The following is a 70,508-nucleotide window of genomic DNA, read 5'->3' as shown; positions in this document are numbered from 1 at the left end:
CAGCTTCATTTTATAACCAAATTAAAGCTCCAACGGAATCTGACTGGAACTTACTGTTCAAAAATAACCATGGATCATATTATCAAAGTTAGGGTTTATTTGAATACCGCTTATTGTCGAAAACTGAAAACTTATTACTAAAAACACTGTAATAAAATAATTTTTAAACTATGAATAGTACTTGTGGACCCAATTTTAAAGTTATAAACGCGTTTCTCCGTACAAGTTGGTCCGTGAACGGTGCACGGGACAAAGAAGAAAACGCAAATACATTGACAAAAACGCTATACAAACGCACACTTAGTCAATATTTTGCCAAAACATAAATTGAATTGATTGTATATATTTGACTCAGGGTTCTTCAAAAAAGAAAGAAAAAAAAAATTGTTAAATATCTGAGACTCGTGAACTAACTTGAAATTTTGCCTTTTGTTCTTTAGAATATTCAAGAAAGAAGATCTGCTTTAATAAATTATTATCTTGACTTATACCAACTCATGATCATCACCACAACAATTCAAACAAACAGACTATTAAAATTCAACCATTAAAACATGTAGAATAAAACAAAAATTGAGATCGTTAACAAATTAAATTTTGCCCAATATTTCTCATTAAAAAAATAACCATGAATTGGACAAAGAACAAGTATTTACAACCACAAAAGTCCAAGATTTTCCTTCATGGCAGCCCACAAAAACTGTAATAAAAAAAACCTGAAATTCTACAAAGCTCATCACCATGAGCACTGCATTCTTTGCATGCGGTCCTTGTGAATTCCATTGTACAAAGCAATCCGATTCTCTGGCATTCCATTAACTGTTGGGATTTTGTTTCCGCAACTCATTTCATCTTTGCTCAACTTTATGCACTCTTTCCTGTATTCCTTACCATTCCCACTTGGTTCCTTCACATCCTCAGCAAACTGGACTTTCTTCTTCTTTCTCTCCTTTTTCTTTTCCTCTACAATAGCAACAAAAAAAAGACACAAACGTTTAGTACCATTATAACGAGAAAAAAAGAGCAAAGAAGAACAAAAGAGAAGGAACCCATGTACCAGAAAGTAAGCAAGAACGTAGAATTTTCTTTTCAGGCTGTTGGGAATTTTGATTCTTGGAAAGTCGGGGTAGTGGGAAAGACTTATGCCTAGAATAAGCTAGAAAGAGTAGGGTGCTAGAGACAACCATGGCTGCGGCGAAGACTAAACCTTGAGATATGGAAGGCATGGTGGGACAAAACCTCAAAGAACACCAAAAGGAAGACGACTGAGAGAGTCAAGGGAGTTTATGATTATTGCATGAAGATACGTGTAAGCGAATATTTAAGCCTACAATATATGTAGAAAGAGAGAGAGAGAGAGAGAGAGAGAGAGAAGGTGTTTGTTCTTCATTAGGAGTGCGAGCGAAAATTTCTAAGATACAAGAAAAGTAATTGGTGTGTGTGGACGGTTAAAGAAAAGGCGTGAGCATCTGGATATCTCTTTTGCTTGATGGCATAGAACTAGGAGAGAAGGAAAAGGATTGGGGAGATCGAGTTGGTGTTAGTGTTACTGTTTGGTTGGCTTCTTTTTCACAATTTGTTTTTTAATTTTTGTGAAAAAAATAGTCAATTTGGTTTATGATATTTTCAATTTGCAAATAATTTTGTCCCTATCAAGCTTTTAATGTATTTTTTTGGCAATCAAACATGAAAACATAAACCAAATTTACCACACACATATCAACTTAACAACTAAAGCAAACCCAGATTTAGATAGAATTATTACAAATTGAAAATAACATGGACCAATTAAAATGCCAAAATATAATGACCAAATTGATTGCAAGTAACTCGGACCAAAATGTTATTTGTGATACATATGGATTGTAGTCATGTACCAAATTACCAATCACAAATGTGAAAAAAAAAAATATGAGATTACTTGTGGTTCCTTTAATGCTATTTGCAAAGAAAATTTGGAGGGGGGAGTTGGCAAGTTTTAATTAATGGAAAAAGTTTAGTTCGGTTTGGCGTTATTTTCTTCTAACCCATTATATAGCGACAGTTATAGTTTTAGTCACATGACTTTATAAAAAAAAAATAATGTTACAGACACAATAAATTTCATAACTTTTTTTCACAATTTGTTGAGTTGGCGTAATATAATTGATGGCAACATCATTCTCAACTGGGACAATCACTAACACCACTTGGTGGTACACCAATGTCAAATTGCCACATCAATAGGTGTTAAAATTGTTGTCAAATTTTTTTTGTGTACTTAGACTTATTGCTTTTTTAATGAGTCGTGTGATTCATTTAAATAATATACATGGATAGTCATATAACTAGTCACGTAGTGGGTTGAACAAGATTCCTCTAAAATTGTTTGGAGCTAAACATTGTCCTTAATTAATAGTTCTCATATGAGTCCACCATTAATAACTTGCTACTTTAACAATTCTAATTTTTTTTTTTTTACAGAAGCAATTGTGACTCTAGAGTTATTCTTTGGACAAGGTAAGCAATCAACTTTGGGGGGACTCGTAGAGGATGGGATTTCCAAGTATAAAACGCCCACTTCCATAGGAATGAGACTATGAAATGACTTTGCAAAGCAAATTTGGAAGGGAGTTGGCAAATTTTAATAAATTGTTCTCATTTGAGTTTATTACTAACATTACTTTTATAAAAGTAATTGTTGTGACGCTATAACTATTCTCTATATGAGGTAAGAAGTCAAATTTAAAGAGATTGTTAAATGATGAGATAGTTAAGTACATAATGCTCCTTCACATAGGAGTGAGTTTCATACTTATGGAGTCCAGCCAATGTAACAGGCCCATTACAACTCAGACCTTAAAGAATGTGATGGTCAAGTAATTATGGAGTCCACCCAATGTAACGGGGCCTTTACATCTCAAATCTCATTATATTTGCTAGTTTGGGGTTTGCGCAAGTTTTGTAGGAACCACTATGCAAAGCTAAGGAATTTATTTTGGGAGGCCACATTGCAATTAAACCTTATTTTATTTATTTTTAATAGATACGATAGTAAATCTCAAATACAATGCAATATCATTTAATTTGTTAATTTTTAAAACCTTAGTTTTTTTTTTTTTTTACACTTAAATTTTAGGATTTAATTTGTTATGATTTCAAGAGTACTTTTCAAAATTATACTAATTACTAAGGCAATAAGGTTCATTTTATTCCTCTCCTAATTTTTGGGGTTTAAGATGTAGTAATTAGAGAATCGAAAAAGTGCATTTTAATAAGCCAAATAAAACCATATATCAAGGTGAGGATAAGACCCTAATTTCATACCATATATCAAGGTGAGGGTAAGACCCTTTCCTATTGGATAATAATCATGATGCGAATCCATCCCATTGAAAGATTTGCCTAATAGGCAAAATAAGTCTATATTAGCTAAACACATACATACGAAGGTGAACAAAATGGTCCCATGTTTACAATATGTTTTGATCACCATAGTAGACCTAACAAATTGATCAACCAAATACACTTCAACTAATTCAGTTATTTGGAAAAATTAAAAAAAAAAAAAAAAAAAAAAAAAAATCAAATCAAATACAAAAATGAACATGCTAGCCAACCAATGTGAGAATTGCTAACATACAAATGGTAAAGACAAACAATCTCAGGAGGCCAAGAAATTTGCCAAAATTTTCCTATATCTCTAACATGTTAGATTTGTTTTTGAGTCTTTTTTTTTTTTTTTTTTCCTGTAGCACATTAGAAAATGTGATTGTCATTGTCTCAAAAGGCTGCCTATCATCAATATAAAGATTTTCTGTCAGGACAAGAGGTTGTGGTATTCCTTGTAAGAAGAAGGGTATACAAACTGACATTATAAGCACTTCAAAATTACAGGACACAGAATTAACACAAACATGAAAAAAAAGAAAAGAAAAGAAAAAATAACAATAATAATGAGACAAAACATCAGAACTAATGAACAGTAGGAATGTTCTCTTTGCTCTCTGTATTAAATGCCCATATTGAGTGAAATCACCATGGCACCATCACTTGGGCATCCCTTCATTTCTCCTCAAACTCAACATCAATAATATCAGGGTCTGACTTTGATTTTGAAGAAGAGGTGCCTTTACCATCTCTTGAAAAGAAATCCCCTTTCGGCTGCCACACGATGTTTCCGCAGCTTGTACAACGAATTATTTGGTTCTTGTAACCAACAAACTGCCTCTTACAAGCAGGACAAGCACCCTGTCCAAGTTTAGGGGAAATTGACACGTTATTTTGATTCATTAGTTAATCATAAATTCCAGTCTATAGATAAACCAAATGGGTTTTGATAATAAATACATCGTACTTTTTTTTTTTATACAAGATAGAATTCTACTCTAGCCTAATCTAAGTGTATATGTGTGTAAAGCTCCCTCCTGGAGACTTGAACCCCGGCCCTTACCCCCCACACTCCACAAGCACTTATACTTGTGGAGTGACCATCGCACTAAGGGAGTACGGTGGTATAAATACATCGTACTTGAATTGCTTGACCCCGTGTACACTCCCTGTGTACTAGGGTGTTCCATTTTTTATATCAATAAAACTTATTACTTATCAAAATAATAATAATAATAAATAAATTCATCTGCTAAATAGAATATGTGGAAAATCAAGAAAGGCTACCAACCAAACAGTTATGGGGCAGGACAAACCATTTGGTGCAACACAATTGGCCATGCTAGCACTTCCAACAGATCAAGAAGAACATCTAGATTTCCTACTTCTGTCTCATTTAAATTACATTCATTTTTGTAGTGATAACCACTGAGTTTGATGCCAAGGAAGTAGGATTATGTTTGACTATATTTGATACATATATGAACAAGCTATACATTGCAAAATTGATCAAATACAATCATTGAACCAAGTTAGTTTACATAATTAAGTGGGATGAAAATATATAAATTCCTAGACAAAATAAATGATGAAGATATCCTCCAAAACGACATGACACAAAATTAGTTGAAATCATTTCCACCTTTTAGCTTCATTTAAAAACATATTGATTTATTAAAAAAAAAAAACTAAAAATAGATTCTCTCATTGAAAAAAAAAGGTCGACTAGAAGTAGCTCTATTGAAAGAAGGGGAATCGGAGTTGGATAATAATAAAAGAAGAATTTAAATCTTTGAATCAAAACAATAAGAGTCTTATAACATAACACATCAATTAAAATTGATCATGACATAAGAGGTGCGAATGGCACAGGAAGAAAATATATATTAAGGGCCTCCCTTTTGATTGGACCATATCAAGAATGAAAGTCATACATGTGAATTATCACAATTTCTGTAGAAAGCTACCAATAGCTTGAAAGTTCATACACAAAGATAATCACTTGGTTATCTGATCATGGTGACTTTTGCCCTGAAATTTATTCAAAGATATATTCTGACCATGTATGAGGCTTAAAGAGAGACTGCCAAACAGTTCATAACTAATTGCATCATATTGACAATAATATATGGTGCAACAAGTCCAATTGCGTCCTAAAAGAATTGCAACTAAAATAACTATAAAATTGTACAAGCACACCTGCATAGACAAAAGCAAAGTAACATGAACCATACCTTTATAACAAGGTTATTGGCGATAGTCCCAATAAGAAGTGGACCGGCAAATGGCAGTATCCATGTTGCAAATATCAAGACCCGAAAAAGCCATCCAGACAACGCAAACCAGAGGAAGAAAATTGTCTACAAAAAGAAGACAAGAAAGTTCAAAACCAAGATTAAGTTACCAAATAAAGTGTTTGCATAACCAACATTCAGAATACATACAGAGAAATTTTATTAGTACATATTCAAGTGCTATTTTTCCTGAATATAGTTGTTAATGCGATGTCTCTGCCAGTTGACAGGTGGTGAAGAGAAAGAAAGATAAGTCTAAAAATTCTTACAACAAAATACCAAGTATTCAAAGTTTAAAGCATAATTCTATCCATTTCATCTTGAGATTTTCTACATCGCTAAGACATAGAACCCCCCAAGTTTAGCGAGCAATAAATGGAAAATGGTAACCATGACTTGTTTTAGTCTGTGGCTTGACTTATAGTTTACTCTGAATTACATTCAATATGCAAAAGAAAACAACTTAATTTTGAGTTGACCATACTAAATAATGAATAACAAAACTGATGCAAGACAAGTCTCAAGGGGAACTTGTCTTGAGACTTGTGCTTGGGAAATAAAAAGAGAACAAAACAAAATGGATAGGACCTAGAATTAGTCAATTAGCACACAGAGTTTGCATAGAGTCAGCACCAAGAAATCAAAAGAAAAAATAAAATAAAACCTAGGAATCAACAACCAGGGTTGCTTGGAATTAGCACCAGGCATGGGATAAGGATAGGAACCCAAGATTCAAACCCTGGACTTGCTTGGATCAACACCAGGCATTGGAAGAAAACTTCCAACCCAAATTTTAAAAGCCCATGATCAACTAATCTACAACCGTGAATTTTGGCCTCTTTAAATAGTGTCCCCAGAAATTATAAATAAAAAGGTCCCCAGATCATGACAGACATGGAAAGAAAATAAACTCATAATGAGATTACCTCATATATGAAAATAAAAATCAAATCTCTCTAATAGCATCAATCAGTAGTAATCAATATCAATTGCAGCCAATAAACATTAATAGGTCAAATTTGGTGTCCAAACCTACTAACCTGAAACAAGCCAATGAACTATCAAATGGGAACATGTGTTTGGGGGGGGAAAAAAGATAGGACCTAGGAATCAACACCTAGGATTTGCTTGGAGTTGGCACCAAACAATTAAAACAGGAAAATAGAACCTAGCAATCAACACCTTGCATTGCTTGGATTTTGGAATCAGCATCAAACATGAGATAAGGACAATAACCCAGAATTAGCATATGGGCTTGCTTGGAATCAGAACAAGCACTGGAAGAATATTTATGTGACAATATGCGTCTGGATTAGTTTTTTGTTAAAATGCTTATTTGCTTAAAGTTGGTAAAAGTACAATTGTACCTAGAAAAAACAAGACTTTGAAAGCTGTTACATTAGAAAAGGTGAGACTTTAAAAACCTGTACATAAGCAAATAAGGTAATGGAAATAAGTTAATCCAAATGCACATAGCTCACAGGTGGTCAAAGTTATGAAGTATCTTTCATACCAAAGCCATTACCTTTAAATTTCACCCATTCATTCGAAATGATAATCAGTTATGCAGCAGCCCTAGCATGTTTAGAGAAGAACTATCCTATGCCCAAGACTAAGGCTTTGGGCCTTACGTCAATTAAGAGGCCCATGCCAATTAAAAACTCCCTTTGGCTGGCATTAAGCGCTAAAGGTAGCTTTTTGGGCCTTATTAGTTTTCAGTTTTCTTTTATTTTAATTGTTAAAATTTTATATGGATGATTAGTATTCATCTGATCTAAGGGTTAGGATTAGTTTGCATTTGGGTTTCCTTATTATAAAGAGGTAATTTTCTATTATGGAGTCAGTGCTTACCGAAAAGAAATTTAGAACTTGCATTTTTAATTTCTAACAGCATGCTTCTTCTCTTTATTATTTCTTCTTTCTTCTTCTATCACCTTAATCATCCTTTTAAATCTATAACCAGCTCCAATACCATTTACATGACATTTCACACAGCTTAGACATCCACCAGCTTCTTCTCTGTTATCCTCCTATTTACAGCCCCAAATCACACCCTTCTCTCATCTTTTGAAACCCTCAAGCCCTAGATTTCACTAAACCTTCTGACAGCAACTAATCCTTCCAAACCTACCTTATGAAACCTAATTTTCTAATGAGAGTAAAATATGCATCAGTTTTATCAAAAAGTATAGCCCAGTACCTATTATAACAAACTAAATATTAAAAAGGCCCTCCTATATTAATTAAGATCATCTGTAATATCATATAATTGCACTTATAAAATAGTCCTCATAGAAAAATCTGTTCAAACTTTACATAAATAACATGCAGCATTACTTTAAGGGATACATACCGCAAAACTTCTTCCTAACGGAGTGTCCAAAAAATCATTGAGCTGTTTCCTGTACTGCATGGATGGCAAAGAACAGAATTATTAGCGATCACCCTCACATCAAAAGCATAAGAGACAATAAGGCAATAACAACATTCAAAGACCAAATGAAAGTATAAATTTCAATAGTGAAGAAAACTTGCCTTTATGTGACCTTTTATGATCAATTTTAGTTATTTCCATTGTTCTTTTAGGTGTACTAAGTTAAATGCTACTAGATTAGTTTTTTGTCTTTATCTGTTTACTGACGATCTATGACAAAGTAAATTTCTATACTTCAGATTTGCTTGAATTTTTCTTTTTGATTGTAAGTTACACATGCACCCAATGAGTCTTGAACCCACGACCTCACCTTCCACCTCGTACTTACAAAGGGAGGAGGTGTCAGCTAAGCTAGAGCTCATTGGCTCCAGATTTGCTAGAATTGGCCATGCTAGCGGCTTGTGGATAATATAGGATTCAATGGTGGGTTTATTTAGTTCTTGTAAGTTCCCGGCTTAGAATATGAGCCAAACTTTCTAAAGACCTATACTTTAAATTAAAATGCGTAGTCCTAGTAGGAAACAGTTGTGCCGGCAGCCCTATAAAGCCTATGAGCATATGTAATCTGTAACTAAGCTAGACTCGAAGTATCGAACAGAGAGATCTTCAAGCAACTATAACAGCTCATGTAGGGTGTGTTTCCTTTCCTATGCAAGTTGTCTTCTTTGCCAAAGCTGCTCTGTATTTATCATTTCTCTTACTTTAATGATTTAGATTTCGACAAACCAGAATTGAATTTCATGAATTAAACCTATAAAATCTGAAACACCATTCCTAAATTCCAATTATAGACCTACCTATGATTGCTTGTTCTGAACAAGTTCTCAACATCAATCAAAACTTGAATCATTGAATTAAACCAATAAAACCTATAATTAACATCATTCTTAAGCTCCTACACTACCTTGTGACACAAATTTAGAGAGTGCACTGTACTAACTCAGGTGTGAAGTAAGAGCAAAGAGTTTGTTTCTACTATTTCCAAACAAACCCTAACAAAAGCCAGAGAGCTGAGAGAAAGAGAGAGAGAGAGAGAGAACAAACCCTCGGCAATTTTCTGGTGAAGTCGAGCGAGAAAGTGCGCCAGCGCATTCCGATCTCGAACTCCCTATCGATTTCGCGGGCGCGGTCGGCGGCGGAGCGAGCGACGGAGCTGAGGCGGCGAGAGACGGAGTAGCGGCGGTCGAGTCGCTCGGCGGCCTTCTTGGCTTCGTAAAGAAACTGCTCGAAGCCGTCGTTGGCGCTGCGCCACGCGTCCTTCAAAGCCTCGCCGGAGACCATGCGCTTGGCGAAGCCGTCGATGTCGCTGCGCTGGAAGGCTCTGATGGGCGCCACGTGGCGGGAGGGGAAGACTGTCGTCGTCGTCGTCGGAAGCCTTGGGTGACAGTAGCGTGGCTTTAGCTTTAGCTTTAACGGCGGTGAAGGTTGCCATGGCAGCGTTGTTGTGGCCATGTGGCCCATTTCTACGGAAGCTTTGTATTTGTGATTTTTATTTTATATATTTTTTTTCTCTTTCGCGGTGGAGGGGGTTTGTGGTTCGGTCCTGGTTCGGTTCTACACTCTACAGTTGCCTAATGGCTAATACTTTGCCACTGGGCAACTGATCCCACGGTAGACTTTCAGCCACGTCTTCCATTTCAACTTCAATATTGGAATGTTTAAAGTTAGGCTCACAATAAAAACAAAATGTTCAACTTCAAGTACAACCAATATTTGAGTTCAAGATCACAACAACCCAAAAGCTTGAGCTTGGTTTCACTTAGTTTGATTTATTAATCAAGTTGAGATTGAGCTCAATATCAAACTCTAAGAAGATGTTCGGTACATGCACTTAAAAACTGAAAACATGTATGGAAATAGATGTGGGTGAAAAAATGTGTGAAAATACGTGTAATATTATTTAAAAACTGAAAACATGTGTTTTAGTGAGTGTTCCAGACGGGGCCTTAATCTTAAGATTAAGATTAAGATAAGATCCAACAAGAGTTCATTATCAAGCCTATATATTTTAGTACATTACCAAACTTTTTATATATATATAATAAACAAACACACATGCACGATGGGAGAGTAAAAAATGTTCTAATACAAAAACACACTACAACTCCGCTCAAAAGTCATGATAACTTTTAAGAGAATGTGAGATAAGCTACACTACACACAACACACTTTCTTAAGTAATGTGAGACAATTGCCTGTTCTTTTTTTGAGAAACAAACACACACACACATAAGGGAGAAGGAAAATGATTCTAACACAAATGCATTATCAAACTCATTTGGTTTGAAAGTGTGGCCTAAACTCCAAATTAATTAAAGATTTAGTAAGTTATTAGTTTATTTTTAAAACCTATGTCAAGTTTATTATCAAGCCCATAATTGAGCTTAGGCTAAACTTGTTTTTTATAAAGCCTATCATCGAGCTTAAGTTAGACTTGTTTTTTTTATCGAGCCATTTTGTTATGAGTTTATTCATGAATTTTTATTTTTTTTATTTTTTACTTTCTCAACTCGTTTATCAAATAAGTCTAAAGTTAAGATTTAAACTTGGCTTATTTATAAACAAACAAACATGTATAGATTTTTTACTAAGTCAAGAGTTATTTTATGAATGATGTGGTTTATTTACAACTCTAATTAAAAGTACAAGATTGTTCATTTAATTTTATTTCAAATAACTTTAGTTCATATTTTTTATTATAAAGAAATACTATGTTTACAACATTTTTACAATACTTTCGCAACAAATCATAAGTGATAGGTTGTTATTGGTGGGCAAAATAGTAATTTTAGTAATAAATTTAAATTAGAATTACTAAGAGCATCAATTAGCGAAAGCAAATTTTTAATTTTTTAACACCACAAAAAGTCACTTTATCTATTTTACTTTCTCACATTACAAAACATTCAACATAAGTGGTTTTATTTTAGTTTTTAACACAATAAAATAATATAAATACTACGATAAAATAATATTTCATTCAACCACCAAAACACAACCACAAACACCATCAAAGCCATAAAAATCACTATACAGCCACAACCCTGTCACTGTAACCAATGCCCATAAAAAACCAGCGAAGAATAACAAAAAAAGAAAGTAGAAAAACTAGAAAAAATGAGCTAATCGACAACAACCTAGATTAGAAACACAAAACTGAGAGGTCACAGATCGACAACAACCAGTAAAAACCACGCCCGAAACACAAACCCAAATCGAAACTCATACCCAAAACAAAAACCCAGCCTAAAACACAAACACAACCTGAAACTTAGCCCTAAATCCACACTGAAACACAAGCACAAACGCAGAAAACAGATAAAAGAGACTGAGATGGGCCAGCATGGGTCGGCGGCCAAGTGTGGGTTGACGACGATGGGTCTGTGGCAGCTGGGCTCGTGCAAATCAGCGTGGAGGAAGAAAGAAGCAGATGGAGAGGTGGTGAGGAGAGAGACACGAAGAACAAATGCACAGTGGAAAATGAAACGCAAAAGAAAGAAGGAAAATAAAAAAAGCATGTGAATGCAAAATATATATATATACATATATATATATATATTTTTTTTTAAATTTTTTAGCTACAGTGCATGGCCAAAAGTAGCTATGAACAGTAGCTGTGGAGTCAAAAAATATAGCTTTGGCTCCACCATTGCAGGGCACATTTTAGTATTTAGTAGTGTTAAAAATAGTAATATAGCTATTTAGCACTACTACTGTGAATGCTCTAACTTATTACCTCTAATTTATTTTGAAAATATTATATTATATAAACCAGGTCGTCGTGATCGTGAAACACAAAAATCCTAACTTAAAACGGGACAGCGTGTAGTTTACATTACAACGTTTTGTGCTTTTTCCAAACCAAGCCCAAATGCCAAATCTCTTCATAAATGGGCCTTAGGAGTGAGTGGGCTCTCGAAGCCCATTTTTAAAACGCGACCACTTTCCTCCTTCTTCTTCGTTTCGATCCGACCCCATCCAAAAAAAACCACAGACCAGTGCGTGTGTTTAACAGAGAAGAGAAAAGAAGCCCTAGACGAGAACTGAACATAGCAAAGTTCATACGTTTTTGAAATTGGATAGTTCGCTCTAGTAGACTGATTCTCCGTGTCACACTGTCTTGGCCTGTGATGGAGACCTCTAAAGAACAAGAAGAAGAAGCACATGCATTCCTCGATCGCACCTCTCGACCAACGAGAGGGAAGAGAATGAATAAGCTGCTCGACGAGGAAATTGAAGAAGACGAGCTTTTCTGGAATCAAGAAGCTCTTAAAGATGTACTTCTCTCTCTCTCTCTCTCTCTCTCTCTCTCTCTGTGTGTATATTTTGTTTCTAATATTGTTAACTTGGAAATTAACCATGTTATATATGTGATTTGCAGGAAGAGAATGATGTTAATTATGAAGAAGAGCAAGAGGTTGCTGATGAGTTTGATAGTGACTTTGATGAAGATGTGAGAGCTTCCTTATACTTTCTTAACAATTTTACTTTTTTTTTTTTCTGTAATGCTAAATTAAGCTATACATAACCCCAATTTTATGCTAATTAAACCAAAAAATGAGCTTAGTTTAGTTTAACAGACTAGAATATAGCTTCTGGGCATGAGCATACATTACTTTAACCCGCGAAGAGATTCGCCCCTAGATTACCCGATAACTTGTTCTGGCGGGTGGGGTCAGTTTCTTGTAGGTTTTACTAGCTAGAGGCGAGTCTAAAGGGCTCTTGTTTAGAAATTGAACAGTCTAAAATGTAGTCATCCTGCTAAAGATTTTTTTGTTTTGTTATCATGTTATTTAGGAGCCCGAGCCAGATGAAGAAGTAGAAAACGATGTTGAGGACAGGTTTAGTTTCTATTGGCTAAAGCAAATGATGTTTTAAGATACTATCAATTCGGGAGTGTTTCTAAATGTTGGGTTTTCTTATAGGACGCGTCCAAAGAAGAGACTAATATTCCCCGGAAAGACTCTAGCGAAGAGGAAAACGAAAAAGAAAGACCTCTCGAAGTTAGAAGCTGATCCCAATGATGAAAAACCAGCTCAAAAGTCTGGCTCCCGTGAACACCATGATGGCCCTGATGACAATGAAGGAGAGAGGACGATCAGGAAATCTACTAGAACTTCGGTCATTGTTAGGCAAGCTGAGAGAGATGCAATACGCGCAGCTCTGCAAGCAACAATGAAGGTCAGTTGTCTGTCTTATTATAGCATTTCTTGCTGGACATACTTCCAGTTATGATTAAAGAGTTGCTTGTTGTTTAAATGGAATGATGAATAAGAAGTTCACTTTACTTTTGAAGAAATAAAAGGCTGTTTGCAGAGACTTAAACTTATACTATCACCAGTGGCATCTCATATTGATAAAATGAATTAAAAATTTATGATATAATGTATCTTGGGGATATCCTTTTTGAAGTTGGGCAAATTCAACTATTTAACTATTGCAAATGCATGTCTGAGAAAGAATTATTTATTTATTTATTTATTTTTCCATTCTCACTTTGCAAAAACCCTAATTGATTTTTAGTACTAGAATAGGTTTATTTTAAGATTCTCATGGATGAGCTGGGTCATATTCTTGCATATGTTATTCTAATCCTTAGTGGCATTGCTCACTGCTTCCTTAGTTCATTTGATTTGTTAAAACTTTGCTACTTGTAAAATTTGCATGAGTAGCATTTTCAAATCTAAAGACATGCAATCAATCAAGTTGGAATGAATTTTCAGCCAATAAAAAGGAAAAAGGAAGGAGAGGAGAAGAAGATGACCCAAGAAGAGATGCTCTTGGAAGCAGCTCAAACAGGTTTTTACTCTTAATACTCAGTTTTAGGAAATGATTTGAGGATTGCTGGAAACTTTTTATTTATATGTTATGAATTTGTGAAGCTTTTACTTTCTGTATGATCTATACTTGAATGGCATTGGTTATAATTTTGCAGAAATCATGAACTTGAGGAACTTGGAGCGTGTTTTAGCAAGGGAGGAAGAAGTTAAGAAAAGAGCAATTGTGCATAAAGCTGTCTACAGTGGCCCGCAGATACGATTTTTTTCAAAGGACGGTAAGCTTTTCTTCATAATTTAATTTACATATAGGTTTTAGACAACAAAGTGAGTGCACAAATATTTATTTTGCTGCAAAATTAATTCAAGTTGGATTAAATTAATGTTGATCTATAAATTCTGTACAGGTTCTTCATATTTAGAATTCAGTAAAGGATTGTCATTTCTGTCAGAGATTTCTACAACACCTGTTCCTTGTAAGTTAACTTTATGTGCTTGTCTTCATTTTAATATCATGGTGAAAATGCTTTCTTTTTATAAATATATTTATGCAAATGATTTTATACGCTCTCTTCCTTTTAGAGCCTAATTTTTTGTCATTGTATTCTTTAGTTAAGTTTGTGTATGCATCTTGTGTTCATGACCCTTCCTTTTTTCAATAATACCGGTACCTCATTATTATTATTATTATTTTAAAAAGAGTATCTTTATGCAAAATTTGATTGTATACAAATCATTCCCGTACAAGATTGCCAATGGTTGACGGTGCTGTTTTCTTATGGATGATTTTTTTTTTTTTTTCTCAAATATTAAGCTATACAGTCACTGATATTTTTATGCATGTTAAGCTTTGTCCCTGCTACTAGCAATAAATTACCTCCTTGTGTCAGTCGCCTCCCTAAGCCAGGAATTGAAGATAAACCTTTAGATCCCTGTGCCATGATCTTAAAAGTGGATCTATTGTCCTGCTAAATTGCATAGTTAATCTTTAGACACCCTGCTCCTCATAATGATCCACAAGAGTGCACTTGCCTGTTTCAGCTGTAGATCAGTCTTGTTTTTATGGAAATGATGCTACCTGAAGTTTCTATCATCATTTGAGATACTGCTGCTATATTTCTGCCCAACTTTGTATTAGTACTACAAACGAAGTTTAGAACTTCTAAAGCTCTCTGATATGATTCACATATACCTTTGACTTTGCACCTGCTTTTTATTAAAGAAACAAAGCTGCATAGCTTACTGTAGTCGAAGCGAGTTGTCTATTAGGATGAAGATCACAATAATTCAGTTCACAATGGCTCTTTAAGAGCTTTAATATTAATATATTATCTATAAACCTGGAGTTTTAGAAAGGCCTTTGTTGAATGTTGTGAATATGGAGATAAAGGAATGTGCGTTGTTTTGAGGGGAAGGAGTTACCTTTATCAAAGTTGAAGTTCTCTTTTTTGAAGGCTTTATACAGATGGACTTTTGCTACTATTTCATTCTCCTCGAACTTGTTACAGTTCCTGGATAACAACAATTTTAGATAATTTTTTCGGTTTTTTCTTCTTCATCATCTTTTTTGTATGTCACTTCCTTTGTAGACTTCCTGTGTTCAGGGGTACGCCCTTTCTTGCTCTTTTTTGGGCAAAACTCTGGCTTCTTATGATGCAGATACTTTGAAGGTAAACATTTACCCTGAGTTATCCAAAAAAAAAAAAAAAAGATAAACATTTACCCGGTTTTATGGTAACCTTACTTTATTAAAGGTTCCAACTTTTCATCCTCCTTTTTCTTGTCCTTAGTTTCTCTCTCTTTCCTACGCCTCCCCCCCCCCCCTTCTTTTTTGCCCCATTTTCTTCTTCCTAAAAAAGTATCAATCCTCAAGCTTAAGTTTAATAAGGTAAAACAAAAAATAACTTCTGTCTTTGCGCTTAAAAGCACACTTAGATGCATTTCACATTCTTTGGTGGCAGTTAGGGACTTCTTGATCATATTCTGTGGCTATGCTTTTGATTTATGTATTCTAATTAAATTTCTTTCCAGATCCGGAGAAGGCTGTATGTGCAGTTACTGGTTTGCCTGCCAGGTAAGAGCTGAATTTCTGATTTGGTGGTCAGTGATTTCCCTAAAGATATTTCTGCAGGAAAAAACATTCAAATGCAAAGTCTAAAAATGTTGTTGATTTCTTTACAAGTACAACTGGAGAACATATGGTTTAAAATGATGTTCTATCGTGCATGGTTAACCCTTGATTTAGTAATATAGTTTTTACAAGAAAAAAAATCATTAATAAAATGACTTGATAAGGGAGATTGTTAATTTTTGTCATTGGCAATTGACTTTCTGTTTTTCTCTCAATTTTTTTTTGCTAAATGACATGAACCTGCAGCTTTGATTGTCCATGGATTAAATGGTAAAAAATTAATGAGGTTAGGACTAGATCAAAAGGAAATACTTTTGGGTTGTAGGGTTCATTTGAGTATAGTGGAGAGGGATAGATTACAAAGCTGGGTGATAGCATTGAAGTTGTGGATGATAAAGGTTGCTCAACGACATCAATTGTGAGGCATAGACATGGCTTAGGTTTGTGGAAGACTATTTGAAGTGGGTGGCACGCTCTCATTATTTAATTAATAGAAAGTCATTTGAGGTTGGGGATGTTAGTAAGGTTTTTCTTTGGAATGATGTATGGTGTCTCATTCTTTGGGGCTGATAAGTATGGAGTCACACTAGAATTAGAGGTTCTTTCTGATTGGTTCAGAAGTGGGAAGTAGAATTAGTAGATGCTCTTATTCAACCTGTAAATGAGCAAGTGAACAGAGTTAATATATATGTTAACTTGATGATGCCCTATTAAATTGATTACTTTCATTGATTTTGACCTTTGATATGGAAGTTGTTTGACAATGGTTCCTTGGTATACTCTGCCACCATACTTCTTAATGAATTGTCATTTCATGCTGTAGGTATCGTGATCCAAAGACAGGGCTGCCTTATGCTACAAAAGAAGCATTCAAAATCATTCGTGAACGGTATGGCTTCCATTGCCTCCTTTAGTAGCCTTTGTTTACATTTTATTTAAGAAATTTGTCATACAGTTTCAGCCAAAAAGCTTGCACCTATGTGTTATTTATAATTTTTATTTCCCTCCATGTCTATCATCATTTTGGGTACTAATATATCTTAAATAGTAACAGCAGGGCCACCTTAGTATTCAATAATTTTTCACTAATATTTTGATAAGTAATGAATAGTACTTTCAAAGCACCCAATTAGTTGAGCTGGGTTGAGTTAAGCTTAGCCAAGAATGAATAGCACTTCCAAAATGTAAATGGGAGAATGGAGACAGCTGATCAACCCTTGTGTCCTTTCCTATCAAGATGTGGTTAAAACTACACTGTTATTTCATGAATGTATATTTATGTACTGCACATTTTCCCGGACAATTTGAAATATGACTAATGCATGCTATGGTGTTTGCAGAGTATTTTTCAATAGGAAAAAGTTAATGGATGCACTAAGGGTATTAGTTTAGAAAATATTTTTAGAAACTTTTTATAGGAAAAGAAAAAAGTAACCAACTCTTTTGACAGTTTTTTATATTTCTCATAAAAGTGATATTAAAACTTTTCTAAATTGGTCCATTAACAGATACCCTAAGGGCATCCGTTAACTGGACCCTTTTTAATATTGACTTTGAACATCCCTCCCCCCCTCCCTCCCAAAAAATTTTAAAAGAAATACCCAAAAAAGTATTGCTTTTATTATATGCATTTTTCTTTTCTTTTTCTTGTCTTAAAAAAAAATATTATATAAAAAAATTATTTCATTGAATTCTTACCTGATTGATCCTTATTTTTTCTTGACTTCAATGGGTGATTCTGTAGCTATGCTGATGAGAATAGTGGGGTCCCAAAGGAAATGGACATGGGAGATTTATTTGATTCACTTTCCGGGACAGGGTTTTCTGCTAAGCGTAAGAGATCAGTGACACCAAATAAAAGTGAAGTATCATATCTGCGATACTTGGCTCGTTTCCGCAGAATTCCTGCCATTGAAAGTGAAGAAGATTCAGAATAGTTACTGTGTGGTAATTTAAAATGTTTCTTTTCTTATTTAATATCTTCATGTTCATTATAGAAGTATTACTCCACATGGTATGTAATTTTGTGAAAATAACTCCTGCAAGCTATAAGCTATTATAGAAGTACAACCCTTGAAGTTAAATTAATCTTTCACTTAGCTAGATGCAAATTGTTTTGGTATGCAAAATGGCCATGGAAAAATGTTATGTTGCTTACAAGATAAAAAAGGAGGTTTCCTAACCTTGTGTTTAGTAGGAGGTAAAGGTGAAGACATTTTTTTACCCTTGTTTGTTTGTTGAAATTGATTGCTGTGGGGGCACCCCTCTTAACAGGTTCCTTCCCCCAATCCACCCACTTTTAGGCTGGCACACAATGGTGGGCCTTGATACATTATCCTCTTGCTAATCCTACTTACATAACCGTAGCATAAAAATAGGCACATGTTATCTATAGCTGCTAGCATTTATAGAAGTTTCTTAGATATGTCATGTGAATCTTGAGAGGCTTGGAGTGAGTGCAGAGTTACCCTAAAAGTGTTATGGTTATTGAGTTTACCTATATTGGAAGGAGATCCCATAGAGCTCTCTTGCTTATAGTTGATAATTAATAGGTTCTAAGCTCTCCCAGTTTGATCTTGTTTATATAGTTCTTTAATTTTCGTTTTATGCACATTGTCCCCAAATACAGAAGAGAGGAAAACTGAATCGATTGCTTGTGATGCTATCATTTCTGTAGACTGAGGCATAATTGATATGGTACCTTGATAATACGTGCCATCTGCAAGATCATGGTAGAGCGCTACAACAGAGTATGTGCCAAACTTCCCAATGAGTATCAGTTGTAAGTATTCTATTTTTTATTCAAAGTAAGTGTGATTTATATCATACAGGAAGCTCATAGTATGTAGTAATATACTGATATGCCCTTTCCCTGAACAGCTTTCTCTGCAGGAAGTTTGGCATTTATGGTGCTGTGCCACAAGTTTTTGATCAGATGAAATGAAGTCATCACAGCAGGGAGAATTCTGCAGCAGAATTGCAGTCACCTACAACAGGATTCACTTAATGTATAAGCTTTGGATATGACATCTTCCAAAGGACTCCGTTTCTTGAAACGCAGTGTTCAGTCACACCTGGATGAGTCTCGGCTTCACTTACTTTTACCATGGTTTTTGAATCTTAGATATATTGGTTTTGTCAACAAATGGATATTGCTAAATGGTTCCGCGAGGGCCTGATTATGATAACTTGCACTAGGTGTGAAGCCAAGACTAAAACTCAGTACATTCCAAAATATACTAAAATTCTGTACATTATGATCTCTTCTTCTCCTTTCCTCTCTCCTCTCCCCCATTTCCTTTCATCCAAACTTAGGGTAAGGGAATGGTTTAAAATGTCTTTCCTCTAATGTAATATCTAGTTGCAGGCTTTGCCCAGTTAGCAAGAAAACCGAACTATAATTCATGGTCCATACTAATGGCCGAGTAATATAAAAACGACAATGGGCCTTGTGCATAACATTTCCTATAGTCAAATCCTCTATATAGAGCAAAATGGCTTCACGCGTCCTAGTGCTTAAGGCTAACATGAATGCTTTAATATAAAGTATCTCATAACCATACTTTCCCATATTGTAAGAATAGGCACGCAATTCCTATGAGAAAGCTGGCTGGTTTGTGTCTCCAGATCCAAATGGTCAGTTCTCTACATAATCAACTACAGAGCTGATCAAGTGGTTCTCTTCAATAATCCCTTTTATCAACAGCTATTTGGACTTTGGAGGATATGGAAATCCAGAATTGAAGAAAGATTTAAAAATATCTCCGATGAAAAATAGCCTGGAATTCTCTCCCTCCCAGGTCAGTGATCAATCAAAGATTCACCATAGAAGACATAAGCTTCCCTTCATGTCAAAAAGATATAGAAACAACACTGCATCTTTACAACTCATGCCCAATTGCACAAATACTATGGTCCCAATTGAATGGCTCATAATATTGCTACATCTAGAAGGTCAATCTTCAAGTTTTTAGGATAGTTTCATCCTCAGCTTCACAAAAAAAGCTTTCAATATTTCCATGGAGGAAGCTTAATTCTTTATCATCTTTGCCTATATTAGTGATATGAAATTAAAGAAAAAAGAAAAAGAAGAGTATAGGCTAAGGAAGCCAAAAAGGAAAAATGAAAAAAAAAATGTGGCATTTATTACACACACCCTCAAAATGCACACAAAAAAGAGTGTATTGTGATTTCAACTTACGATTTGCATTTTGAGTGTTTTATGTGATAGTGATTTTTGCAACTTTAAGTCATGATTTGAATTTTGAGTGTGTGTGTGAGTGTATATAATAATGTGAGTGAAATCCAGAAAATGCTAAAGCTTAAATGTACTGCAATTTTTATTATATAAAACTTATAAACTGATGTGATAATGGTTTTTTGTGATTGGTGACACATTAATTTATACTTTTAGAGATTAAATTCTATAAAATGTGGTGTAAAATCCAAGTTTTATACCCTCCAATCCCAACAATATGCTACATTATCATATCACGTATTAAAAAATAGTCCCAACCAAATCCAATCAATTTAAATCCCATCTGAAAATCCAACTAAATTGAGAGTTTATTGAGATATTACTAGGTGCAGTAGAATATATTAAGTTTTAAGTAAAAAATGAATATGATAATTTCTTATTGGATAGTGTAAACATGAGTTTTTCACCTAATTTTACCGAATTTAGACTTTAAATTATAATCTTAATCTTAATACATTAAAAGTTGTAGAATTTAAAATATTGGGGTAATTCTTAAATATTCTCGAAGCATAGTAATGATGCTCCTTCTCATATTAATGATGATGGAGTCAATCATGAATGTGAGATGATGAAGCACAATTTCAATATACTCCGAAAGTATTGCATTTTTTATTTTATTTTATTTTATTTTCCAAATAACCTTACTTTGCTAATAATTTCGTTAGTTGCCTAGTTTTGAAAGAATGTGAAAAACTAGCATCTCGAGTTTATAAAACAGATTAGTCTAAAACTCGAGTTTCTAATACTTGATTTTGGGGTTTTTCATAAAATGACGTGGACAAAGTTTTCCACGTGGATATCGAGTTTATAAAACTCACTTTACAAACTCAAGTTTCTAATACTCAATTTCTAATCCACGTTTTTATAAAACTCCCTTTTAAAACCGAGTTTCAGAAACACGTTTTCTAACCACTTAAAACCTAAAATCTGGCCTCACTTGTCACTTTTGCTTTCATACACTCACTCTGGAACACTCTCACTCTCAAGCTTTCATCAAACACTCTCACTTTCAGACACTCCTCACTCTCAAGCTTTCAAACCCAAACTCCCTCTCAGACACCCAAATCAGTTACTCTCACTCTCACACACCCAAATCTCCTCCTTCAGACACCGAAACCCACCCAAATCACTTACTCTCACCCTTAAACACTCCTTCAAACACTCTCATCCTTCAGACTCCAGAGGCCACACATTCAGACATTGTTTCACTGGAGACGCTTAGTCACTCTAACAGAGACGCTCCTCTCATCGGCGGCCCGAAGACCCTTAGTCAAAATCCTCCTTTAAGGTATGTGTAGGTCAATGATCTTCATTCAAGTTCGTCTTCAAGTCCACTCATCTTATATAAAACACAAACAAAAGATTTTGAATGAAATGCTCATAATGAAAAATTATATTCTAGAACGATCTTGATTGTTCCAATTAAAGAAGGAAAAAAAATTATCTGAGGGACACTAAAGAAAAATAGGGAACATAATATTTATCTATGTACTACAATTTTTTTTTTGGTGAAACTGTAAATGTGGATTAAATTAAAGAAGAAAACGAATTGCTTACTGCAAGTAGTGTTGGCCCAATGAATTTCTTTTTTTTCACAATCTGAACTAGGGAAATCCTTTCATTTGATTTATTGAAAGAATTCCACAAAACGCAGGATGAATTGCTAGGTTATTATGACCACAAAACTTCTCACCACATTAGGATTTCCCAAGTTATGATGACAATGATAATCAAATACCATAGCGTTATAGGCTACGTACACCAATGGCAAAACTTTGTTAGAAAATAGCTAGGTCCATTGTGTAAGGTTGGCACTGGGACTAGAAGCTGTAGGCAAACAAAGATAATAAGAATTCTCAGAACAATTTAGGCATAATGATGTTTTTCACTTTGTGTATGTAGGCGGTAAAAACGTATTTTTAGTTGCTATATTTTTAAACATGTTAACATTTTGGTTTATGTCATCATCTCAATTATAGAAAATGCAATTTTAAACAAGTTGTGTTTGTGCAATTCATTAATCACATAGACGTTCTCTATAAGTGAAATGACAATAGGGATTAAAATGATAGTAAATTTAAAAATATAAGAACTAAAATAAAGTTATAAAAATTTAAACACGAATATAAAGTTCTAAAAACTTAAACACGAAGATAAAGTTATAAAAACTTAAACATGAAAATTTACTATCCTCTTTTTTTTTCCTTGTATGTAATGAATTTGGCTTGTCCTGATCCCTATATTTCCTCTATTTTGGCATTTATTGTTGTTATTATTATTTTTCCTCTTACTAGAACTTAGAAGTCTGCATTTGGTAGGTACTCTTGTATATGTAAAGTATTATGTGTACATATAAAACCAAGTTTTTTCCAGAAAACATAAAGCCAAGTTTTTTATTTATTTATTTTTCAGTCTATGACTAGTGTTACATAATGACAACAAGTTATTTGCCCCCATACTATTAGTAATCTCACAATAGCACTCTTTGCAGTATGGAGCCTTGGATCGATGAAGAGCCTGAGATCGTGCGCCTTGGTCCAGAAAATACTTCATTGCTGACACAACAAACAAATCATCAATCAGAAATTATTTGGAATGGCAAGGTGAAATATCTAGTTCTAACAACCACTTTAATTTTTACAAAGCAAGTTTCACTTTTAGCAAGTTATTTCAAAGTTGTATATCTAGTTCTAATAACTGCTATAATTTTTATCAATTTTGCAGGACCCGAGCCCACTTCAGTGCTGTGGTCGCTCTAAGGAGATGGAAAACATATTGATGCAAGATAATCGGGTGATAAACATTATCAAGTTGGTGGGGCTAGAAGGATTGTTTAGGGCCCCTTCTAGAGAGATAGATCATGGCCTAATATCAGCCCTAGTTGAGCGATGGCGGCCGGAGACTTATACGTTCCATCTTCCACATGGTGAGATGTCAATCACCCTACAAGATGTAGAGGTCATTTTTGGACTTCCTATAGACGGTGAGGTCTTGGTTGGGCCAATTGTTGCAGGGAATTGGAGCCAACTGTGCGTGGAGTTGCTTGGTTTTGGAGTTCCGGCGAATGACAAAAAAAACTTTGGCGAGGTAAAGAATTCTCACCAGCCGCCTTGTTGAGCGCATTGTAGAGCCAGTACCTCATGATGCAACGAAGATTCAAATACATCAATATGCCCGGTGCTATATTTTAGCGCTACTAAGGGATAAGATTTTCATGGACAAGTCGAGAGATAGGGTGCATTTGATGCACTTAGAGTTCCTGCGAAACCTTCGTGATCTGCTATAGTATAGTTGGGGTAGTGGTTGCCTAGCATGGTTGTACAGAGAGTTGTGTCGGGCAAGCCACAAAGAGACATCGCAGATTGGTGGGGTGTTTCAATTGGTCCAGTATTAGGCATGGGCGAGGTTGCCATTCTTGTGCCTGAAGATAAAGCCCTTACTTGGAAGTGATTATGGCCCATGGCCAAAAGCTCCACTTGCATTTAAGTAAGTATTTTCCTGATATTCAGTGTGTTATGCAATGTACTTTTCTTAGTATCTAAGTGGTATTATCTTATCTTATGTTATTCACTCATAACTGTAGGTAGGTGCGGGTGCTAGCCCAAAGAGTAGGCCATCTTGCATGGTGTTGATCCACTATCGCGAGCAATTAGTTAGAATGCAGCCGGGCTAGGTAATATATACAAAAATTCTATTTGGTTATGTTGAATAAAGATTATTATCACATGTTCAGTAGTTGAAAGCCTAGGGTGTCCACTTAAGTTTTAGGCGATTATCAAGCTTTTCAGTTACTGGAAAGTACTTGCTGTCTCATTAATGTGTTTGTCATCCTTTGGCAGTGTTAGAAGGGACCCTCCCCCTTCATGTCAATTTTAGATAATAAAGTTCCTATGTAATTGCCTTTGCAAAAGAACCTCTATGTATAGGATTCCGTGCCAATGGCTCAGCCATTGAAACTAGACCACATTTACATTATTAGCACCCACAAAAGCTGAATGAGAAACAGGTTTTCAGAAGCATGTTCCAATCTTTTGCCTTGGGGAGCTTTGTTTCCAGCTATTGTCAATGAAACGTTGTTATCAATATGTGCCCCATCAAATAGCTGCCCCCACTATTTTGTTGTCTACCATTTTGCTCTATCAAAGTCTCAATTACAGCTCACAAATGAATAGTCTTGTTCTTGTTTCATTGGCATTGCTAAGACATTTGCTAAAATGGTTGAATTTTGTGTGTGTGACTTCTATTCAAGGGAAAAGAAAAAAATTAAGACCTTAGTCAAGTTGGTACAGCACTCAATCTTTTCCTTTTTCTTTTTTGGTGGCTTTGATATTAGGAGATTACAATTGTTCTTTGATTGCATATCTTCCTTACAACTAAACCTATTTTTCAACCACGTGGAGAAGGCATATGTACTCCATTTCTGACCCTCCAACAAATCATGAGTAATTTCTTTGTGCCACCATCATGTGACTGGGTCCACATATCCACAAACTCGCTCATTAGGTATGTGTATGAAAGAAAATCCTTTTCCTTGCCATCCTTCGTTATCACCTTCTTTTTATTCCTAATGGCCTCAATTTCCACTTGCTTAATAGACTCCATTATGGTATCAAATTTAATTGTCTAAGTAGCATATCTCGCTTTCAACGCTGTTGACTTTAGAGTCGAGTTCTGAAAATGTGTGTTGAAGTTGCTAGCAACATGTCAAAGGTAATATCTATGAAATACCCATGTTCTTCCATCATCCCCTCTAGGCCAATGTGCAATGGCGTTTTTGATACCTCCATATCGGTCAGAAATTATGCAAATGCCTTCGTTAGGTATCACATCGTCAATCGTATCTCTGAGGCATTGTAAAAACCATCTCCAACTGGACCTTGACTTACAATCCACAACAGCAAAGGCAAGAGGGAATACCTTGTTGTTAGCGTCAGTTGCCATTGCGACCAACAACTTTCCTTGATATTTACCATACAGATGGGTCCCACCAATACTAATAACCGGCTTGCAATATTTGAATCCACCAATGCATGGACTGAAAGACCAAAACACATAATGCAAAAATATGGTGTAATCTTCACTAGTGGGTGTGGTACGATATAACACCCGGATATTCGGATCCTGATCAATATATGTCATTAGCAACTTTTGCAATCTTTGGTAAAACTCTTCCCAATTCCCAAATATCTTCCAAATTGTCTTTTGTTTCGCATCTCATACCTTGTAGTAAGAAGACTTATGGTCATTATATTTTCTATCATAGATCTGAGATGCTTAATTGGGATAGTGTGATCCTCACATAACTTCTTAAGGATGTCTTATGCAATAAAATTACAATTCATCATTCTACCATCATTTCGCATCCTAATCGATATACACGTGTGAGGACCCACATACATGGTGACCATCCATAGTCGTGGAGATTGGGCTTCATGATTGTGCAGACGTACTACTTGCATGACTTATTCACGTATTTCGCACAAAGGTTGACCTTTGTCGACCTACTGATCATAAAATTTTTGTTTTCCTTGAGGGCACAAATTGTTAGGGTCCGTTTGGATACAACTGATTTTGCTGAAAACTGAAAATACAGTAGGAAATAATTGAAAAATGCCAACTGATTTTTTTGGGTCCGATTTACTGTAACTCAGCTGAAGGTACTTAAGGCACGCTTTTTTTTTTTTTTTCCACTCCTCTCCCACCCTAACGCCAGTGTCTTCGAGAAGAGAAATCCACGCCCACCAGAGAGATCTACGAGGAAGACAATTTGGTTTAACGCTGGCAAAGAGCTTAAAAAAAAAAGGATGCAATTAGAACTATGGGGTAGACATTGATGCAATTAGAACTATGGTTTAATTAGTAACCCTTGTCTTACTTATAGATAACAATTATAAACACTAGCAGAAGAAAAAGGAACAGGCAAGCATACACTAGATGACAATAATTGGTAATTATTGTCTTACATACACACCCATGGTAAGCATAGTTTCTGCCAATAAAAAAAGAAAAAGAAAAAAAAGAGTGCAACAAGTACATAAAGAAAATCCGATTATTATAACACCAAGCCTAAGCAACCCTATCGAGACAATCCCCTTTCTTTCAGGAAAAATGATATTGAGGGTTCTTTTGGCATTGCATCTCTAGCCACTTCAATTGGACGTCCTTTTGATTCACAAGTGTTGCAAACATAAACCTACCCTCTTAGTTTCTCATAAAGAAGCAGGTGCTAAACAAATGAAAGCAATCACCCGATTGCCCCCCAGGAAGACTCAACACCATGTCCAGAGTTGCTTGAATCTCAGTAGCTGCTATGGAAGTAAATGGTGTATTAGTACTTACACTTATACTTTCAACAATAACATCTAAGATGTTCTTCAAAGAGTCAGATATCTCTTGCACAACTGAACGCTTTTTTCTTGGTTTCTTGCAAATTCCCCTAAAAAGGTGAACATCGCTTGCTAAGCCTTTCCCTTTATTCACTGCCGGTCCTACCCTCGACGATGATGGGCCTTCAACCTCCATTGAGTCAACATTTGCAAAGGGTTGACATTGGGCGTCAACAAATTATTTGTTATCAGCGAAGTCCCTAAACCCTTCGTTGCTTTCCTTTGGTATTTCACCACTCGTGCAGAATGCATTTTTTTCCGTTGCAACTATGCCTTCAAACATGATTTCCATGGAGTTAACATTTGGCATACGTTTTTTTTTTAAGGTTGATACCTTAGGACATGCCTACATGTGGACAACTAGTAGTTAGAACACAATATAGTTGTAGACAGTGGAGTTTTTCACAATTATGTAAAGTGAACTAATCGCAATCTTTTGGGTTCACCACTCATCACTGGCCTCAAATGTTCCAGTTACAGAATCAATACCCAACCCAGTCTCACGCTCAAAACACTCCTTATACACCTTCCACTGTTTTCTCAGATGATCCTATTTGTTTTTGAACTGCGTGTGAGTCACCACTTTTCCCATTTCACCCAACTACTTAATCATTGCATCAACCCCTTCCTTTTTAAAAAAATCCTCCATTCCTCTTGCCGTTTAGGACTTGAGCAGCACACAAATCTAGTGTAGTCAAAGGCGTTCCGGGCGCTCGCCTAGACGCCCGGGCAAGGCAAAGCACCAGAAAAGCGCCTTAGAGGCACTGAGGCGAGGCGCTCGCCTTTGGAGCCTAGGCGCTCACCCAGATGTATTTTGTTCGGCGAAAGGTGAGCTCTTGAGGCAGAGTTGTGTTTTTAAGGGCTCTATTGGCATGTTTTGTAAATTTAAAGAGGTGTATGGTTGGTTTTAAAATTGTTACCTCAGTGGGGAAGAACTGTCACCCACTATATCAAATAAATTAATAAAAAAAAAAAAAAAAAAAAACATAAAACAAAAGATAAAACAACGAAGTTTCGGGAACCACTCAACTTTCAGAGCAAAGCAACAGTTAACCAACATCAGAGCAAAGGTATTTCGTCTTCTTCTAGGGTTTGGAAGAGAGTTGGTCAGTGGCTGCCAGCAGTCAACCAACATCAAGTAATATTTTCCTATTCTTTTAGGTTTTTTTTTTTTTTTAACACTTTTTCTTTTCCTGAGTTCTCTCTCACTGCGACACTGCTTTGGTAAGTTTGTCATTGTCCATACTTTCAAAGCATATAAAACTCTTTCCTCTCTATTTATTCTCTACTTTTTTCACCCTTTTCTCTTCTTTATTGGACTCTCTGTTTTTTCCCCCTTTTCTCTTCTCTGTTGGACTCTCTGTTTTTTCCCCCTTTTCATAGCACATAAAACTCTCTCCTCTCTGTTTTTTCCCTATTTTCCCCCCCTTTTCTCTTCTCTGTTAGACTCTCTGTCTCCAGCAACTTTCTCCTCTCTGTCTCTAGCAACTTTCCCTTTTCTCGAACTCCCTACGTTATCTTTTAACAGATGTGCTGCCCCAGCCAAACTCCCCACCTGACAATGTCTTCTGCCCCTCCCTAAAGAACCCTTAGGAAAAAATCTGCTCTGGCACGAGGAAACATTGATTTGTTGAGGAGGAATAATGGGTCATTTTTGGAGCAATTCTTGGAGTCTTGCCCTGATTTTTTGCACACATGCTAAGAAAAATCCAACCTTCAACCTATTAAAATTTGGATGCCAAATTCAACTTTGTACAAATTTTCACTAAGTTTTTTTTTTTTTTTTTCCAATGAATTTTACATTTGTTTTTTTGACATTTATATATGCTATAAACAAATTTTCGTGCAAAAACATCGATATTGTATTTCGGTCAAAATTCTTAACAAGTTGGACCAAATGGCATTTACGTAAAAATTTTTGCGAGTCTTATAATGTCTTTCTATGAGCTTAGATTGGGCTCGAGCTCCTGACTTTGTCATCACTCTTAATTAGTGCTCTTCAATGGCCCTGTTTCAATGTTCTGGCCATGCCATCATCATGGAATAACATATACAAATGCTGGTACAACAAGGAGTGATCGCAAAATATTCTGCCTCGATCAGCTTGGGTTTTTCTACCTTAGCGAGGATACGAGGCAAGCATCACTCAATTTTTAGAGCTTAAACCATAGTAAATGATACATAGCTAGCTTAATATAGAATCCTATTAAATGTATTGTATTGGGTTTTATTTTTTTATATATATATAGAATGGCTTCAGATAATGGGAGGAGAAAAGATCCAAGATGGAAATATAATTATTTAGCTAATGTTGAAGACAAAAATGTAGTGACTTGCCTTTTTTGTAATAAAGTCACAAAAGGAGGGATACATAGAGCAAAACAGCATCAAGTAGGGAATTTTAAAAATAGTACAAAGTGTTTAAAATGTCCTAATCATGTAAGAGAAGAGCTTGCGCAGTAAATGGCAGAGAAGAAGAGTGACAAGGAGAACTATGACAAGATGCCTGATTTTGATGATATAGATAATATGATTAAAATTGAGGATGTAGATGATGATGAGGTAGAGGAAGTAGAAGTTATCCAAAAAGGGAAAAAATCATGTTTTAGTAAGAGAGGGGTTGACAGTAGCACCCAAGTGAAAACTGTGAAATTAATACTAAAGTTTAAGAAGTTGAAAGGTCCTATGGATTCTTTTGTAACATTAAAGCCATAAAAAGTGGTTGCACTTAGGAAATAGGGTAAGATGAAGCAAACTAACATCAATGATAAACTTGACAAAGAGAAAAGAGCACAAGCTTGTCAGTATATTGGCCGGCTATTTTATCTAGCTGGTATACCATTCAATGTTGCTCACTTAGATGAATTTAAATGGGCAGTTGAAGTTATTGGACAGTATGGTCCAAATATGAAGCCTTCTAGTTACCATGAGTTAAGAGTTCCAATTCTCAAAAAGGAGGTGGCTTACACAAATGAGTTATTGAGTGATCACAAGCAAGATTGGGAGAAATATGGATGTTCTATTACGTTTGATGGGTGGACTAGTAGAACCAATAGGACCTTGATTAACTTTTTCATGAATTGCCCATCTGGAACCATGTTTGTGAAGTCAATTGATGCATCATTTTTTATGAAAATTGGGGAAAAAACATTTGAATTACTTGATGCATTTGTAGAACAGATTGGGGAGGCTAATGTAGTTCAAGTAGTATTGGATAATGGATCTAATTATGTGTTGGCTGGGAAGTTGTTGGAAGCAAAAAGGCCAAATTTGTATTGGACTCCATGTGCTACACACTGCATTGACCTTATATTGGAGGACGTTGGGAAAATTCCTAGAATTGCAAAAACTTTGGAAAGGGCCATTCAATTGACTAGATATATCTACAATCATGGGGGTGTCTTACATATGATGAGAGAATACACAAAACAAAGAGAGCTGGTTAGGGCTGGGAAAACTAGGTTTTGCACTTCATATTTTGCAATAAAATCTATTTGTAAGCAAAAGCATAACCTAAGGGCCATGTTTACTTTTGAGGAGTGGGTTCGTAGTAGATGGGCAAAGGAAGCAAATGCTAAACAAGTAGTAGAAACAATTTTGATGTCTATTTTTTGGAATACTATAGTTTACATTCTTAAAGTTATGGGCCCTCTTGTTCGGGTTCTTTGCCTTGTTGATAATGAGATAAAACCAGCTATGGGTTACATATATGAGGCAGTGGATAGGGCCAAAGAAGCTATTATAAAAACTTTTAATGAGAATGAAGAAAGGTATTCAAATATTTTTAAAATCATTGATAAGAGATGGGAATGTCAATTACATCGGCCTTTGCATGCAGCAGGTCATTTCTTGAATCTTGAGTACTTCTATTTTGATAATAACATAGCAACAGATCATGAAATTACAGCAGGATTGTGTACTTGTATACAAAGACTAGTTCCTAGTGCTGAAATTCAGGACAAGATCATGGCTGAGCTACCCATTTATAAGAAAGCTGAAGGACTCTTTGGCATTGAATTGACTAAAATATCAAGAAAGACAACGGCTCCAGGTAAGAAAGCATTTATATCTAACTTATAATGACTAGAACAGTGGCACTTTTTACCAAAAAAAAAAAAAAAAAAAAATGACTTCTATGATATATGATATATCATTAGTCATACTTATTTTTTTAACATAGCTGAATGGTGGAGTTTGTATGGGAGCTCAACTCTGAATTTGCAACAGTTAGTTATAAGAATCTTGAGCTTGACTTGTAATGCATGTGGTTGTGAGCGCAACTGGAGTGTGTTTGAGCAGGTGAGTTTTGAAGTATAATAAATAGATTTTATCATTTAATGAGCTACTTTATTTCATAGAAAATTCCAATGGTTTAATTATTCACTATATTCTAATACTTAGTTTTCATAAATGGTTGTAGATTCACACAAAAAGAAGGAATAGACTTGCACAAAAACGACTAAATGATCTGGTCTTTGGGAAGTATAATCAAAAGATGAAGGCACGATATGATAAGCGTGATGTTATTGATCCCATCTCCTTAGATGATATAGATGAAAGTAATGAATGGTTGTTGGGGGAAATGGGTGCTAAACCATTTATGAATGTTGAAGATGAGTTGGTTTTTGATGATGATGATGATGACGGTTTAACATGGGGTGTAGTGGCAAGAGCTGCTGGTGTTGGAGAACCAAGGAAGAATACTAGATTTGAAACAAAATCAAGGGCATGCACAAAGGCCTCAACGTCACAACCAAATATTGAAGAGAAGATGCTGATTCTGATGAGACCGAGGAAGTGAATGTTGATGGTTATAAATCTGGTTCAAGTGGCTTTGAAAGTGATGGAAACTTGAGTGAAGACTTTGATGATGACCTTTAGATTAAAAATAACAACCAATTTCAGGCTATTAAATAGGCTAATAGGCAGAATGTTCAATTTTCAATGTTTTGTTAGGAGTTTTCTTCTTTCTAATATGAAGTTATGAACAATATTTTGGTTTAATATTCAGATTTTGTTGATATTTGGATGGAGACTAATTTTTAAATGGTGATTTATGTTTATATTCAGACTTAGTTGATATTTGATAATTATCTAGACTTAGTTGACTGTTGATATTTGGATGGAGACTAATTTTTTAGAATTTGGCACCACGCTTCACTCGGGCCAGTGCCTTTTTGGCGCCTCGTCGCTTGGGGTGATACAAGGCCTTGGTGCCTTAAGGGCGCCTTTTGCCTTTGACTACCTTGCACAAATTACAAAAAGTTTTTAGTTCCGTTAGTTCTTTCCACCCAGTTCTCGCATCATTGCCACCATCCTTCGATTTCCCCATACCCATTTGTGCTACAACTTCCTCCTATACTCATTGAGACATTTCAACAAACAATTCGTGTGCATATCATAATCGGTTATGCATGCCTATATGAAAAATGCAAAGTAAACTCACATAGTCCAAACACAACATAGGTAGGAAGAGAAACACACAAAATTACACGAAGGAGAGAGAAACCCACATGCTAGTGTCATGGAAAACACAAAAACCACACACAAACGTTGAACACAAAAAACCACAGATTGAAGCCTCATGAAAAACAATATAACCACAGACCAACAGATTAGAAAGTATGAGAAGTTAGACACAACTTACCCATGAATGCAAAGACCCACAGGGGCGGCAACGACGTCCTAAGCGGAGAGAAGGTGAGCTCGAGTGGAGGAAGAAAAGAGGGGATCGGGTACGTTTATTTCGTGTAATGGGTTTACAATTGCCGTGTTTCCTCTGTTTTGATGGTTTATTGGTTAGTGGGTAGGTGCAATTCATTGAAGAGGAAGAGGATGGAGCATTGAAAAAAATTGAAGACATCTCTGCCATGGTAGTTGAGAGAAAAGAAGAAACCTGGAGAATGCGAAAATAGCTGTTGGCCTAAACACACCATTTTGTGTTTTATTACTTTGCTTCTTCGTGGGTTATTGTGAGTGAATAGTACACGTACACAATAGCAACGCGTTTCCTTTCAAGGTTGTGTCCATGAACAAAACATGCACAACGTTAATGAAACGGTGCATTCAAGCTTTCATCCATGTGTTTCAGCTGGGAAGAGTTGCGTGTTTATTTCGTGGCAGTGTAGCGTGGGTCCTCGTGGTGAGTAAAACGTAAACGTTGAAACGTTGAGAAGAAACGTAATCCAAATGCTCACTTAATGCGTGCTTCACCTTCACTTTATTGGCAAAAGTCAGTCCTTTGCACAAATTCATCCCCTCTCTCAAAGTAGACATAAATGGTATTTCAATATTTGAAGGATTAACCATATTTTCCCAAGTATTTGCAAAAAATGATAAGGCAGGAGGTGTGTAGGCAAGGATTGTGTTCGTAATATTTTGAACACTAATAACATTATCTGCATTAGGTTCACTATCATCCAATGTCTTATCGTCATCAATTTCTCTCTCAAAGTCCCCAAAGTCCCCTCGTTCAATCCACTCTTCATACTCATCTCTATAGACAAAATCTTCACCATTAATGGCAGTCTCATCAACATAGTCATCATCATCATCATCGTCATCATTATCATCATCATCATCATCATCAGCATGAACATCATCATCCTCTACATGTGTAGAATACTCATATTGCTCATCCGAAACTGCAACTTGTAAACTTGTGGTTGTTTGTTGGATTTCCTCTATACCAACTTTTGCACGCGGCTCCAACTATATGTACAACTCAATACCATTTACTTCAGGTGTTCTCTCCAACTTGTCAAACATGATATTTACATGTTTGTTTGCTTCTATTGCCATATACTTGTAATTAATCCGGTGCTTTAGGACTTCATGTGGCATACGATAAATAATTTGTATGTTGTGCATAGCAGGATTTGCACACAATTCTTCCATAACTATCATCTTCAATTCATCAAGGGTCTTCAACCTACGATCAATTTGGGTATAATAATACTGTATACTCGGCCTTTTAAATGGCAATCCCTTGCTCGCATTGGCATTCTTGAGTGGACCACCGTGGTATAGGATTATATCAATTACAGTCATTGTGAACCTGTTAGAGTCAAGTTACTATATTAGTTAAAAAAACATTTTATCTAGTCAAACTACACAAAGTACAAATTCCAATTTATTTAAAGGGTATGAATTTGATTACACATTCATTACACATTTCATACCTAAATCCTTTTTCCATCATGCTAAGACTACCCATTTCATACCAAATACAAAAAAAAGCCAAAATCCTTGTAAAAGTATACAACATTTTATCTAATTACATACCTATAATATTTACATACCCATTTAATACCCAATTAAAAAAAAGAGCCATTTCATTACACATTCAAAGAACATGAACTACATACCCATTTCATTCCAAGGGAGTAAGTCACTCATTTCATTACATACTTATTTCATATCCATTCATTACAATTCATTCACTACCCATTTCATATCCAAAACAATGAATAAAGTCAAAAACCTTGTAAGATCATGATAAAAATAAGAGCTTAGAAATGATGAATAAAATTTTGATAACAAAAACCATGCTAATAAATACTCAAAAAATTAATACTAACAAAACAAAGTTCTATAATTCACAAAATTGGTATCTTAACTAAGTTATGTTAACTATCTACAAAATAAATAGTCAAACTCTTTAACCCACACCTAACAACAAATAATACCCAACTACGATGACAATCAAATCAAAAAACCCTTACTAGAGATATGAATTTGTTGAGAGGGAGGAGCAGTGAGAGAGGCAATGTGGTGAGTGAAAGTGAGAGGTAATGTGGTGTGAGAAGTGTGAGAGTTATGGGTGAGTGAGGCAGTGAGTTAGTGAGGGGTGTGAGGGTGGGTGTTATGGGTGAGAAAGTGAGGGCTAAGTTAGTGACTGATGTGTGTTTATAAAAATTTTGCCCAGCAAAACTCTAGTATATAAGACTCGAGATCTATATGTTATAAAAAGGTTTTTCCCGAAGCAAATCGAGTCTTAAAGACTCAGTTTTTGCTTTGTAGAAATCGAGTCTTTAAGACTCGAGATCTATGTGGTGCAATGTGTCCAACTCAACAAATGCAAAACGAGTCTTTAAGGCTCGAGTTTCAAAGAGACCTCAAATTTCTAAAACTCGAGTCTTAAAGTCTGTGTCTGCACCAGTGGTCATGTCATCGTCACAATCACTTATATCCATGTCGTCATCACTCAAACTAGTGTCCATGTCATCACCACAACCACCACTATCCATGTCATCATCGTCGGAGTTAAAATAAGCATCATCAAAATCATATTGCCAGAAAGGATCACTGGGGGAGACCATTAACCTATACCCTGAAAAAACCAAAGCATTAGAACCAAAGATATTGAAATATATAAACGGACAAATTAATATAAAGTACCAAGAGAATTGCAATAATGTTAGCTGAACTCACCTTACAACGTAAGTAACATGAACTAGATAAGAAATATTAAAAAATATATATATAATACTATAAAAAAACACCAAGTACACAACAAAGCCCACACACTAATTTAAGTAACACCATAATCACAAGCATAGTTCACAACACTTTAACATTACAATAAAACTACATTAAATAAAATTGTTCAACTGATAGGAAAGAGAAATAAAACAAAACGTTTTATATTGTCCAAGCACACACACATAAAGTCCTTAAATGATACTTAAAAACTAAACCAAGTGTTTTCTCAAAAAGAAAAAAAAACTAAACCAAGTGATTCACATAGAGTGTTACATAACAAAAGGTAGAACAAAAGCAATCCCCATTAGTTATCCGGCGGCTGAGCGTGGCGCTCCATAAACCTCTTCCTCCTTTGCTCGGGCATGCCCATGAACAACACTCTTTTCTCCTTCTTTTGGAGAGCCTCGACGACATTAAGGTAGGTGTCATCATCAAGATCAGTATACTGATTCAGCACTTCTAAAGCTCTCCCAAGTGAGCAAGGATCGCCACCACTGGCAGATTGTGCAACATGATCAGAGCTACCAAACGACTTTCCCTTTTTTTTGGAAAACCTTTCCCTTGCCAAGGCAGTGTACTCTTGTAGAGCCATGGTCATCTCACTAGCCCTATCATTCTTCTTAGCAACCTTTTTCCCCTTGGTACTAGGCTCTTGCATGGGACGTTTGTCCGCGTGTTGGGTTTGCTCATCAACAGTGGGATCGTCTTGGGTTACGCCCTCCATGTTGGGATTGTAGCAATCATCATCATCCAACTGGGTACGATGTGCCTCACGTTCCTCATTGGCAAGTTCCTCTTCCAGGACACGCTCTTCATCACTATCTGGGCTGGCGTGTTTGAGGAAATTTGAAGGGAACCGGTTGCAGTATTAGGGGCAAAAAGTTGCTTCAGCTTCTCATAATCAGGACACCTTTTCTTCCGTAATGCAGCTGCCTTATTATCCCCCTGAAATGACAATATATACATCAAAATCATGCTAATATGAAATAGAAAATTACAAACAGATATACAAAGAATTAGGATAGTAAATATAACATACCGCAATCACGTTAGCCCACACCTCATCAGAAGCCGTCACCGTTTGGGTTGTCTCATCCCACCCCAACCCGATATGCCTCAAAAGCTGGCCCCACTTTCTTTGTTTTTGCCTAAGCCTATTATGCTTGTCTTTCACTTGCTTAGGGGTGAAACCCTTCCCAGTTTGCTCATTTAGGGTTTTCGTAATTGATAACCAAACTTTGGCCTTAAAGACACCATGTTCCATGTTCCCCTTTTGTTGTTCATCGGCCATGAGGTTAATGAAAAGATGTTCAATGTGGGGAGGCCACTTTTTCTCCTCAACATCCTGTGTTTCTTGTGCCATCTAATACAAGTTTTCCAACACAATTGCATATGTTAATATTTGTATATTCATAGTTCTATGAATTGGCCACTAAAATGATTCATTTATAGAGTTGTTTGGGATTACCATTAAAAATAAAAAAACTACAATAGCATGTGATTATATGGAGGGGATTCATGAGGCAGGTTCAGGGTTGAGATTTTTTTTCCTTCTTTAATAATTAAATAATGCTTCATGTAGGAAAATTTAAAATTATATAAGGAACCAAAGCACACAGGCAGTGTACTAAGTAACCAGCAAGAAAAAGAAAAAATGAAGAAAAATATGATTTATAAAATTTTGAGACTGAATTATATAATTGTGGAGCTGAGTAACATATTATTTAAATCCTAGATTTTAAGTTAGGTTGTGTTTTCATGGAACAAGCACCTGAGCAATCTTGGGCTAGTTTTCACCCCTATCTGAATCTGGCAGCATTAACACACCATAAGGCTATATAAAATTCTTGTAAGCGGCAACATTGATTATCTTATTACCCGGCCCTTTAAATCAGTACAAACTAGTCTGCTATGGTCATACGTTGTTTTTTTTTTTTGGATAAAATGCATCTAATAAAAATAACAATGTATATAGCATTCTAGGCTTCCAATCACAAAATCTTCAAGAAAAATTTCACTTAAAACTAAATATAGTTTGAAAAAAACAAGCTGTGGCATTTAATCTAAATAACGGCTCATTCTATAATACTCCTGATTATTTCCTTTTTTTTTTTTTTTTTTTTTTTTCACTTACATGCTCTGTTTTGGACCTATGGTATTAGAGTAAGATAATACAAATTTTCCCTAAAAATCCATATGGGAAGAATTCAATCAACATGTCTCACAAGCCACAACCAACATCAGTAGAATAAATCAAAAACCCCTTTCACATCCAACGAAAAACCCAAACCAGAACCAGACCAAGGACATGGAAAATGGAGAGGGAGAGAGACAGATTTACTGCACCTGGGAGATAATGTCGCACCTGGGAAGGCGAGAGAGAAGTATGGACACGGTGACAGAGAGCTACACTTGCCGGTGAAGATTCCGGCCTGGTTCAGAGCTTCGATGAGGCGTTGTTCTTCAAACACGGACGATCTTCTCAGGCCTCGTTCAGTCTTCGAACACAGACTGTGGTGCCATGGAGCTACCTCGCTGGGATGTGAGGATGGAAGTGAAAATGAGAGGGAAGTGAGAAGAGGGAAATTTTTTAGGAAAAAATTTTCGGACAAATGCAGAGTAACAGGGAAGAAGCTCCAACGGTCAGATAGATGGGACAAGTCACTGGTTGAATGGGCCCCACTGAGATAGCTTATTACAAAAGTGCCACTGAGTCATGGGTGATGAGTCTTGAAAACAAGGAAATTGTGTTTTCATTTTTGGTCTTCATCACTCAGTTTTTTGAGTGATTGGATGACCAAAACCGGGTGACCAGATATGAGTGATGGTATCCAAACAAAAATTTTTCTGTGGGTGCCACAAATTTTGGATGATGAGTGATGAAAACACAATCATATCACTCAAAACTCTCTCATCCAAACAACCCATTAACCTTTGAGTTAACTTACTAGGTAGGACCCTTATACTAGTCCCCAAATTCCATCTTGCATTTTTCAAAATATTGTAAAGAACGGTATGTCCATAATAACAGAGGATATGACACGTGAGCATTGAAGTGGCAAACCAGTAACCGGAAAACTCTAAAACCCTAACAATAACCCCTGCCGCATTAAACAACAACAACAACAACAGAGTTCTCTCTCTCTCTCTCGCAAAAAAATGGGAATACCTTCATTTTACAGATGGCTTTTGGACAGGTACCCGCGGACGGTGGTGGACGCCATCGAAGAAGAACCGCCGGACGCCACAAAGCCGAACCCAAACGGCAAGGAATTCGACAACCTCTATCTCGACATGAACGGCATCGTCCATCCCTGCTTCCACCCGGAAGGCCTGCCGCCTCCCAAAAGCTACGACGACATCTTCGCCGCCGTCTTCAGCTACATCGACCGCGTCTTCTCCATCGTCAGGCCCCGCAAACTCCTCTTCCTAGCAATCGGTCACCACTCACAACTCAACCCCCTATTATAACTGATTTAATATCTGAATTTGGGTAGTTAGTTAGTTAGTTAGTATTGCAGCATGAAAACACAATTTTGTAGCAGTTTCAATAAAGCTCAATGTGCTGCCATTTCAAAAAAAAAGAAAAAAAAAGGCAAAGTCGAATGTTTAAAATCGTTCTTTTTCTCCATGAAATCGGGTTGCCAAAGGGATTTTTTTTTTTAATAATAGTATTGATAATTCGATAGTTGGGGGTGGGGTGATTTATATAACTTGTGTGATTATTATATGCAGATGGTGTAGCGCCGCGAGCTAAGATGAATCAGCAACGTTCTAGGCGTTTTCGGGCAGCTAAGGATGCAGCTGCTGAAGTGAGTTTCTTCATAATTGATAATTAATTTTTACATATGTTGCCATTTTTTTTGTTAGTTATTTTCTTTATTTAATGGGCAAAAGTTAGTTACAGTTCCCCAATTAAATTCAAATACATTGTTGCATTGATCAACGAAGCACAAACAATGTTTTTTTTTTTTTTTTTCCAAGCAGAATTAAATTCAATAAAGCTATTGATTTTAACCTTTTTATACTATTTTATACCTATGAAATTTCATTAAAAAAAAAAAAAAACTATTAGGCTGCTTCAAGAGAGAAGACATTTGAATCAGAAGAAGAAAAGGCAGCGTATTTGGAGCAGTGTAAGAAGATGGACTCAAATGTGATCACACCCGGAACTGAATTCATGGCATTGTTGTCATTGGCTCTTTGTTATTATATACATTTGCGGATGAATAAAGATCCTGGGTGGCGGGGAGTTAAGGTAAACGGGGGAGTGTATCGGAATGGTCTTTTACTCTTTTTGTTTCTCTATCTGTTTCTGTACTAACTTGCGCGTACATGAGTATTTATAGGTCATTCTTTCTGATGCCAATGTTCCCGGTGAAGGGGAGCATAAGATAATGTCTTACATTCGATTACAAAGAAATCTTCCGGGATATGATGTAAACACCAGGCATTGTCTGTATGGATTGGTAAAGCTGTTGCTTATTAATGTCCATATGTATTTGAGTTTTAATGTAGATGGCATGTGGGTCTTGTAATATGCGACTGATGTTATGTTTTGTTTTTAGGATGCGGATCTTATCATGCTTGCACTAGCTACCCACGAATTGCATTTCTTTATTCTGAGAGAGGTTTGTGTTTTCAGGGATATGTTCTGGGCTTATTTGCTGAGAATCTATTTGCTCTTTTCAGTCAGCTTATAAGAAAACCATGGTCTGCATCTTATTTTTTAGTTTTGTGACATAGGATGTCCGTGGAGCAAGATCAAATGATAAACATCAGCAAGAAAATATGAAAAAGTCAAAGGAAATGGAAGTGGAGGGCGAAAATCTTGAAGGTTTTATCTCAAGGCAGAAATTTCAGGTTTTTTTTTTCTCGGTCTCTTCATGTTGTGTCATTCCTTTTTGTTTTTTTGTGGTTTCCCTTGTTCACATGCTTGTTTGTTGTTTGAACAATAAACCTGATGCATTACTGTTCCAGTGTGTGTGTATAACGCCCTTGCTTGCCCCTCAATATTTATTTATTTATTTTATGTTGTTTGTGGAAATTCATGGCCATGGCCATGGCCATGAGAATGTGTGGATTCTAGTTGATTCGTACACCATGAATTTTTGATATCTACTTTTGTTTGGGTAAAAACTTAATTGGATCTGCACGTGTCATATACAAATATACAGGTTGATATTTAAAATGTGACAGTTTAGGTTGTTCCATCCACATCAAGATCATCATTTTGAGGTTGAATTGCCAATTATTGCCGCTGCATGATGTTGATGATCGATGTTGTGCTTTGATTTTAAAATGTTTATATTTAACATTTTCTTCTCTGGTATTTTGTTACAGTTTCTCAACATATTGATTCTCAGGGAGTATTTACAACTTGACATGACCATCCGGGCAAAAAAGAAGTCCTCAAAAAAGAAGTCCATATTTACCAAAAAAGGGAAGAAGAAGTTGAAATTAGAACGCTTGATTGATGATTTTGTCTTCATGTGCTTGTTTGTTGGAAATGACTTTCTTCCCCACATTCCTTCATTGGAAATATCTGAGGTTGGGCACTTGAGATTCTTATACTTTTATATTAATAAATTGTTGGACGTACTAGTTGAGTTCTTAATATTCGTTTCTCCAGTTGAATCCTGATATGCAGATATTTTTATTCTCCTGTAAGTGACTGGTTTCTTAAGATGCTTATCTACAAGATATTATCTACCTATATATAACATATAGTTTATCTGTTTCTGTTTACTTTTGAGGATATGGTCTTTTCAGAGGTGGACCATGGCTGTGATCAGAAGTAATAGCAAGCTAGATTATTTTTCCTGTTGGCTATCTAGAGTTCTTTCACCTACTAATAAGTAATAATAACAAGAAAAAAAGAGTTCTTTCACCTACTCCAACTCAGATAAAGATTAAATCTATGGATTTAGTAGAGAAATCCGCTTGTACAGATGATTTGTGATGATTATTTTGTTGGAAACCTTACTCTTTCCCCTCTTATTTTGGTAATTTTGTTTGACACTTTTTACTTTTATGTCATGTCAGAAAGTGAAACTTGTGCTTAAGTCTAATTTGTGGGGTAGTTTATTGGACACCTTGGTGTATCAAGATTCCAAAAAAGGAGACAGTCTGTGTGTGGACAGCCACATGGGAAAATTATTGACGTGATAATTTTATTAGGAGGCATGTTATTGGTGGACTGGTGTTGCATTTGCAAATACATCTGCAAAACTGTGGGTCACTTGCTCTTACATTATGCCAATTGGGAAAATATGGGTTTTATATATTTATTTTTTGGTGGTGTATTGAGTGATGCCAGAAGAAGTGGTGGAGGTGCTATTTGGTTGGAATAATTGGTTTGGCAAACATTGTAGTTCTTTGGTATGGGCTATGGTTCCCCTATACCTAATGTGGGTAACATGAAGGGAGAGGAACCATTGCACATTCAATAGTGTGGAGGTCTCATTTAATGAGTTAAAATCCTTTTTCTTTAGAAATTCATTCAGTGGTCTTGCACTCTTGGGTGAAGTAAATGAATTCATTTGTTGAGTTCTTAGATGTAGTCTTTCTGAATGTAAATATTGTTGAGTATACATCCTTTGCGTACAAACCTTCTTCCTTTTCAAACTATTAAGAGTATTCATAATGCGACTAGTCATATATTTGTACATGACCTAGACCTACTTTGCATAATTCTGCTTGTTGGTTGTAACTGATTCTTACATGTTTTATATTGTTTTTGCAGGGGGCTATCGATCTGCTCATGATGGTTTACAAAAAGGAATTTCGCAAAATGGGAGGTTACCTCACAGATTCTTTTAAGGTGAATAACTATATTTTTTTCTTACTTTATGTCATATGTCCAGTATCTGATAACCCCAGAACTTGACATGTTCATGCTTTAGCATTCACCCTTTGAAATCCTGCCCCTTTTATTTATTTATTTATATATTCCACTTGAAATTTCAGTTTTCTGTTAAACCTTTTTGGTATATTTTATGTCCTCATTGTGTTAGAAATCTCCAAGATTGAAGCGTTAGTATTATGATCCTTCTCTCCAGTAAGTTTATAATGCTTTCATTATCTCAATCAATCATCATACTAGGTGTCGCAGGTAGATTTGCACCCAAAATTTCTGCCTTGTCATGGCACTAAGTCCATCCTAATTAATCTCTGCCAAAATTTCAATTCACAAGAAAACTTTGAAACAATTTGTGTGAATCAAACTTGCACACCATAGACAGAAATTACAGGAGACTTCTCCCAAGATTTATTACTTTATTATAAATAAAGTACAGAGGACATTAAGGTTTCCTTTGCACAAGACACTCACTTGGGGTATGCCTTAGTCAAATTCAACCATTGAGGCTTACAAAAATATACAAATACACAGAATACACTGTTGTACCCATTTTCCTCACACATGCTTTTGACAACCCCAACAATTTTAAGAACTATGTAGGAAATAAGTGTCAATGGCAGATGAAAAGTAGACACTAGTTGTAAACCTCAGAAACTTCTTGACCCTTGGAATTGAGGAGATTTCCACAATGGGTAAGGTATGACAAGCATGGGGTGTCTTACGTGGATCAACTTGTAGGGAGGAAGTCAACAATAGCTATTTGGATGGCGTAAATCCTATGCGTCCAGTAGTAAAAAATTTGCTAAGAGAGTGGAAATGGGATGTAATTTGCTTACAGGAGATGAAGATGACTAATGTATCAAAAGAGATTGTAAGGAGTTCATTTATTTATTAAAATTTTTTTTTTGACAAGTAAGATAAGGAGTGTATAGGTGGAACTTTTTATAAGATTGTATTGCCCCCAACTATCGAATTATCAAAAACAATCTATAGCTATGGATAGCTTTTGGACCTATTTAATGACCTTGAATTACTAGATTTTCCATTAAAAGGGGGCTTGTGTACATGGGATAATAATCTGGATAAACGTAGACTTCTCTCTTGATGTTGTGAGAGAAATGTTACCCAGATTTTATATAGAGTTTGTTGCTATGATCAATATCAGGTCATGTTGCTGGATTGTGGTGACTTGCAAAGAGGTAAATTTTATCCAAATTTGAAAATATGTGGCTCCAAGTACCAGGCTTTGTTGATAGGTGCAAGATGGTGAAAAAAGCTATAGATTGATGAGCTCAACTAGTTTTGTCTTGGCCAGGAAACTTCACTAGCTGGTATGTGATCTAGAAATTTGGGAGGAGTTTTTTGGGATATTTAGGTAAAAAAAAAATGCTTTAGGTTGAAAGGAAGCAATGAAGATGCTAAGGGCCTGCTTGGTAGGAGATTTCAAGCATTGTTGTTCAAAATGATGTGAAAACTGTGGTTTAAAAAGTGTTGTGAAAACACGTCTTAAAGTATTCATAATGTAAAAAATGTGTTTGGTATTATGTTTCAAATAATATATTTAAAAATATGAAAAAACATAATTGTGTGTTTGGTATATGTATGCGCTTTTTTTTTTTTAATTTATTATTTGTTATTTTTATTTTTAAAGCTAACAAGTATAGTAAAAGTATTATTATTTTATTTGAAGAGAGAAAGTTCTCTCATGTGGTCTAATCAGGTGGGACCTACAATTTTTAACATATTTACAAAAGTACTATTAATCAATGTTATTTGAAAACTGAAAACTGGTAGGGGGAGTTCTCTAAATTCTGTGTTCAAAAACCCTAAAATGAGAAACGTAACTCATACACTCCTAAAAGGAATCCCCTACCAAACATGTTTTTTTTTTTTTTTTGGGCCCACAGTTTTTAGTGTTTAAACACTGAAAACTATTGTTTGAACTACCTTACCAAACAGACCCTAAATCTTAAATTCTAAACTCAAAGTGAGACTGCTTAGGTATCCTTGGGTGTTGTACCTTAAGAGTCCCTTATTAAATTCAAACATATGACCTTGGAAGTTGTAACTATAAACAATGAATTATATTGGCTTATGAGGCAATAACCCAAATGGTTGTGCTGCATTGACTTATAATAATTTACCTATATATAAAACAAAAGCATTGACTAATAAGATACATGGTTGAATTTAAGATCCTGATAAAATTGGACCACTTGAGCCCGCACAGCAGGTTCATCCTCATATAATACCCCATCCACCTCAACACTTCTAATATGATTAGCTCTTCTATGAGAATTTGCTAATCTATGAAAGAAGTGTGTATTTGTTATCTCCTTCCTTCACATGCAGAGCACGGGACTTTTGTCTCCAAAAAGTTTCTTCCATGGAAGTTAAAACTTCAATCTCACCTTCAACTTGAGTACGACGAGCTTGATCCTCATGCCAAAAGGCCTAGAATATCTTCTTTGGCATACAAACCCAATAATTCAGACAACAAACTCTTCTTCTTAAAAAGCCAAATCACCAAAAACCTCCTTATTCCACTTTTTTAGGTCTTTTGAGCCAAAACAAAGCTAGGTGATCCCATAAAACAATAATTGATCCACCACTGTTGAACCTTCTCAACAAAACCCTCAACCTTTAACCACATGTTCTTAAACTTAAAAGCATCGCGCCCCCTCCCCACAACACTGGATTCCACCAAAATCACACAATGATCAGAAATAACACGAAAGCATCCTTTGGGACACATTTCCAAATTGATCCTTCCAATCAGCAGAGACCAACGTCCTGTCAATGCGGGACCTAGACTTCAGTTCGGAATCCCTAAACCAAGTGAAAGAAGCCCCCTTTAATGGTAAGTCCACTAGGAAATTATTCTCTATGAAATCTGAAAAAGCAAACATGGCTGGGCTGAAAGAGTCACAGCCAAGTCTCTCGCAAGGACATCTAATAATGTTGAAATTACCAAATAGAAACCAGGGGTTGTTCCAACGAGTACGCACCGTTGATAACTCCTCCCACAAATCGGCCCTATGAAGGTCTGCGATTGGACCATAAATGCCAGTAAAAACCCATTCAAAACCATCCAAAACACCCCTAAAAAGAACACTAACCGAAAACTGACCAACCAACACATCAATTTTCTCGACGACCCCCCCCCCCCCCCCCCCAGATGATTGAACCGCATCCAAAACAGCCCAATCATTGAAGGACTACCCGATAAGCTTCGCAAGACAGCAAAGTTAATCAAAGAAAGCTTAGTTTCCTAGAGACAAACAATATCACATCTCCATTCCTTAAGGAGATTCTTACAAACCTCTCTCTTTCGGGGATTATTCAACCCCCTGACATTCCAAGAAAGAAGTCTTAAAGTCATTTATAATTGCCAATAGCCCCTAAACTGTTCGACGATACTCTATAATGAGAAGAGGACCCATCGTAATTTACTGTGGAAACTAGACCCCGAAGTTCTCTAAGGCCTTTTAGACCAGGTTTAATAGGTCTTCAACCACTCCCCTCATTAACAACCTCAAGACAATCTTGTTCAAGAAGACGAAATAAAGCCACACACTGAGCTTCATGTCGCACAATAGGAAAACCCACCATTTTGCAAAAACTTCTCATCATATTGGACACCCATATAGACTGTGCACCCTCCTCAACCCTGGTCAACACCATATCCTTCGCTGCCTTAGGATTCCACCGAGACAACGGTACACACTCCAAAGGGCCACACTCATGCACCCCACTACCAGATAGACCAGAAACCGCTCCACTTTGCTCCCGTGGGAGAAGCAGGTGCTTCGACCCCCCCATTAAGCGACCCATCAACAAGCTCCTTACCTATGTGTGGGACACCACCATCGTACACCTCGGTCTGGGACTCCGAAAAATCATCACCCACGTCCTCCGCAGACCAAGGGTCCCCCTCTCTACCCAAGTTAGCCAAGATAGAAAACCGATTAGAGTCAACCCACCGAGTACCTAGTGATGGAATTGACCTGGAGCCCAAAAACCATGATCCCCATGGTGTCGCGACTCCACCGCTGGATTCGAAGCTACGAAATCACCTTCCCTCGCTGGGTGCGAAGCCACTGGGTTGAAGACGATAGGCTCTGTAGCTTGATCAGGGATGGGAAAAGGCTGTTTGACTCCCTTCGGAACCTCGGGACTGACCAAGACCACCGATGACTCCATCGGAGGCCTTGAACTCTCACCCACCACATACACACTCTGATCTCTATGGATACTCACGCCCAAATCACCAGGATAAGAATCCTCTTTATGGGCCTTACTTATTGGGCTGGGTAAATGGGCTTTGCCTTTCACAACAACATAATTTAAACAACATAATTTAAAAAACCAGGCTCACTACTATTGGACTTATGAGAATTTTTTGGGTTCAACCAAGAAACCACATGTTTCCCTCCATTAGCTATAGATACCCTTAGCGCCATGTTGGTAGTAGTCAACTTAAATAAAGACTCACGTGTGGGTCTTCCATTCCTAGCAGTTACAGACACGCCAGAAGCTCCCTTCAGCACGTTATTACTTGAACCAACTTTAGTATTTTCAAAGTCCTTGTTTTTCCGTTGGTTACCATATTTGAAAGAATTATTCCCTCTATGTCCATCGACCTCCGTTGGACCACCACTAGCAGCTTCATTAGAAGTCCCCCCTTTCACCCAAACAGTGTTTGGACCTGATAGGAATCTCTCCAATTCTTTCGAGAACAAGCACCACCCAGACCGGTTTGAACTCGCAGGTACCATAACACAACCATGGTGAGCTCCACCATAATATACAGCTATCTCCACAAAAATTCCAGCCTTATTCGACCATCCCCGGAATTCAAACAACTTATTGTTCTCTCTATACCATTTGCACAATTCATCCGTTCTTGGAACCCAATCACAGATATTGGCAAAGCATGAGAGGATCCATGCCAATCCCTTATGACCCAACCAAACAGAACTTTTAAAATCCTGACGACTTTCGTGAACTGCATAAGAATCAGCCCGCCCATTGTCAAAAGAGAAGGAAAAGGTTTTGGGGTCAATGCGAAAAGAGCCAAAACTGCCCCCTTTGCCTTGAGGAGACGTTTTAAGAGCTAAGTTAGGGAGGGGCAAAATGCTTGTTAGGGATGTGAGTGATAAAGTGGTGGTTGGTCTAGGCAGAACAGGTGGGTGTAAGGGCCGGTCTAATGCAGGTGGGGTGGTCAGAGAAGGAGGATGAGGTGGACAAAAAGGGTGATATGGAATAAAACCAAAAGGTGATGGGAACGGTGAAGGAAAGAAACCAGGGAATAGAGGGGGTGGTTGGTTGAAAGGCAGAGGTAAAGAGGGGGACAGAGGAGGGAAAGGTGTTGGCTGAGTGATGGGGGTGGGGGGGGGGGAACTTAGGCATCGGTGAGGGTTCGCTTCTTTAAATCTATAAGATATTTATCTATTTTCAAACAATTATCTCTCATTCAATCCCTATAAACAAAATCTAAATGAAAATTCTGCACTAGAATCTGTGCGGTAAAGCACTCTCTTGATTTTTGAGGAAACTTCATTGATATGCTCCCTCCATAAAAGCTTCTCTTTCAAACTATATTCTAAGTATTTGGCTTTGGCATATCACATATGGCATATCACATGTGGGATATGCTCCCTCCATTCGTGGTTTTCATGTGAGACCAGTGAACTCTATCGGAGTTTGCATATCACATTTGCCTTTTGCAGACGATACTATTTTGTTTTGTGATGCTTCTAGATATCAGCTGTTGGCTATTAGACTGGCTTTGTCTTGCTTCCAAGCCTTTACTGGTTTAAATGTAAATGTGGGGAAGAGTGAGATTGTCCCGGTGGGGGAGGTTGGTAATATTGATGCTTTGGCTAATATTCTCAGTTGCAGGGTGGGTAGCCTGCCCATGAAATATTTGGGCATGCCTTTGGGCACCTCGTTCAAGATTGCATCCATTTGGAACCCCATTTTGGAGAAGATGGAGAAGAAGCTGTCTGGTTGGAAGTGTCTATATTTGTCTAAGGGTGGTAGACTTACTCTCTTGAAGAGTACCCTCTCTAGTCTTCCCACATACTTTCTTTCCTTATTTACCATCCTTGTAGCAGTGGCTGTTAGGTTGGAGCGTATTTAGAGGAAATTTTTGTGGGGGTCTTCGGAGGAGTGTTTTAAACATTCTTTAGTGGCTTGGGAGAAGGTGTGTTCACCTCTAGTGATGGGTGGGTTGGGGGTTAGGAAGTTAGGTCACTTCAACCAAGCTCTATTAGGGAAATGGTTATGGAGGTTTAGCTGAGAAGGAATTAGACTTTGGCGGAGGGTTATTGCCACCAAATATGGCGAGAGCCAAGGGGGGTGGACTACTAAAGATTGTAGAAGGGCACACGGGTGTGGCCTTTGGCATAGTATTAATGTCGGTTGGGAGAGGTTCTCCAAATACTTGGCTTTTGTGGTGGGTGATGGTTCCTGCATTTGTTTTTGGCATGATAGGTGGGTAGGAGATATCTCTCTTAAAATGCTCTATCCTCAGTTATATGCGTGTTCTAGTGACAAGGAAGCCTGTATTTCTGACTTGTTGGATCATCAGGAGGATGGGAGTAGTAGATGTTGGAATGTGAGATTTTTTAGGAATTCTCATGAGAGGGAATTTGAGGCTGTCTTCTCTTTCCTAGATCTCATTCAGGCTCGGATCCCTAGAGGTATTGGGTGTGATAGACCCCATTGGTGCCTTAATGGGAATGGTAAGTTTGATACTCGGCTTCTATCATAAGATCAGGGGTACATCTCCTTCTTGCTTCCCATGGAAGGGGATTTGGAAAGTCAAGGTGCCTAAGAGGGTGGCTTTCTTCTTGTGGACCGCAGCCCATGGTTGGATTCTTACCCTGGATAATTTAATACTTCGGGGCCTCCCTTTGGCGAATAGGTGCTGGATGTGCTGTTGTTCTGCGGAATCTGTGGACCATCTTCTCATTCACTATCTTGTAGCTTATTCTTTGTGGGTGCATATGTTACAAGCTTTTGGGATTCAATGGGTCATGCCAGGTACTGTGGAGAGTTTGGTGTCTTGTTGGAGGAATAGGATGGGGAAATCTGCTTCGGACATATGGAATATGGTTTCTGGTTGTTTGATGTGGGTTGTTTGGTTGGAAAGAAACCGGCGCTCATTTGAGACTTTGGAGAGAACGCTTGATCAGTTACAAGCGCTCAGTCAAATTACTCTTTTTGAATGGGCTAAGTGCTGGGGTTCTTCAAACCGTTCTTCTACTTTGGAGTTCTTTTCTACCCTTAGAAGTGCCACTTAAGTTGCCTTTCTTTTTCTTTTTTCTGTTGTTTTTGTTTGCTGTTTTTTGTGTTCACTATCATGAACACCTGTAATGGCTGTGTGCGTTTTTTCATGTTGAATAAAAGTCTTATTACTTATCAAAAAAAAAAAAAAAAAAAAATTAAGGAACCTAAGGTACAACATCCAAGGAATTGTATCTTAGTTTTGCCCCTGAACTTAAATGGTAAGGGAACTGCTTACAAGATTCTCTTTTTTAATGATATGTAACTGCCTACAAGATTCTTGAGAGGCTAATTATGTTATGCTCAAAGCAAGCCTATGAACCTAGCCTTTCCTTTTTACTGCAAATCTCATCAATTTTAGCACTTCAAGCTCACTAGAAGTCACTTTTTGTCTCTCATCTTATTAAAAGGATTTGGAACATATATATTATAAATAATCTGGAAGAAAACAAAATAAAGTGAATACAGAAATAAAACTATAGAAGTAACAATTAAGGAATGACATCATTCTAACTAATGTTGATATCATATTCTTTGTTGGCTAGTAGGCTAGTTGAGCCTTGGTAGGCTTGTTGATGTTCTTGCACCACTTTATAAGGTGATAGCTTATAATCTCCTTACAGCTGTTCAAACGTGCAGCAGAAAGTGCAATAAATATTTAGTTATACAATCTGTCTTTGCTTCTGGCAGCATGTTCCTTTTATCTCTCTCTCTCTCTCTCTCTCTCTCTGAAAATTTGCATATAATTAGTGTTCCATCTCCACTTTCCAGCTTATTGATTTTTTTTCATCCCATTTTTCATTAATAGGTAAACTTGAAACGTGTGGAGCACTTTGTCCAGGTTTTGGCATCTCATGAATGTGCAATTTTTAGAAGACGACGCCAGGTATCTGTTTGAGATGCTTCATATGATGAACATGTATTTGTATATAATATTTTATGCTACCTTCCTTCATTGCAGTGACGTTTGATGAGCAATAAAATTTTTCTTGCAATCAAAACAACAGACCCAAGTACACAGCAAATGTACTATGGGTGCAATACATTTAAGATCGCAAAAAACAATGATCAAACAAAATAGGAAGAGAAGAAAAAGAAAAAAATTGTAAAGCTAAGCTCCACTCGAGCAGAGAAAGAAAGAAGAAAGACTTAATCTCTAGAATAGAATGTTTGCATCCCCCAAAACATCTAGCATTCCATTCTTGCCAGTTACACCACATAATGCAATGTGGCACAAAAACCCACAAAGCTATATTGCGATGCTGACTGGAATTTCCTTGCCAAGAAGCAAACAACTCAAAGACCTTTTGTGGCATAACCCAGTGAATACCAAACAAGCTAAACACCATTGTCCACAACTTATGCTATAGGACAATGAAGAAGAAGGCGATCCATGGATTCCCCACACCGTTTGCAGATACAACATCAGTCTATCACAATAATTTTCCGCTTCCGAAGATTATCTATAGTTAAGATCTTCTCCCTCAATTGTCTTTCCTTGGAAAGGTATATGGAGTTAAGGTCTCTAGATGTGTTTCTTTCTTTGTTTGGTGTGTAGCTTGGAATAAGATCCTAACAGGTGATAATCTAAGATTGAGGGGCTTGGATTTTGTGGATTGGTGCATTATGTGTCGCTGCTGTGGGGAGACGGTGGACCACTTACTTCTTCATTGCGAGATGGCGGTTCGGTTATAGAGCTTTGCTTTTATAACTTTTGGAGTATTGTGGGTCATACCTAGATTGATTCTAGATATGCTTTTTGGCTGGTGGAATTGGTTAGGGAAGCATTCATCTCAGATCTAGAATTTAGTTCCGTTGTGCATACTATGGTGTCTTTGGAAGGAACGAAATCGACGGACTTTTGCGGATTTGGATAGTTTCAGTGATCAAATACTTGCATCTTTTAGCGGAACTCTTTTTGATTGGTCTCGGGCTTGGAGACTCACGACTAGTGATTCTCTACCCTCTTTTCTTAGCTCTCTTTCTCTTTTGTAATTCTTTTGTTGTTTGGTTTTCTTTTTTTTTTTATTTATTTATTTTTTTTCCCTGTTTTCTTTTTTCCTTCTTGTATTTCTCTGGTTTGCTTTGTGCTGTTTATGCATAGAGTAGCCTTTCGTATATATATCATTCTTACTTATAAAAAAAAAGATCTTACCCAAGGCAGCAGACCATGGAAAGAATGTCACTTGAGAAGGGAACTTCTCTTGCCACACCATTTTCCAAGGAAATGATATGGCATTAGCAAGGGATAGGGAATGATAATATCCGCGAACCTCAAAACCTCTAGTCTTAGTGGGCTTCCAACAAATTTGGTTTAATCCATTGCCCCGCACAAACGTTGAATAAATTATGTCCATAAAAAAGGCTAAAGATTCTGATTCCCAATCTTGCATTGGACGAAAAAATTGAATATCCTAGTGAAGCCTACCATCAGAGAAAACCATAACATTTGCTACTGCGGACTCTTTAGACTGACTAATGCTGTAAAATTACAGAAAGGCCTCCTTGAGGGGACAGTCCCCACACCGCTCAACTTGCCAGAGGTTCACTCTAGTACCATCTCCCACATCAAACCGAATGAATTTGGAAAAAGCTAACCTACCTCTCCTAATTAATTTCCAAAGAGAAACACCATAAGGGTTTGATACATCTTTAGTACACCAACCCCCCATTCACTCTCGTATTTTGCCTGAATAACCCTCGCCCAAAGAGCATCTCTTTCAGTCCCATTTCCCTACAACCATTCACCAAGCAAGGCTTGGTGAAATCTTCTCACACACCAAAATCCTAACCCACCACTCTGCATTGGTTCGCAAATTTGAGACCACTCCACTAAATGTGACTTAGATTCATAACCGATGCCTCTCTAAAGAAAATCTCTTTGTTGCTTCTCAATACAATTGGCCACCTTCACTGGAATAGGAAGGAGAGAGAGAAAATAAGTAGGCAAACTAGAAAGAGTACTCTTAATAAGAGTTACCTTGACTCCCTTGGATGGTACATTCTCTTCCAACTTGCTAATCTCCACTCCATCTTCTCTAGAATTGGGTTCCAACTTCCAACTCATCTTATCCTTCACTGCAGTGACTTATTCTAGAAGCTTGGAGAACTCAACTCATATACATTTCTTTCCTCACATTTGTTTGTCCTGACAACTGCATATTATCCCATGCTTAGCCACTGTTCATGTGATTTTTGTATGAAAATCATTAATTGATTGTATTGAGAAAATGCGGTGGCTATGTGCTATGAAATTATTTGCTCAACTAATTGACAAAGGATTGTACTGTAAATTAGAAGTCATTGTTGTGGCTTTTTTCTTTTTATTAGGAGAAGTAAGAAAAAACTTTTTAAAAAGAAAGTACTACTTCATTCGAAAAAGATGAAGTAGCCTAAAAAACATATGTACAAGAAAACAACAAAAATGAAATTATGTTCAAGATAGAGAGTCTATGAACAAAGGAACGGAGTCACTAGATGTGAATCCTTGAGCACAAGACCAATCATACAAAGTCCTTGCAAACAGTACTATGAGCTGATCCCCTGATCGTTCCAAATCCTCAAAAATTCGATTCTTACCTCCCTTGTTTTCGGTCTTTCTTATGTTCTAGCCCAGTGGGAAGGTGGTTAGCTGGTTGGCTTTAGGCTGTTGTATTAGGGCAACTATGTTGGTCCAGTTTGGTTTTAGTTTTAGGGTATGTTTGGATGTACCGAGAAGAAATAGCTGCTCTCTCCCCATACAAACGTGGTAGGGGATTGGGAGTGTGTAAACTAGGAAATTTTGATTAAGTCATGCCGGGCTATGGAGATATCTGGTAGAAATAAGTCATCTGTGGAGATCTGTTGTATCCTTCACATACAGGGGGGACTGGAAGGATGGTCAACAAGGGAGGTAAGAAGTACTCATTATTGTAGTTTATGGGGATAAATTTTGCAGGGCATGTCTAGTATAAGGTAGGCAAGATGTATGGTGTGGAGATCAACCCCTGAAAGAATTGTATCTTGAATTATATGTCATTACAGCTAACAAAGATGCTTCTGTTAGATCTTTTGCTTGAAGGCTTCCCCTTGATTGGAGGGCATGGCCATGGAATGGAAGATTTTCTCTTGATGTTAGTGATTGGGAACTAGAGTCAGTTGACTCTCTGTTTAAGGATTATGTTCTAAATTTCCAAAGCAATGAGGGTCCCAATCGAATGAAGCAGAGGTTAACTAGTTATAGTCAGTTTGATGTTTGCTCGTACTACCAGGCTTTAAGAGGTGGAATAACATTTCCTTGCTAAAGTATTTGGTGTATTAAGGCTCCAAAAAGGGTTTTTTTTTTTTTGTTCTGTGGACAGCAACACCAGGTAAAGATTCCATCCGGTGATAATCTTATCAAGAGAGGGATTACGCTGGTAAATCATTGTTGCATGTGTAGTAGTAGTGATTAAATTGTAGATTATTTGGTCCTGCGTTATGACATTGTCTATGACTTGTAAAATTTTTATCTATTATGCTTTTGGGTTCAGTGGGTAATGTAATGTCAAATAGTGTAGTTAAGCTACTTTCGAGATGTAAGAATTGATATGGTAAATATTCTTCATTTGTTTGGAATTGAGCTTCGTTATGCCTTTTGTGAACTTTGTGGGGGGAGAGAAATCATTGTACTTTTGAAGGTGTAGATGCCTTTTTGATGATAGCTAGAATTGTCTTTGTTAGAACCTTGTTTGAAAGTTCTCATGTTTTGGGCCATAGTGACATATGTTCTATTATAGACTGCATTGGTTCTCTTTCTTTTAAATCGTAACTTTCATTTATTCTTTCTTGCTAGGACTATGTGTATATTAATATGTACATGATTTAGTTCCTTTTAGTTCCTTTCCAAGATAGAAATGAAGGCAAGCTGTGAAGCTGATAACAACAACTCTGGGACAAGCGTCACATAGATTAAGTTTAATTTGAAAATAATTATTTTTAGGTGATGAAATAAATGTCAGCTGACCCTTTAATAGATCCTTGAAGGCTTGAGTACAGGAAAGCATTTGGTTCTTTCTTGGTTTTGTGGATGTTCTTGGAGTCATCTTTTGGTCTGGATTTTTTAAGTGTTTTATTCTGTGGATGTTGATAAATTTTTGCTTTTCCGCTCCTCCTAACTACTTGTTTGGCCTCAAGAATGGGATAGAAAAAATTCAGTATGAAGATAGATGGGTCGGACACCTTGCAGGATCTTAGATCGTCCTGTTTTTGGACAAAAGAAGACCTGATAATGTCCTGGTAATGGAAATTCTCAGTTTGCACCCTTCTATACTATGTTTTCTGAGATTTTCTGGAAATGTATTTGGAATAAGTGAGGAATGCGTAAGTTGTAATCTATTATATTGTCTATATGTGAGAAGTGTGGAAGATTTTTGCTCATTGTCTGGTTAGATTCTTTAGTGATTCAAATCTACTGGTTAGGCGTAGATATTTTTGCTCTTGTATTCTTATGGGCTTTTCCAAGCCTTTTGAATTCAATTCTGGCTGGTTGGTGGTGTGAAGACGGATGATGCAGAAAACACAAGTTTTTTTTTGGATAGGTAATCAGAAGAAATATTATTAATGAAATAAGTAGGAAAAATATAAGTTGTTCATTATGATGAAAAAAAAAAAAAAAAAAAAAACCCAACTACAGCAAGAAAGAAATCATGAAAAAACACAAAAAAAAAACTTTTATTTTAATTTAGTACTATTTATGTTTGCAAGTCAATTGTATATATATGTTTTAAGTCATAGTTGTTTATTAGGCTATTAGTATTTTAATATTTGAAAGTAAGGTTAGTAATAAGGCAATTAGGCTTCCTATGCCAATTAGAATTAGGGTTTAGCAATCCTTTATAAGCAAACTATTGTACTCTTTTCAAGGGGGATAAAGGGATTATGATTTTGATGAATGAAAAAAAATGGCCTTTTGGTTTCTTTGGTATGGTGCAGACTCTAGTTCCACCCTAAGTGCTGATTTCTAGTGGTTTTTCTCGGTTTATGTTGACTCCTAGGTCATATCCCTTTATTTTGCTGTCTTTTAATTTTACTATTCAATTGTTCTGGTTGTCTTGCGTCACTGATCTACCTGAAATGACCTCTGCAAGGTTTGGAATCTTTATATGGGCCTATGCATGCCTTAAGTAGTCTCAGGCTGCATACAACCCTCATTATTGTGCTTGGTACAGCATCCTGATTGAGCACCTTCATTTTTGTACTCAATTTGAGTGATAAATCTACTTTTTATTGTTTTTAGTATGGTAGAAAGATTTTCAATTAATATTTGACAAGATTTTCTAGATCCTGAGTATACTGTAAAAGGTAAAAAACAGTTATTTTCAATGCAGAAATTTCAGAATATTTCATATTTTTACAATCTGTGGACTGATAATGTCTATAAACAATGTCCATTATTCAGATGCAGAAGGAAAGAGGACTCCGCTATCGACGATTTTCAAATAAGAAGAATACCCGTTCTTCAAGTAACCTTATAAGTCAAAATCATCGTAATGTGAGTGTACTATATAATCAAAATTTGAAATTATAAATTGAGTTTTTTACTTGTGAAAACTGAGAATTTATAAAGATTTTAATGTCTTTGAACCAGTCAAGTTCTGTTGAGACTCAAACACCAATCAACTTGTCATCCGTTGGCACAAATGCAGTTGTGGATGAGGTTTACTGTTCATTTATACTTTTTAGATGCCTATAAATTTCAATGTGAGTGGTCTCTTGTATTCATTTAAGCTCTTGTTGCTTTGACAGATTAAGCTGGGGGAAACAAAGGGTTGGAAGGAAAGATTTTATGCTGAAAAGTTTGAGGTTGAAATTAAAGATGTCGAGAAAATTCGGAGACATGCGGTTAGAAAATCTACTATGAAATTTATCTTACTTGAATTCTATGTTTGAAGAATCTGTCCTGCCCTTGTTTTTCACTCTTTATAAGTATTTCAAAATTTTGAGCTCAATGCCTAGAAAAAAGTTATATCTGGAAATAAATTTTTGCTTTATCCCTGCTGGCCTGGTGTCACAAATGATGCATGTGCATTATTAATTATCCATTTAGTGCAAGAGAAAATTGTATTTACTGCACATAATTTTACTGTATTTAAGCTAGAAAGCATGGGTGCAGCTCTAGGGCCACCGCACCGGCACCGGACTCGCAGCGACGCTCCTCCGACGCGCCGATTTGGCCTTTTTTTTTTTTTTTATTTGCGCCAATTCCAGCTGATTCGTGCCGAAAGCAGCCGAAATTGGCCGAAACTGGCAGAAATTATGGCCGAAATACATGTTAAAAAAATAATAAAAATAAACTTGTGGGTTGTATTCTAATTTGTGAATATCATGTTTTAGTATGCTTAGCAATATATAGAAAATATAAATAAAAATATTTTAAATAATTTTTTAATTGCCGCACCCGCACCTTACTTTTTCAAAAATTGCCGAGTCCTGCACCTGCACTTGAATCCGAACACGCACCCGTGCTTCATAGTATTTAAGTTATTTCTACTTTAATTTAAAACTGTGAATTTAGGAGTGGTTTGAAAGAGTTAGAAGGAGATAAAACTCCAGGTCCTTATGGTTTTTCTATGGCTTTCTATCACCATTGTTGGGGAGTTGTGGAAAGAGATGTTTTAGTTGTGTTTGAGGAGTTTTATCAACACAGTAAGTTTGAAAAATCTCTAAATGCAACTTTCATAGCCCTAATCCCTAAGAAGAATGGTGCCTCCAACATCTGAGATTTTAGACCTATTAGCTTGGTGGAGAGTGCATACAAGATCTTGGATAAAGTTTTGGCAAACTGCTTGAAAGAGGTTTTGGATCAACTGATATCTAAGTCTCAGAACAGTTTTGTGGGTGGCAGACAGATACTTGATTCAATTCTTATTGCTAATGAGTGCGTGGATAGTAGGGTGAAGAGTAAGATTTTGGGGGTTATTTGTAAGCTAGACATTGAGAAAGCCTATGATCATGTGAACTGGGAGGCTCTTCTAGATTTGTTGAAGAGAATGGGATTTGGGGTGAGGTGGTGTAGGATCTTGGGTTGTCGGATTGGGTCTTTGCCCATGACCTATCTTGGTATGCCATTGGGGGCGTCCTACAAGTCCGGAATCCTATATTGGAGAAAATCGAGCGTAAGTTGGCTGGTTGGAAGAAGATGTATTTGTCAAAAGGTGGAAGATTGACGTTGCTTAAGAGTACATTATCTAGTCTTCCGACTTACTTTTTATCTCTTTTTACAATCCCTACACATATCGCCAATAAAATTGAGAGGTTGCAAAGAGATTTTTTGTGGGGGGATTCTAAGACACATTTGGTTGGATGGGATAAGTTACGTGCATTTCTGGAAAATGGTGGGTTAGGAGTAAGGAAATTAACTACCTTTAATAAAGCTTTACTAGGAAAGTGGTTATGGCGGTTTGGGGTTGAGGAGACAAGGCTTTGGAGATGGGTTGTAGCTCTAAAGTTTGTGGAAGAATAGGGGGTTGGACTTCCAAGCTAGATAGAGGGGTACATGGGTGTGGTTTGTGGAGAAGCATCCGAATGGGTTGGGAAGTTTTTAGAAAAAATATTCGGTTTGAGATTGGGGTGGGGGATAGAGTGAAGCTTTGGACAGATAAATGGTGTGGGGATTCTCCACTTCAATTGACATTTCCGGTTGTGTATGGGATTGCCTCCAATAAAGGGGCATCAGTGGCCTTTTTTCTTGAATGGTTGGGGATAGAGGAACGGAGAAGCTGGGATGTTCGTTTCATTCGGAGACCAAATGATTGGGAAATGGGTGGTGTGGATGCATTTCTTCGTACTTGGGGCTCTAATTTATCTCCAACTGAGAATGGAGATCGTATGCGATGGAAGTTGTTGAAGAATGGGGATTTTGATATCCAATCATTTTATAATAAGTTAAGAGGACCCTTGCCCATTATATTTCCTTGGAAAGGTGTTTGGAAAATTAAGGCCCCTCGACGTGTTTCTTTCTTTATGTGGACTGTTGTTTGGGATAAAATCCTTACAGGTGACAATTTGAGGGGTAGAGGGATGGACTTTGTTGACTGGTGTATTATGTGTTGATGTAATAGGGAGATGGTGGATCATTTGCTATTGCATTGTGGTAAGGCTTACCGGTTGTGGAGTTTGGTGTTTAGTTCTTTTGGGATTTCTTGGGTCTTGCCAAGATCAATTGCGGATACTCTCTTTCATTGTTGGAATTGGTCTGGAAAGCATTCATCTAGCATTTGGAATTTAGCTTTGCTGTGCTTAATGTGGTGTCTGTGGTGGAAGCGAAATTTGAGGACATGGAAAGTTCCGATGATTAGTTATTGGCTACTTTCAGTGGCTCCCTTTTTGATTGGTCTAGGGCTTGGGGACTCACCACTAGTGATTCTCTCCCTATGTTCCTTAGCTCCCTTCTTTGTAATTAGTATTTTTTCTTTCTTTTATTTATCATCTTTTTCTGTACTTTTTATCTCTACCTTATGATTTTAGCATGAGGTAGTTTCTTTGAATATACATCTTTTTTCTTATCAAAAAAAAAAAAAAAGGGGAGTGGTTTGATAAACATGCTCTGTATGTTAACCATATCCTCTTTTGAATAAATTTATTTTCATTTAAAAAAAATTAAACTGTGAATTTAGAAAAATTATAGCATTTTTTTTGCTTGATTTGTTTCTTTTTATTGATTGAATTATTGGTTTTTATTTTTAGTTGAAGTGATTGTGTTGAATTGTGCTTTTTATATAGTTTTTCAACTTATATATATATATATATATATATGCGAGTTCATTTTTGCTGCACATTCACGGTGATGTGTTTTACTTTTGTTTACCTTCACCTCTGCTTTAATCTGCTGGGCTTCTCTAGGAGCCTTGACCATTGTTATTATCTTTTATAAAAAAAAATATTGTTTTTATTATATACAATTTTCTGAAGCATTGCAATTGATGTAGGTTTCTAAATATATTGAAGGGATATGTTGGGTCATGCATTACTACTACGAAGGAGTATGCTCCTGGCAATGGTAAGTGGTGCTTTCTTATCTTCCATTTTAGAATTTTCTTTTAACTTCCTACTATAGTTGTCATATCACCATTCTTGGTTCTTTCTTCAACTTTTCTATGGCATTGCCTTAGCTGCTTGCAGAATCTCTCTCTCCTCCCTCCATTGAAAAACCTGACTTCGTCAATACCTTATCATTGTGCAGTGCTCAATGTATATTATGCAATGCTTATTTTGAATGTAGCAGACAATTTCAGTTCTTGATGACTTGTTCTCATTTTCGTAGAACATCCTAATTTCCTTGCCTAATTATTCTTAGTTCTTGATTTGCAGGTTTTACCCATATCATTATGCCCCGTTTGCTTCAGACTTTAGTGGTGTTGATCAATTAAAAATTGAATTCACATTAGGGAAACCTTTCAAGCCATTTGATCAGTTGTTGAGTGTATTGCCTGCTGCAAGGTTTTCAGTTTAATTGTTTATTTATTAGTATATTCATTTGTTTTTCCTAATTTATTTCTGTAATAAGATGTGACCAAATGGGTGCACATGCAGTGCACATGCTCTTCCTTTGTTTTACAGGAAGCTGATGACAGATATGTCATCACCTTTATCAGATTTTTACCCTACTGGTAGGATTTCTGCTGAGTAGTTTATCGTTTGCAGAGAAATTCTTATAAATTTTACTGTTTTTTAATATCTGATAGTAATTTTTTTGGCAGATTTTGAGCTTGATATGAATGGGAAACACTTTTCTTGGCAGGTGATGGTTGATTCTGTGTGTTAATATTCTGTCTAATAGTGTTGATCTAAACTAATTGTGTCTGAGTTGCAAAAAATTTTGATTATTTTTTTCATAGGTATACCAAGTCATGCATGTGGAGTTATTGATTATGTTTCCTGGCTATCAAAACTTATGTCATAGATCAGTGTAGTCAAAGGCAAAAGCTGCTCAGCCTAGTAAAGCAAGGCGCCAAATTCTAAATATAGTTATTAAATATATAATGAACTCAAATCGTATCTTACATATCTAATGCATTAGAATTTTATAATCAAGTGTCTCTTAATTGATATTTGGATTTTTTTCGTTATTTATCAAAAAAAAAAAAAAAACTGGACATTTGGATTCTTAAGCCGTTTCAACAATTGCAACAACAAAGCATCAATCTCAAATTTTTTGGGTCAGCTATGGATTTTCAACATAGTAGTTTACAGATTAGTTAGGGTCAATCACATGTATTCTTATTCTCGATTCTATTCTAATTTGAAGTAATAATCTAAGTTACTTTCCTAATTGACATATCCTTTTATTTATTTTTATTTTTTTATTTTTATATAATTTCTACTAATGTTATTTTTGGTCTTCCTTTACCTTTTCTCATTCCCTCAACTTAGATCAACTCACTCTTTCTTACTAGTGCATTCGCTCTGCTTTGAACATGATCAAACCATCTTAAGCGACTTTTTCTCATCTTTTCATCAATGGCTATATTGGACTCCTAATGTTTGGACTAAAAATGAAAATTTTAGGGTTCTTTCCAAGGACCGCTTAATAATTTGATTTTAATCTACACTATGGGTGGTCAAAATGTAACAGCTGGAAATTTTTGTGACTAAATAGTGATAGGGCCAAACTACAACTGGGTTAATTCTAATTGAAAGTTTGTCCCTGAAACGCAAAATCTGTCAATTTGGATGGAATCCTAATGATTTTATTTTTTTCAAACTTTAGGGAGTGACTGGAGTCACGTGTGGAAACTGAAAATTTGGATGTAACGTAACCCTAAAGATTTTTTTTAATCCAAACTTTAGGGTGTCAACTGTGACAATTGGTGGTTTGTGGACTAAGTTGTAATAGGACCAAATGACTATACTACCTCTGCCACCTCTTTCCCCAACTCCACCGCCTACATTACCACCTCAATTCCCAATACTAACACCTTTTAGCTATCCCACCGTTTTTCTTCCCACCACCTCCTTTTCTTCAGGGGCCTCAACCTAACCAGCATTATACTCGTACCCCACATGTCCAACAGTCAATTTCCTTTTTCCCAGTGCCACCCAAACCATCTCAACAACACACCAATTCTTTCAATTTAGATGACTAAGCTAAATGACTAACCTTCATTTCTTGGCTTTTGTGAGTATGAATTTAGATGCCCTTTTTCTTAGCTTCTTTTAATTTTATTTTTGACAATCCAGAAAGTTTCATACATTTCTCTTCGGCCAATAATTTAATGTGCCTTGTTTTTCTTTAGCTTTGCCAATGTTTGTAACTTTAATGACATTTTTGTGAGTGTTCAATATTTTCTTAATATTACTTTTGATGGGCAGGCTGTTTGTAAGTTACCATTTATTGATGAGTCACGCCTTCTTTCGGAGATTTCAAAAGTGGAGCATACATTGACGGTAATAAGTGAAATCTATGTTACTTGGAATTCGGTTTGAAAGTTTAGTATGGGGTGTAGGGTTTTGGTATCATATCGTATAATTCTTGAATTTCATGACATGAGAATATTGTTGAATAATTTGAACAACTGCACTATGCAAATTTAATTTAAGAGAAAATGCTATATACCTCCTGTAACGATGACGTTGTGCCTGACTTTTCAAATGTTACACTAAACCTTCCTGATTGGACCAGTATGACACCATCAAATTTTCTGACGGAGTTTCACACTTTGGATACACTACCTTTTTCTCCTTGGCTTCTTCATTTGGCTGACCCTCTATCTCTCTCTACTTGTTCCAACTAACTGGAACGTGGCTCTTGAAGGTTTCTGATGGGTGGCCAGCGGCAGCTTCAAGAGAGGTTTTGGGTGGTCTCAGTTGGGTTTGGAGAAGGGGCGTGGCAATTTTTATAATGCTGTGGGTCTATGGAGTTTAGCAGAATGGTTTGATGGTGGGCGGTTTGGTGGTGGTCAGATGCCTTTTTTTTTGGGGGGGGGGGGGGGGAGGGGGAGCAGTCTGAGTCGGCAGGGCTTGATGGAATTTCTAGGTGGTGTCAGGAAATTGTGTGGTGATGGTCAGGCAATGGAAGATCATATTGTGATTTGTGGCCATGAGGGGTGGTTTTCAATTTTTATCAGATCAAGTTTCATTGATGTGTATTGGATGGCTGGATTTTGGGAGCATAGTTCTCTGGAGGTTTGGCAATGGTTTTGTGGCTTGTGGCTGGCAGTTAACGGGCTATGGTTGACAGTGTATGGGAAATCTGACCAGAATTTGGCAACATGTGTGAAACTTTGTGAATAGAAATGGAAAAAATAATGGTGACAGCTTAGTCCAACGTATGGAGGGTTTAGTATAACATTTGAAAGGTCTAGGGGGTAAAGTGATTTTGACTCTAATCAAGTGAGGTTATATGGTATTTTGCCCTTTAATTATTGATTTTTTTTTTAGTCAGGAATTTGAGTAAGATCAGCTTGTTCCTATTTAGTTTTCCACGATTTTCACTGATCGTTTATAATTTAAATGTTGGTGCTATAAGAATGCTCAAAATCTCTGTTAATTTATAGTGACTAAAACATTGCTTCTACTTTCATTTCTGAACTTATACAACAAAATAGTTATGTCAGAAATAATCATACCCTTATTTTGACATGTCAAACAGAGGTACTTCACATACATACTTATGATTTGACATTTGAGAAACTTATTGTCTTATACTCTTAATTCTACTGTCATTTTCTCCTCATTTATGGTTTCTTATATAATATCTTTGTATAGGATGAAGAAAGATGCAGAAATAGTTTCAGTCTGGATGTACTGTTTGTTCATGCTTCACATCCTTTAACAGTGAAGATACTTGCTTTCTGTCAGAGAAAAGCTGTTCATCCAAAGTTTGCTGGCACTAAAGTTAAGCGAAAAATTAATCCAAAATTCAGGTGTGTAATTCACAATGTCACAGAATCTATATTGATTTCTTTTGCTACTGTGATTACTGGAGTGGCTGAAACTGCTGTTATTGTCTCACTTCCTTGAAAATGTGCTCAATGTTCTCATCTTTCAAGTATTAGAGAATCAAGTTATTTATAAGGGAAAATCTGACTCTATCAGGGTTTGTGTGGTAATGTGTTGGACAAGTATTATTCATTTCTAAATAAGTGGTTGAAATATCTGCCATTCTTTTGATGAATGAAATTTATGCTATTCTACTTACTAGAGAATGGAACCTTTTAGGTTTTCAAAACATGCATGGCACTTGCTGGAATTTAAGATGTTCAGCTCTATAATTGGTCTCTGTACAAATAATGGAACTTGCATGGGGTTCAAGTTGTATTCTTTCTTGGGTAGGAGGGTTCTAATTGTAAACCAAAGACTGCCTGAATCTATATTTCACCTTTTTCTTTTAATATTATAATTGAAATATTGAGCTTGTATGTTTCTTTCATTTTCTTCATGGCTTGTTGCTTCATGAACTTTATAGTTTAGCTTTTCCTATCAATTTTATGGTTTATTGGATGTTAACCTTTGCATGCAATGATGGGGCTATAATGGGATGGAGGGTGAGGTGTAGGGAAGGCTTGGCTACCTTGAATTAGCCATAAACGAGGCCCGGCTACCTTAAATTAGCCATAAATTTCTTAGGTAAATTGCAACTTACCCGCCTGTGGTTTGATTGAAATTTAAGTTGCCTACCTATGGTTTAAAATTTGACACTTTATCCACCTTAGGTTTGACCGAAATTTAAGTTGCCAACCTGTGGTTTGAAATCCCATGATGCAAGTGTTCCATTGGATTCTTTTGATCTTAATTGATCTTGTATTTTTAAGTTTTTTGTGTTTTGGTGGAGAGAGACATAAAAGTTGAGCAAAATTACATATTTAGCTATCATCTCTTTAACAGAAGTGGGTTATGGAACTTTAACTGAGCTAACCTCAGGCAGATAAAGTGTCAAATTTCAAACCACAGTTAGACAACTTAAATTTCGGCCAAATCATAAGTGGGTAAATTGTAATTTGCCCAAATTTCTTTTTAGATTTTCTTCTTGCTTTCTGTGTTCATCATTTGTTATTTTTGTCTTATTCATTATGGGAGCTTCCATTTTTTTCTTTGTTGAATAAAAAACTTTCGAGTTCTTGGTTGAAGAGGCGACACATATTATCTACTATGTATTATGAGAGAGGCCAAGATTCCTTAAGATCATTATTCATGGGGAAAGAAAGTGCAAAGAGATTATTGATCAATGTGGAAGAACTGATCTCTAACAATCCCCTGATCGGTTTGTAAAATAGTTTTGAGAGGGAGACAGTTTTCATTCTTCAGTGACCTACTTCAACTAAGCAACTTGTCTTTTTGATAAGATATTTTTATAAAAAGAGACGAAACTCAAGCACATGGGATACACAAGAGAGTCCCCTTAAGAATTACGAGTGAAAATTTGTAAGATTTACAAAGTTGATAAAAGAACCCAAAAAAAAAAAAAAACCCTGCTAATTGAAGTAGACTACTTGTAAGATTTACATTTATAAGAATTTAAAAAAATGTAAACTCAATTTTAGTGCTCATAATTTTTTACTTATATATTTACACATTAATGGAAATGTTTTTATAATTTATTAATTAACAATATAAAATTTTCAAAATTTTTCCTTATGTAAAATAAAAGCCATTCATTGTCCCTAATGGACCTCAAATATTAATAGTCTAATAAGATTTATTTTGACCTATTTTTTCTGATCAGTAAAGAGTAAATGTATTAGAATATAAAATATGTAAAAGAAGTATTTATTTACTTGCTTTTTTGCAATATATGTCTTTCAACTGAGGAGATAATAGGTGATTCTTTTTGGGCTTTTATGTGAATTTCTTGCTAATCAGAAGGTAATTTCTCTAATTTTGCAGTGATGGAATGAATGGGTACATGTACATTTCCGATAAGCCTGTGCAGCCTGTGGAAATCCTTTCACCAATTGAGGACATGGAGATTATTTCTAATAATGAAGTATTGTATGTTCATGAATTTGCTTCACTTGTAGACTAATTCAACTGATATGGTACCATTTCTTTATAACTAATTGCAAATACTGTTCTGTCTTCTGCAGATCAGTCTTCTTCAAATGCCCACCATTCCATTCTCACATCACTAGTATATCAAAAGGAGTAAAAGTGCCTCGCATGGTATGTTTTGGCTCTTTTACTTTGGTTCCATTAAATTAATGCATTCATTCTCTGAAAACTTGGGGACCTCAAAAAGGGCCTAGTTATGCTGGTTAGTTGTGTAATATATAGCTCAAATATAACTTCCTCCTCTTATAAAAAACAAGGTGGAGGGTGAGGTCATAGCTTCAAGCTGCATTGGCTGCAACTTTGACTTACCAAAAAATATTGCTGTGAGTAGCTAGCTGATTAGTATAATTTAAAATCCAATGGGTCAGGTGACTCAGGTAATTTGCTGCATTGGAATCTGAGTAACTCGTTAATATATTTTCAAAATCCCTTTTTGTCAAGTCATATGTTGGATGTCCAGCACACAAAAATTGAACCTATGTATTGTCTTGGACTAATAAAAGAGAATCTTAGGTGCAAGAAGATATTGTTTATGATGCCTTAAGAATGGACATTTTTTTTTACCTCTAAGTTGGTGAGATATCTTGTAAAGTATATCTCAGCGTAAAGTTAAAGAAAAATAATTTGAGAAAAACATCTCAAAAATATATTCAGAAGGTAATAAATATTTATGCTATTTTAGGAAATTCTATATTGCATATTTTAGGAATGTGTATATGTTACAAAAATTTTATTAATTTATTTTCTGCATCAAAATTTTTTTTTTTCATTGAATATAAGTCCTCATCAGTGTTTCTGTCATGCTTTTTGCATTTTCCAGTCTGTCAGGAAGAAGGACATTTTACCTCCACCTGTTTTGTGGCATAAGAAGTCAGCTGTCCTTGGACGCATACATTCTGAAAGGTGATTATTTCAACTGTTTCCAATTTTCCGGTGAAGACAATTATATGTCCAATTAAATATCTTTCACTTAGTTTCTTTTGAACCATGCCTGAGCATAATGTAATTCACAAGATAAGCAGTAGTAAATATCTACCTATTTAATAAGCATGGTTGTATCAGATCAGGCTTTGCTTATTTAATGCTTCAGTATTATCTGGCATGAAATAAAACTTGCAATTAAACTTCTAAAAAAAATTGTCAGATTGGAAAACTATCAATTAATCAATTGCTTCAAGGATACTATGGTAGTCATTAAAAAATCATTTGTGGCTGAGTTCGCCCAATTCATAGTCCTACACACTTGCCCAATTTTCATGTGGATTAGGTACAAATTCTGTATGACCCTATGTTAAAATGGGCAAAGGTTTTGGTGTCATGGTTATTTTCTTGATAGTACTTGCTGTGTTTTTGTTCTATATAAATAACTGACTTGGATCAGTGCTTTGGTTTGAATACATATCGCTAATATGAGTTCAATCTTTTTCTAGGTCCATCCCTAAGTCAATCTCAGGTCATCTTCTAGCAAAATTAGCTCGTAAACTTCTATCTAAATGTTACCCTCCGAGAAAGAAGTGGGGGTCTATGGAACTGGGTGACAACATAGGTGTGGATGGATTCATATCCCGTTTGAATTTGATTGATACTGTTCCACAGGGTGGGGCTGGATTTTATAAAAACTGCATTTATTGTGATATTGGAGCTCCAGATGAACAAGTTGGTGAGACTGGAGCAAATGGTTTGGAGTGTGGCAGAGTACCAATTACAAATCATGTTAATTGCGAAACACTGATTCGAAGTTTGAAACCGAAACGGAGCAAAGCCATACGTGCAATGGATTTGGAGCCATCAATTTTTGAGTTAGCTGCTGAAGCTGAAAAAAATAGGGTTAATCATGAAGTCCCATATACACATGTTGGTGAGACAGGCACAAATAGAGTGGTATGTGCACAAAATTTGGAGCCAACAATTTTTGAGTTAGTGGCTGCAACTGATAAAAATTGTGTTGATGGAGTCCCAGATAATCAAGTTGGTGCGAATGAGGCAAATGGATTGGTATATGCTAGTGGAGTTCCAGATAATTGTGTTGATGTCAAATCTAAAAAAAAGAAACGGAAACAGAGCAAAGCCGGAGGTGCACAGAATTTGGGGCCAACAAGTTGTGAGGTAGGGACAGGAGCTGAAAAAAATTGTGTTAATCATGAAGTCCCAGATACACATGTTGGTGAGACACACACAAATAGAGTGGTATGTGCACAGAATTTGGAGCCAACAATTTTTGAGTTAGCGGCTGCAGCTGATAAAAATTGTGTTGATGGAGTCGTAGATAATCATGTTGGTGCGAATGAGGCAAATGGATTGGTATGTGCTAGTGGAGTTCTAGATAATTGTGTTGATGTCAAATCTAAGAAAAAGAAATGGAAACAGAGCAAAGCCGGAGGTGCACAGAATTTGGGGCCAACAAGTTGCGAGGTAGAGATGGGAGCTGAAAAAAATTATGTTAATCATGAAGTCCCAGATACACATGTCGGTGAGACAGGCACAAATAGAGTGGTATGTGCACAGAATTTGGAGCCAACAATTTTTGAGTTAGCGGCTGCAGCTGATAAAAATTGTGTTGATGGAGTCCCAGATAATCATGTTGGTGCGAATGAGGCAAATGGATTGGTATGTGCTAGTGGAGTTCTAGATAATTGTGTTGATGTCAAATCTAAGAAAAAGAAACGGAAACGGAGCAAAGCCGGAGGTGCACAGAATTTGGGGCCAACAAGTTGTGAGGTAGAGATGGAAGCTGAAAAAAATTGTGTTAATCATGAAGTCCCAGATACACATGTCGGTGAGACGGGCACAAATAGAGTGGTATGTGCACAGAATTTGGAGCCAACAATTTTTGAGTTAGCAGCTGCAGCTGATAAAAATTGTGTTGATGGAGTCCCAGATAATCAAGAGAGGGAAGCTGAAAAAAATTGTGTTAATCATGAAGTCCCAGATACACATGTCGGTGAGACAGGCACAAATAGAGTGGTATGTACACAGAATTTGGAGCCAACAATTTTTGACTTAGCGGCTGCAGCTGATAAAAATTGTGTTGATGGAGTCCCAGATAATCAAGTTGGTGTGAATGGGGAAAATGGATTGATATGTGCTAGTGGAGTTCCAGATAATTGTGTTGATGTCGAACCTAAGAAAAAGAAACGGAAACGGAGCAAAGCTGGAGGTGCACAGAATTTGGGGCCAACAAGTTGTGAGGTAGGGATGGGAGCTGAAAAAAATTGTGTTAATGGAGTCCCAGATAGTCAAGTAGGTGCAAATGAGGCAAATGGATTGGTATGTGCTAGTGGAGTTCTAGATAATTGTGTTGATGTCAAACAGAGCAAAGCCGGAGGTGCACAGAATTTGGGGCCAACAAGTTGCGAGGTAGGGATGGGAGCTGAAAAAAATTGTGTTAATCATGAAGTCCCAGATACACATGTCAGTGAGACAGGCACAAATAGTGTGGTATGTGCACAGAATTTGGAGCCAACAAATTTTGAAGTAGGGACTGCAGCTGATAAAAATTGTGTTGATAACAGAGACCCAGATAAGCATGTGGGTGAGACTGGGGCAAATGGATTGGTACATGCTAGTGGAGTTCCAGATAAAAATTGTGTTAATGTTAAATCTAAGAAAAGGAAACCGAAAGGGAGCAAAGTGAGAGGTGCACAGAATTTGGAGCTAACAATTTGTGAGGCAGGTACTGGAGCCAATTTAAATTGTGTTGATAACCGAGTCCAAGATAAGCATGTTGGTGATAGCGTATCAAATGGATTGATATGTCCTAGTGGTGTTTTGGATAAAAATTGTGTTGATGGAAAATCTAAGAAAAAGAGACAGAAACGGTGCACAGTGGGGGGTGCAGAGAATTTGGAGCCAGCAATTTGCGAGTTAGAAACTGGAGCCAATGAAATTTTTGTTGATAATGGTCTCCAAGATCACCATGTTGGTGAGACTGGAGCAAAAGCATTGGAATATTCTGACGGAGTCCAAAATAACAATGTTGGTGAGAATGGAGCAAATGTATTGGCCTTTGGTTAAAAATTGGAAGAAGTTTGATGAGAGGTGTAGGAGAACTGAATTGGATAAGGAGCTGAGATAATAGGGTCCCAGATAACCATTTAGGTGCAGTTAGATTGGCCTGCCATTCGAATATGGAATGGGACTTTGTGAATGGGATTGGTGGTGAAAAGAAAAGAAACAGCCGAGTTTGCTGATTGGAGACAAAAAGTGGGGTGGAAAATTAGGCAGAAACTGCCATGATAATGGAGTCCCGGATTGCCAAGGCAAGAGATAGTAGATAGGACTGAAGTTCGGAGAGAGAGGGAGAGAGAGAGAGAGAGAAAAGATTAAGATCCAGATAATGTGTTCGTGGCACAGCTATTCGGGAGCCAAACTTGTATTACGACATTTTTGGTGTCCTGTACAATTTTGCTGCAGGGAGTAATAAATCATACTGTTTTAAACATTATAATGTTGTGGACTTATGGGTGTCATGTACAATTTTGCACCTAATTTAATTATAATTATTTGATAAACAAATACCCACAGCTTCATGTTACCATTTCATGTACAGGTTTTTATTTTTATATATTGGCCAAAAATAGTATGCATATAAACTTCATATTTGTTGGCCGAATAGTATCATGCAAATAAATTCAATATTTGTTTTCTACTTATAAAAACCGAAAGAGCATATTAAAACTGAGAGCCTTGATCTGAATGCAAGGGGCCCGATTTGGGCCGGGCTGAGGTAGAGTAAATGATTGCTAAAGTCATAATCGGCTTGGACACAGATTTGATCTCGATAGTACTATCATTTGGGAGTTGTTGTTGTTGTTGGTTTTTTATTTTTTATAATTTTTTTTATTAGAGAGTTTTAACTTATAACGTTGGCTCCTAATAAATACTCTTTATTATTAGATCAAGATACCAATAAGTTTTTTTGTGTAGTCACTGAGACTTGTTTCTTATGTTGAACTAATATATGTTTAAAAAAAAACCATTGATAGTTGGGGGAGGAAGGATTTGAATCTAGCTATTAGCAATTAATAGAAAATTTATGTTTGTCTAAAAATTATATTGTTATAAATAATAGAACAATTGATTCTCAAAAAAAGTAAAAGCTAAAAAAAGATAAGGGTAAATTTCATTTACATTTGGGTTAATATTAACCAAATTCAAAACTTTTCAAAACTAACCAATTTGGTCCCTAAAGCCAATTTAGTCCTTAAAATAA

General features: G+C 36.4%; 6 protein-coding genes across 14 annotated transcripts; 3 read left to right on the top strand and 3 right to left on the bottom strand.

The window, feature by feature from the left end:
• Positions 1-562: 562 nt before the first annotated feature.
• On the bottom strand, positions 563-1,408 carry LOC126699319 (uncharacterized). The gene is made up of 2 exons (XM_050397067.1): positions 1,058-1,408; positions 563-963 (listed from the first exon to the last, which is right to left on the bottom strand). Exons 1-2 carry the CDS (start codon positions 1,224-1,226, stop codon positions 737-739), a joined length of 396 nt encoding a protein of 131 aa, XP_050253024.1. The 5' UTR covers positions 1,227-1,408; the 3' UTR covers positions 563-736.
• Positions 1,409-3,757: 2,349 nt separating this feature from the next.
• Positions 3,758-9,645, bottom strand: LOC126700243 (uncharacterized). The gene is made up of 4 exons (XM_050398285.1): positions 9,142-9,645; positions 8,017-8,070; positions 5,604-5,729; positions 3,758-4,230 (listed from the first exon to the last, which is right to left on the bottom strand). The coding sequence occupies exons 1-4, from the start codon at positions 9,556-9,558 to the stop codon at positions 4,045-4,047; spliced, it is 783 nt and encodes a 260-aa protein (XP_050254242.1). The 5' UTR covers positions 9,559-9,645; the 3' UTR covers positions 3,758-4,044.
• A 2,415-nt stretch (positions 9,646-12,060) lies between these two features.
• Positions 12,061-19,259, top strand: LOC126700242 (SWR1 complex subunit 2). Of its 3 annotated transcripts, none has more exons than XM_050398283.1 (12): positions 12,061-12,374; positions 12,479-12,550; positions 12,895-12,938; positions 13,023-13,278; positions 13,821-13,896; positions 14,033-14,152; positions 14,282-14,350; positions 15,906-15,948; positions 16,829-16,894; positions 17,750-17,950; positions 18,683-18,787; positions 18,886-19,259. In XM_050398283.1, the coding sequence occupies exons 1-10, from the start codon at positions 12,228-12,230 to the stop codon at positions 17,940-17,942; spliced, it is 1,086 nt and encodes a 361-aa protein (XP_050254240.1). In that variant the 5' UTR covers positions 12,061-12,227; the 3' UTR covers positions 17,943-17,950; positions 18,683-18,787; positions 18,886-19,259. The 3 variants fall into 3 exon arrangements, with proteins under 3 accessions (XP_050254240.1, XP_050254239.1, XP_050254241.1); XM_050398282.1 differs by having other exon boundaries at positions 18,635-18,787; XM_050398284.1 differs by lacking the exon at positions 12,895-12,938 and having other exon boundaries at positions 12,225-12,374; positions 18,635-18,787.
• Positions 19,260-29,394: 10,135 nt separating this feature from the next.
• LOC126700916 (uncharacterized) lies at positions 29,395-31,450 on the top strand. Its single transcript, XM_050399080.1, has 3 exons — positions 29,395-30,700; positions 30,830-30,948; positions 31,070-31,450. Exons 1-3 carry the CDS (start codon positions 29,395-29,397, stop codon positions 31,448-31,450), a joined length of 1,806 nt encoding a protein of 601 aa, XP_050255037.1.
• A 3,857-nt stretch (positions 31,451-35,307) lies between these two features.
• On the bottom strand, positions 35,308-36,492 carry LOC126699350 (uncharacterized). The gene is made up of 2 exons (XM_050397104.1): positions 36,173-36,492; positions 35,308-36,078 (listed from the first exon to the last, which is right to left on the bottom strand). The coding sequence occupies exons 1-2, from the start codon at positions 36,422-36,424 to the stop codon at positions 35,845-35,847; spliced, it is 486 nt and encodes a 161-aa protein (XP_050253061.1). The 5' UTR covers positions 36,425-36,492; the 3' UTR covers positions 35,308-35,844.
• Positions 36,493-38,165: 1,673 nt separating this feature from the next.
• On the top strand, positions 38,166-69,830 carry LOC126700240 (5'-3' exoribonuclease 4-like). Of its 7 annotated transcripts, none has more exons than XM_050398281.1 (23): positions 38,166-38,572; positions 38,869-38,945; positions 39,209-39,391; positions 39,483-39,602; positions 39,702-39,764; positions 39,880-39,996; positions 40,477-40,683; positions 41,879-41,956; positions 50,097-50,174; positions 55,707-55,799; positions 55,896-55,964; positions 56,054-56,149; positions 59,236-59,306; positions 59,618-59,746; positions 59,840-59,916; positions 60,007-60,047; positions 61,619-61,693; positions 63,014-63,171; positions 65,132-65,236; positions 65,332-65,407; positions 66,117-66,199; positions 66,727-67,946; positions 68,607-68,721. In XM_050398281.1, coding segments are annotated over exons 1-23 (3,498 nt in total). In that variant the 5' UTR covers positions 38,166-38,292; the 3' UTR covers positions 68,609-68,721. The 7 variants fall into 7 exon arrangements, with proteins under 7 accessions (XP_050254238.1, XP_050254237.1, XP_050254236.1 ...); XM_050398280.1 differs by having other exon boundaries at positions 38,168-38,572; positions 66,727-67,402; positions 68,654-69,830; XM_050398279.1 differs by having other exon boundaries at positions 38,168-38,572; positions 66,727-68,014; positions 68,654-69,830.
• Positions 69,831-70,508: the final 678 nt, after the last annotated feature.

Source organism: Quercus robur, chromosome 9, assembly GCF_932294415.1.
Source record: "Quercus robur chromosome 9, dhQueRobu3.1, whole genome shotgun sequence".
Lineage (NCBI taxonomy): Eukaryota > Viridiplantae > Streptophyta > Magnoliopsida > Fagales > Fagaceae > Quercus > Quercus robur.
This window is presented reverse-complemented; position numbering and strand designations above follow the sequence as displayed.

Excerpts from the sequence above, each read along its gene's own strand:
- LOC126699319 (XM_050397067.1), bottom strand. The coding sequence starts at position 1,226 with ATGCCTTCCATATCTCAAGGTTTAGTCTTCGCCGCAGCCATGGTTGTC. Across the intron at positions 964-1,057 it reads ACGTTCTTGCTTACTTTCTG|AGGAAAAGAAAAAGGAGAGA; the intron begins GTACATGGGTTC and ends TTGCTATTGTAG.
- LOC126700243 (XM_050398285.1), bottom strand. The coding sequence starts at position 9,558 with ATGGGCCACATGGCCACAACAACGCTGCCATGGCAACCTTCACCGCCG. Across the intron at positions 8,071-9,141 it reads TCACCAGAAAATTGCCGAGG|TACAGGAAACAGCTCAATGA; the intron begins GTTTGTTCTCTC and ends CCATCCATGCAG. Across the intron at positions 4,231-5,603 it reads CCAATAACCTTGTTATAAAG|GGTGCTTGTCCTGCTTGTAA; the intron begins GTATGGTTCATG and ends AAACTTGGACAG.
- LOC126700242 (XM_050398283.1), top strand. The coding sequence starts at position 12,228 with ATGGAGACCTCTAAAGAACAAGAAGAAGAAGCACATGCATTCCTCGAT. Across the intron at positions 12,375-12,478 it reads ATCAAGAAGCTCTTAAAGAT|GAAGAGAATGATGTTAATTA; the intron begins GTACTTCTCTCT and ends TGTGATTTGCAG. Across the intron at positions 13,897-14,032 it reads CTTGGAAGCAGCTCAAACAG|AAATCATGAACTTGAGGAAC; the intron begins GTTTTTACTCTT and ends ATAATTTTGCAG.
- LOC126700916 (XM_050399080.1), top strand. The coding sequence starts at position 29,395 with ATGAAGCAAACTAACATCAATGATAAACTTGACAAAGAGAAAAGAGCA. Across the intron at positions 30,701-30,829 it reads AAGAAAGACAACGGCTCCAG|CTGAATGGTGGAGTTTGTAT; the intron begins GTAAGAAAGCAT and ends TTTTTAACATAG. Across the intron at positions 30,949-31,069 it reads ACTGGAGTGTGTTTGAGCAG|ATTCACACAAAAAGAAGGAA; the intron begins GTGAGTTTTGAA and ends AAATGGTTGTAG.
- LOC126699350 (XM_050397104.1), bottom strand. The coding sequence starts at position 36,424 with ATGGCCGATGAACAACAAAAGGGGAACATGGAACATGGTGTCTTTAAG. Across the intron at positions 36,079-36,172 it reads TGTGGGCTAACGTGATTGCG|GGGGATAATAAGGCAGCTGC; the intron begins GTATGTTATATT and ends TTGTCATTTCAG.
- LOC126700240 (XM_050398273.1), top strand. The coding sequence starts at position 38,293 with ATGGGAATACCTTCATTTTACAGATGGCTTTTGGACAGGTACCCGCGG. Across the intron at positions 39,997-40,476 it reads TCTCAAGGCAGAAATTTCAG|TTTCTCAACATATTGATTCT; the intron begins GTTTTTTTTTTC and ends ATTTTGTTACAG. Across the intron at positions 41,957-50,096 it reads ACCTCACAGATTCTTTTAAG|GTAAACTTGAAACGTGTGGA; the intron begins GTGAATAACTAT and ends TTTCATTAATAG.